Source organism: Lacerta agilis, chromosome 9 (assembly GCF_009819535.1).
Source record: "Lacerta agilis isolate rLacAgi1 chromosome 9, rLacAgi1.pri, whole genome shotgun sequence".
NCBI lineage: Eukaryota > Metazoa > Chordata > Lepidosauria > Squamata > Lacertidae > Lacerta > Lacerta agilis.
This window is the reverse complement of record NC_046320.1, coordinates 74599033-74664707: the sequence shown is the minus strand read 5'-3', so window position 1 is coordinate 74664707 and position 65675 is coordinate 74599033. Positions and strand designations below refer to the sequence as shown.

The 65675-nt window shown below is 54.0% G+C and overlaps 3 protein-coding genes across 4 annotated transcripts in view; 2 read left to right on the top strand and 1 right to left on the bottom strand.

Annotated features, from left to right (window-relative positions):
- The first annotated feature begins 30168 nt into the window (after positions 1-30168).
- Positions 30169-41425, top strand: M1AP (meiosis 1 associated protein). Its single transcript, XM_033159610.1, has 10 exons — positions 30169-30505; positions 32014-32199; positions 33050-33227; positions 36469-36645; positions 37680-37836; positions 38485-38618; positions 39831-40048; positions 40285-40503; positions 40854-40997; positions 41198-41425. Exons 1-10 carry the CDS (start codon positions 30242-30244, stop codon positions 41327-41329), a joined length of 1809 nt encoding a protein of 602 aa, XP_033015501.1. The 5' UTR covers positions 30169-30241; the 3' UTR covers positions 41330-41425.
- An 893-nt stretch (positions 41426-42318) lies between these two features.
- On the bottom strand, positions 42319-46725 carry DOK1 (docking protein 1). Its single transcript, XM_033161195.1, has 5 exons — positions 46543-46725; positions 44929-45225; positions 44494-44590; positions 44027-44199; positions 42319-43495 (listed from the first exon to the last, which is right to left on the bottom strand). Exons 1-5 carry the CDS (start codon positions 46609-46611, stop codon positions 42434-42436), a joined length of 1698 nt encoding a protein of 565 aa, XP_033017086.1. The 5' UTR covers positions 46612-46725; the 3' UTR covers positions 42319-42433.
- Positions 46726-51421: 4696 nt separating this feature from the next.
- LOXL3 (lysyl oxidase like 3) overlaps positions 51422-65675 on the top strand; it is a 15024-nt gene continuing 770 nt past the window's right edge. The window contains exons 1-14 of one of the 2 annotated variants that reach the window (XM_033161192.1): positions 51422-51483; positions 52453-52783; positions 53842-54005; positions 56693-56904; positions 58539-58589; positions 60574-60633; positions 60876-61095; positions 61518-61698; positions 62057-62211; positions 62569-62724; positions 63249-63408; positions 63662-63905; positions 64170-64285; positions 64538-64674. In XM_033161192.1, the coding sequence (XP_033017083.1) occupies positions 52471-52783; positions 53842-54005; positions 56693-56904; positions 58539-58589; positions 60574-60633; positions 60876-61095; positions 61518-61698; positions 62057-62211; positions 62569-62724; positions 63249-63408; positions 63662-63905; positions 64170-64285; positions 64538-64674 (2169 nt within the window). In that variant the 5' untranslated portion in view covers positions 51422-51483; positions 52453-52470. The remainder of the gene's footprint in view (positions 51484-52452; positions 52784-53841; positions 54006-56692; positions 56905-58538; positions 58590-60573; positions 60634-60875; positions 61096-61517; positions 61699-62056; positions 62212-62568; positions 62725-63248; positions 63409-63661; positions 63906-64169; positions 64286-64537; positions 64675-65675) is intronic. The other variant, XM_033161193.1, reaches the window with a different exon arrangement.

The window sequence follows — 65675 nt, the reverse complement described above, 5'->3', positions numbered from 1 at the left end:
CCATGAGATCATTCCACGATTTGGAATCCCACGCAAGTTAGACTCCGACAGGGGGAGCCACTTCACAGCGGCTGTGGTCCAGCATGTGGCATCTGCTCTTGGCATTAAGTGGGAACTGCACACCCCCTACCACCCCGCTTCCTCAGGGCAAGTCGAACGCATGAATCAAGAAATAAAGGTCCAATTGGGGAAAATCTGTAGCTCCACTGGCTTGAAGTGGGTCAATGCACTGCCAATAGTCCTTCACAACATCAGGAGCGCCCCCACTGGACCCCTAAAACTCTCCCCCTTTGAACTTCTCTTCGGACGACCCCCTCCTATCTATAACACCCAGTTCCCCTTATCAGAATTGGACATTGGGGAAGCTGAACTTACCAGCTATGTGATACAACTGCAGAAACAGCTGCGCAGCCTTCATAAATATGCGGCCATAGAAGGCCAGAACCTGCCAGCAGATGCCCCCGTTCACTCATTCCAACCAGGAGACTGGGTGTTAGTGAAGGTCTATCAGAAACTCCCACTGCAGCCAGCCTGGGAGGGTCCATATCAGGTCCTCCTCGTCTCACTCACAGCTCTAAAAGTGGGGGAGAAAAATGCCTGGCTTCACCATACCAGGTGCAAGGCCACACAACCGCCACAGGAGACACAGGAAAGCGGGGGGGAGGATTATACTTTTGATAACCCACCTCCCACTGCAGCCTCCTATATAGACGACGAGGACGGAGAACACATCGCCCCACCACAGGATCAGGATCGGGTCCAACAGCCTTCGCCACCGGATCAGGATCGGGACCAGGATCGGGTCCAACAGCCTTCGCCACCGGATCAGGATCGGGACCAGGATCGGGTCCAACAGACCGGACCGGGCGCCATCTGGACCTCCGAGATCGTTCCCGGCAACACCGGTATTAAACTACGCCTGAAACGCGACTGACAGCTCGCCTCGCCTTCTGACAGCTCGTTGACAGCTCGCCTCGCCTTCTGACAGCTCGTCCTTCGCTTCGCCTCGCCTTCTGACAGCTCGTTGACAGCTCGTTGACAGCTCGCCTCGCCTTCTGACAGCTCGTCCTTCGCTTCGCCTCGCCTTCTGACAGCTCGTTGACAGCTCGTCCTTCGCTTCGCCTCGCCTTCTGACAGCTCGTTGACAGCTCGTTGACAGCTCGCCTCGCCTTCTGACAGCTCGTTGACAGCTGACAGCTATCTGACAGCTCCACCTTTAACTTCCACCATGCCGCCCCAATTTCTCTGCTCTCCCCGGACTCTAACCCTTGTTCTAACTGCTGCGACTGTCACCTTCGCAGCCAACTACTGCGTGCACTTGCACACCGACTACCGTTACCTGGACTTCCATGCTGTTGACCTAGGGGGTAGGGACAACCGGGATCGAATGGGGGACTTTGACTTTTGTGTTCCTGAGTCCCGGACCCTCTTGCGTCACTCTGCAGTACCCCAACTCTCTGACTCTCAGTATTGGGAACTCTTTATCCGTACCCAATACTTCCATCGCATTGGAGCCGCTGTCCTTGCCTTGGACCATGGGCATTACCGTTTGCAATGCATAAATGGGTCCTACCTCCTCTACGAACGAGGGGAAGTTACCAGGCTCCCTAACTGGACTGAGGTGGCGCATGGTGGAGCCTCACACGCCTACACGGACACCCACCAACCCTCTGAGAGTCTCCTCTTTGGATTTCAATGCCTCCGTATGGTTCCGGGACCCCATAGATCCCAGTTGCAAGGCGTATGTCTCAGGAGGTTTTGTTGCCTCTGGGACCTTGGACTTACGGGAAACTGGAAAGGGAGAGAGTACTTAGAAGGGTGGCATCACCCAGTAGCCCCTTCCCATCCTCCTGCTTGGGATCATACAGGACCCACGAGATGTGGAGGCATTGCCTCCAGCGTCAGCCTCCTTAATTCCACTGACCCCCTTCACCCGATAGGCACCGCTCCCCGACGATTAGGACTGAACCAATCTGGCATAGAACCGGACCTCCTCTCTTCCTGGGAGCAGAACTCTTTCATCCAACTCCTCAGCAAGGTGGCAAAGGAGACCACTACACGGGACTGTTGGATCTGTGCTCATGCTCCAACCCATATGAGACAAGGGCTACCTCTGGTTCCGGTGGCCGTCACCCTGGAACAGTTCCGGTCAGGGGACGTTGCCTCATGGAACCTAACAGCCTTGAATCTCACCCACCAATACCTGTACTTGACAGGTCCAACCAGGGGCCCCCTTTGCCGCCGCTTCACTGGACAAGGACCTAACGTGGGGGTCAGTGTGTGCGACATCAACCTGGAACTCCGTGAGACAGGGCAAGTTATCATCACCAGCCCGAGAGGCACGCAGACTGCCTCCGACCTCTCCGCCGCTTGGACTACCGTCGTTGGACCCGTGGGAAAGCCGAACCCCGCTCTCTTGCAAAGTTTTGCCTCAGGCCGGATGGAGTCCTACCTCGCGGGCCTGTGGTGGATCTGTGCTCACCGCGGGTACCGGTGGGTCAGCCCCCACATGTCTGGCTCCTGTTATATCGGATATATTGTCCCGGGCATCCGAGTTACCCATGACCTGCCTACCGGGAGACAAAGGAACAAAAGAGAGGAACAGGCTCTCTCGGACCTCTCCGATGTGGCCGCTAACGGAGAGACGTGGGGGAGAGCATTGTTCCCTGCCTACGGAGCGGGTTCCAATCACGTTGACATCTTGAAACTCACGGACATCCTCCTCAAATTCATGCGAGAAACCGAACAGGTCACCGATGCTCTAACCACTGAGCTCTCCCAGGTACGACAATTATCGATCCAAAACCGGATTGCTACCGATTTTTTACTGTCATCAGAGGGCGGGACTTGTGCTCTGATTGGTTCAGAGTGCTGTACGTATGTAACCGACCAAACCCTAAACATAACGGGACACCTAAACAACATACATAGACTTGCTGGGACCCTGCGTGACATCCAGCATGAAGGACTGTCGGGGCTCGACCTGTGGGGTTGGTTGCCTGATCTGGGCTGGGCGAAGCAACTCCTGAAGGGACTAGTTGTGATTGTTTTAGTCGTTACCGTGTGCATTGTGACCTTTTGTTGTGTTGCTCACTGCTGGGGACCGTGTTGTTCTTTGCTTCGTTGTCCCTCCCGGAAAGCCCCTAACGCTGTATTTCCCCTTAGAGCCTATTCCCGTACCGCCGTTCCCTTCCCCGAATACGTACAGATGCGGCACCTGGGGGAAGGGGAATATCAGATCACCGAACTGTGAAGGTGCGGAGAGAAGGGGTTGCTGTTCCTCCGGAACGGGCCGCAACCCTCTCTCCGAATGGGGGATATGATAGGGAAACCGGCAGGGGGAGCGCTCTTCCCCGGAGACCTGCTGACAAGGCGGCCAGCCGGGACTCACCGGATCGCCTTTAAGACACTTCCCCTGGGCCCCCGAAACCCCTCCGCATGTTTCCCCACACGGTCTCACAAGCAGCACACTGATTTTCCCCCAAAACCCCTTCAAAAGGCTGTACATAAAGCCTAAAAAAACCCGTACCGCTTCGCCTGTCAGAAGCGCTTCGCTACACACCATTTTCTCAATGAGCGGCAGGCCCGCCAATCAGGAGCATGCATTCAACTCAGCCTGCAAAATGGAACGTTCAGCTCAGCTACTATGATTCAATCATCACCTTCACGCTTGACTGAACGCTAAGTGGGTATTGACAGGCTCCCTGCTGGGAGAACAATGGAATCGAAACCAAAATGTATCTAGTTGGGGAAACTATTAATTATAACTTGCAACAATGTATCAAATGGACAATTTAGATGCTGGGTGGCCTGTTTTTGACAGCTCGAAATGTTTATTATTGTAAAATCCATAACTCCTGAACGCAGTGTCCAATCTGCTCAGTTCGAGTGTCTATCTTCTCCTCAGGAGATGGACTCTCCATCCCCTCGGTTCCCGCCATCCTCCGACCATCAGAAGTACACTATCTTGAACATATATAATTTTTGGACTTTGTGTCGATGACCTTCATAATCCTTTCAGCGGGCAGTCACGTCCTCATCCAGATGTAGGAGGAAATGCACCCCTCCCAATAATCCACTCAAGCTCCATCCATCAGTTACCATAGTAGCAGACATCCTCCCAAGGATCCCCTATTGTTCTTCCCCGGTGGAAACTCTCCATGTGTATTGTACCCACCCTTAAACCATTTACCTGTTCCTGCCACCTTGATCGTTATGCTAAACTTGTTTTCCCCATATGCAGATCCTGAAAACCCCCCTTCCTCCTGTCAATCATCTGACGTTTTTCCCCATGTGATGATGACGTTCCTGAAGTGTGTTCTGGGATGTTTTGTGAAGTTTTAAAAGTCCATGTCACCCCTTTCCCCGTTGAACAGTCTTGGCTGCTCCTGTTGCGCAATAAAGCTTCTTTGCTTTACTTTGCTCCTGGCTGGCTTCCTCCTTGATCTCCGCAGAACCCGTGGGCTTCTCTCATAGGGCCAGGTGGACAAGCACACTTGGGATTTTTCCGTAACAGGGGAGATACATTCCCTGTGGCAAGATGGGCCAGCCAGGTCAGCCCTGAGTCTGGGGGTCGTGGGCAGGGCCAGATCCTGCCCATGCCAAGGCTAGGCTGCTCAGCACAGAGCTCTTGCTCATTGTTTGCAAGATGCTACTGGATCAGCTTCTGGATCCGAAGTAAGCAAGAGTGATGGTGGCGCATCTCCAGCTGGTGGGGGAGATCTGAAGCGGCTCCCATATTCTCTGGAAGGAGAATGTAGGTCAGGTTGGTGAAAGGCCTCCGGATTAGAGGCTGCAGCTGCTGCTTCCTTGGAGGGCTGGAGCGGCAGATTCTGCAAGGGGCGGGGGGGGGGGGCTTCATTTGAGAGCTCCTTGAATGGCAGGAATAATTTCTGAGCAACTAAAGCTTCTCACTGCCAAACAGCTCCCCTCCCTGCCTCAGTTCCTCATTCTACCTAAAGGAAGTTGGCCTGAGGCAGGGAGAGCAAAAGAGGGAATTCTGCTGGGGGGGGGGCTGGCCAACTTCTGCCCCTGCTTCGCTTTCAGGCCCTACCCACTCAAACTTCTCTTGTACCTGCGATACATTGATGATATTTTTATTATCTGGACACATGGTCAACAGACCCTGGACACCTTCCACCACTCATTCAATGACTTTCACCCCACCATCAACCTAACAATGAACCAATCTATGCAAGAAATACATTTTTTGGAACCTACTATAAAAATACAGGATGGACACATAGACACCACCTTATACCATAAACCTACTGGCCGACAAACATATCTACATGCTTCTAGCTACCATCCCAAACATACCAAACAATCCATTGTATATAGCCAGGCCCTACATTATAGTTGCATCTGTTCCAACTCTACAGACAGAGACTCTCACTTAAGAGATCTACAGCAAACCTTTTTAGAACTAAAATATCTGCCTGATGAAGTTAAACAACAGATCAACAGAGCCAGACTGATACCCAGAGAGAATTTGCTGCAAGACAGACACAAAAAAGAAAATAACAGAACACCACTAGTAATCACATACAGCTCCCAAGTTAAAACAGTACAACGCATCATCAGAGATCTACAACCTCTCCTAGACAATGACAGTTTTCTTTCTCAAGCTCTGGGAGGAAGACCCTTCATCGCCTACAAACAGCCACCCAATCTTAAACAACTCCTCACCCACAATAATACAACAACAGGACTCAACATGGACACTGGTACCAGAGCCTGCAATAAACCCAGATGCCAACTTTGCGGCCACATAAACCTGAACAACACCATTACTGGCCCCAACAACATCAAACATACCATCTCAGGACTATTTAATTGCTCATCTCCTAACATTGTGTATGCAATCAAATGCCAACAGTGCCCTTCAGCGCTCTATATTGGACAAACAGGCCAAACCCTACGCCAAAGGATAAATGGACATAAATCTGATATCGGGAATCACAAGACAGAGAAACCAGTAGAACACTTCAGTCTCCCAGGACATTCTATGTTGTTGTTGTTGTTGTTGTTGTTCAGTCGTTTGGTCGTGTCCAACTCTTAGTGACCCCATGGACCAGAGCACGCTAGGCACCCCTATCTTTCACTGCCTCCCGCAGTTTGGCCAAACTCATGCCAGTCGCATCAAGAATACTGTCCAACCATCTCATCCTCTGTCATCCCCTTCTCCTTGTGCCCTCCATCTTTCCCAGGGAGTCTTCTCTTCTCATGAGTTGGCCAAAGTACTGGAGTCTCAACTTCAGGATTTGCCCTTCCAGTGAGCACTCAGGGCTGATTTCTTTTTTTTTTATTGCAGTTTTATTTTACAAAAAAAAATATCAAATTAACAAACAGCAAATACATAGTTTTGTTCCAAAATAGAATCAAATTAACAAAATAGGAAATGCATATCAAATGGAAATAAGTATCTTATCCAGTAATTTACCAAACCAACTCAAACCAATACAAAATTTTAATAAAATTTAAATACAGTACTCATTGGTTATTTATATCTTACTTTCATCCTTCTGGCCCTATTCATTGCCTTTTACCAAATCCTTTTATAATAGAAAAAGAAAAAGAGGGGAGGAAAGGGGGGGCAAAGAGAAGAAAGAAAGAAAAAAACAGAAAAAAGAAAAAAGAAATAAATGATGCTAATTCAAATATAAATAAAAACCTTTTAATCCGACTGGTGGAAGGTGTCCAGGGTCTGTTGACCATGTGTCCAGATAATAAAAATATCGTCAATGTAACGCAGGTACAAGAGAGGTTTGAGTGGGTAGGAGTTTAGGGAAACGTCGTTCTAAATCTGCCATGAAGATGTTGGCATACTGTGGGGCTATGCAGGTGCCCATTGCTGTGCCGCTGATCTGAAGGAACAGATCCTCACCAAATTTGAAGTTGTTGTGGGTAAGGACAAAATGACAGAGTTTGGTAGCAAAGTCCGCTGTGGTTTTATCTGAAATGGTGTTCCTTATGACTTGTAAACCATCGTTGTGTGGGATGTTGGTATACAGAGATTCCACATCCATAGTGACTAGAATAGTATTGTTAGGAAGGTTATTCAAAGATTGTATTTTTCTCAGAAAATCTGTGGTGTCAGGTACATAGCTGGGAGCACTGATGGCATATGGTTTCAGAACAGAGTCCATATAACTGGAAACCCCATAGACTGGAAAGAGAAGTGGCTGAATTACAACTAATCACCAAACTTAAAACCATGGAGAAACCTGGTCTGAACAAAGACATTGGATTCTTATCTCATTATACATGACAAAGCTATCTTTAGCCATCTCACCCCTTGCCTTCCCTGCAGGACTAATTGCAGCTGTTAAAGAGTCATCAACAGGTTTTCCACACCTATCAGCTGATCACCCATTCCCACCACCCTTCTGAGTAATACCCCTCCCCACTCCCTCACTGTATTTAAGGGTTTGGTGACTTCCGTCTCAGTGTATCTGAAGAAGTGTGCATGCACACGAAAGCTCATACCAAGAACAAACTTGGTTGGTCTCTAAGGTGGTACTGGAAAGAATTTTTTATTTTGTTTTGTTTTGACTATGGCAGACCAACACGGCTACCCACCTGTAACTGACATTCATCTTGATAACTGCTATTCTGCCCATCAAAGACAATTTCAATCCTGTCCATATATCCAAATCTCTTTTTATCTCATTCCACAATTTCTCATAGTTATCCTTGAACAGGTTCAGATTCTTAGGAGTCAAGTTAACTCCCAGATATTTCGCCTTATTAACAAAACTAAGTCCAGTTTGATCTTGTAATTTCTGTACCTGCATGGGTGTTAATTTTTTTGGTAAAACTTTGGTCTTTGCTTTATTCAACTTAAATCCTGCCACTTGTCCAAATGATGTAAATTAATTAAATCTTCCATCTTCAGGGCTGATTTCTTTAAGGATGGATAAGTTTGATCTTTTTGCTGTCCATGGGACTCTCAAGAGTCTCCTCCAGCACCATAATTCAAAAGCATCAATTATTCGGTGATCAGCCTTCTTTATGGTCCAGCTCTCACTTCCATACATTACTAAGGACATTCTATACAAGATCTCAAAGTATCTGTCTTAATACAGTACAAAGGAATTTCAGAAAGACTGGAAAGAGAAGTTGCTGAATTGCAACTAATTACCAAACTTAAAACCATGGAGAGACCTGGTCTGAACAAAGACATTGGATTCTTATCTCATTATACATGACAAAGCTATATTTAGCCATCTCACTCCTTGCTTTTTCCTTTAAGACTAATTGCAGTCATTAACAGTCGTCAATAGGTTTTCCACACCTATCAGCCAATCACCCATTCCCACCACCCTTCTGAGTAATACCCCTCCTCACTCTCTCACTATATATAAGGGTCTGGTGACTTCTGTTTCAGTGTATCTGAAGAAGTGTGCATGCACATGAAAGCTCATACCAAGAACAAACTTAGTTGGTCTCTAGGTGCTACTGAAAGGATTTTTTTATTTTGTTTTGATTTCAGGCCCTGGTTCCCCTCACAGTGGCTCCCTCTGATTGGCTGCCCCACAAGATCCTGTGGCAACCCCAGCAAGCCCAATCACTCAGGTGCTTTCTTTACAGGTGAGCCACAGGGGCCAGTCCAGCTGCTCTGCCTTGGCAGAAGGTTGGGGTGCAAGGAAGGAAGGGAAGCGTCACTTGGTGGCATTTCCAGGCAGAAGCCGAGTGGGTCAGCCTGTGCTTTCAGGGAGAGGACAGAGCCAGGATGAGACAGGCAGGAAGTTTGACACCTGGGGTGGGCAGGTGTAGAACCCAGCTTATATCTCTGGTGGTTTTAAACTGTTTTAAACGTGGTGTTTTAATTGTCGTAAACCAGTGGTTCCAGGCACTTTCCCAATGTTTCCTTTTGGAAGCCCCTACGATGGAGGGGTTCAATGCACCAGCACTCCAAGGGGTTTTTGCTTCTCCCATGGGCACAGCCTTGGATCCAAAACAGACACCAGACATTGTTCTGTTTACTCATTTGCATCTCAGTCACACAACTCCTAATTCTAACCTCTCTAAGCTCTGGCTTTGTCTGTTTAGGGAAAGGTACCACTCATCTAGGGACGTGGGTGGTGCTGTGGGTTAAACCACAGAGCCTAGGACTTGCCGATCAGAAGGTTGGCAAGTAGATAAATAGGTACCACTCCTGCAGGAAGGTAAACGGCGTTTCCGTATGCTGCTCTGGTTCACCAGAAGCAGCTTAGTCATACTGGCCACATCACCCAGAAACTGTACGCCGGCTCCCTCGGCCAGTAAAGCGAGATGAGCGCTGCAACCCCAGAGTCGTCCACAATTGGACCTAACGGTCAGGGGTCCCTTTACCTTTACCACTCATTTGCCGTCTCACACCAAGTCTTTTTGTGTCTTAATGGCAGTTGGAGGATGGATGGCGGCTAACAGATTGAGGTTGAATCCTGACAAGACAGAAGTACTGTTCTTGGGGGATAGGGAGCGGGCAGGTGTAGAGGACTCCCTGGTCCTGAATGGGGTAACTGTGCCCCTGAAGGACCAGGTGCTCAGCCTGGGAATAATTTTGGACTCTCAGCTGTGCATGGAGGCGCAGGTTACTGTATTTTTCACTCCATAAGACACACTTTTTTCCTCCTAAAAAGTAAGGGGAAATATCTGTGCGTCTTATGGAGCGAATGGTGGTCCCTGGAGCTGAATTGCCCAGGGGCCAAAAGAGGATCATGCTTTTTATTTTACAAAGAGAAAAGGGGGTGTTGAAAGGACCCCGCTCAGCAGCTGATCAGCAAGAGATCGGGAGAGAGATAAGAGTCCCTGGCTGCCTTTCAGCCCTGCCCTCCTTTGTTGAATGTGCTGCAGAGGGAGGTTGTTTGTTTCCCCAGCGACATGTGACTGGCTGATTAGATTATCTGTCTGGAAACTGTAGAAAAGGCTCCCTTTCCTTTAGAAACTGCAGAAATGTGAGTTCAACCCCCCCAAAATGGGGCTTTTCCTCTTTGCTTTTCCCCCTTTGGAAAAGGAGCTGCAAAACTTTTAGCTGATCCTCCAAAAAAACAGGGCTTTTAGAGGAGGAAAACCAGAAAAATATTTCCCCCCCCCTTGTTTCCTCCTCTAAAAATGAGGTGCGCCCTATGGTCCGGTGCGCCCTATGGAGCGAAAAATACAGTAATTCTGTGTCCAGGGCAGCTGTCTACCAGCTCCATCGGGTACGCAGGCTGAGACCCTACCTGCCCGCGAACTGTCTCGCCAGAGTGGTGCATGCTCTAGTTACCTCTTGCTTGGATTACTGCAATGCGCTCTATGTGGAGCTACCTTTGAGGGTGACCCGGAAACTACAACTAATCCAGAATGCGGCAGCTAGACTGGTGACTGGGAGCGGCCACCAACACCATATAACACCGGTCTTGAAAGACCTACATTGGCTCCCAGTACGTTTCCGCTCACAATTCAAAGTGTTGGTGCTGACCTTGAAAGCCCTAAATGGCCTCGGTCCAGTAGACCTGAAGGAGTGTCTCCACACCCATTGTTCTGCCCAGACACTGAGGTCCAGTGCTGAGGGCCTTCTGGCAGTTCCCTTGCTGTGAGAAGCCAAGTTACAGGGAACCAGGCAGAGGGCCTTCTCGGTAGTGGCACCCGCCCTGTGGAACACCCTCCCACCAGATGTCAAAGAGAAAAACAACTACCAGACTTTTAGAAAACATCTGAAAGCAGCCCTGCTTAGGGAAGCTTTTAATGTTTAATAGATTATTGTATTCTAACATTCTGTTGGAAGCCGCCTAGAGTGGCTGGGGAAACCCAGCCTGATGGGCGGGGTGTGTGTGTGTGTGTGTGTGTGTGTATATATATATAATGGCTCTTCCACCAGGCTATTTCCTGGACATGGGAAGCTTAGCCTAGCTTAATTGGCTCTTAAAATTTGCTGATTCCAGGGAGTTAGAAATGTCTAAAGCAGGCTTCCTCAACCTCAGCCCTCCAGATGTTTTGAGACTACAATTGCCATCATCCCTGACCACTGGTCCTACTAGCTAGGGATCATGGGAGTTGTAGGCCAAAAACATCTGGAAGGCAGAATTTGAGGGAGCCTGGTCTAAAGGGACCCCTGACCGTTAGGTCCAGTCGCAGACGACTCTCGGGTTGCAGCGCTCATCATGCTTTACTGGCCGAGGGAGCCGGCGTACAGCTTCTGGGTCATGTGGCCAGCATGACTAAGCCGCTTCTGGCAAACCTGAGCAGCGCACAGAAACGCCATTTACCTTCCTGCCACAGCAGTACCTATTTATCTACTTGCACTTTGGCATGCTTTTGAACTGCTAGGTTGGCAGGAGCAGGGACCGAGCAACGGGAGCTCACCCTGTCGCAGGGATTCAAACTGCCGACCTTCTGATCGGCAAGCCCTAGGCTCTGTGGTTTAGACCACAGCACCACTTGTGTCTAGCACTTGTTGGATCCGGGAATGGATAAAATTGAAAAATACAGATCTATTGGATTTGGAAGGTCATGACAATAATTTGGCTGGCATGTGTACTTATGGTATGAAAAGGCAAGAGTACATCAAAGTTTTCAAAATCATAAGGAAAGCGATATTTAAAATTTGGGATAAGTATAAAGGAATACTAGAACAAAAAACACCATGGTAGCTTTCTCTGCTAGAGGCAATATCGGGGGGGGGGGGGAATAAATATGGACACTAAATGGGCTATGTGCAGAGAGTTGATAATAGAATCAGAAAGTCAATTAAAATTGGGGGGAAAATAAGTTAGAATGTAACAGATTGGTTACAATATTTTCAGTTAAATGAAATATTTAAGAATGACAAAAAGATAGGATTTGCGGACGAAATTTCAATTTTTCTGAGAGAAATAATGTTGTTGTTCAGTCGTTCAGTAGTGTCCGACTCTTCGTGACCCCATGGACTAGAGCATGCCAGGCATGCCTATCTTTCACTGCCTCCCGCAGTTTGGCCAAACTCATGCTAGTCGCGTCGAGAACACTGTCCAACCATCTCATCCTCTGTCGTCCCCTTCTCCTTGTGCCCTCCATCTTTCCCAACATCAGGGTCTTTTCTAGGGAGTCTTCTCTTCTCATGAGGCGGCCAAAGTACTGGAGTCTCAACTTCAGGATCTGTCCTTCCAGTGAGCACTCAGGGCTGATTTCTTTGTTGTTGTTGTTGTTGTTGTTGTTGTTGTTGTTGTTGTTGTTGTTGTTGTTCAGTTGTTCAGTCGTGTCCGACTCTTCGTGACCCCATGGACCAGAGCACGCCAGGCATGCCTATCCTTCACTGCCTCTCGCAGTTTGGCCAAACTCATGTTAGTAGCTTCGAGAACACTGTCCAACCATCTCATCCTCTGTCGTCCCCTTCTCCTTGTGCCCTCCATCTTTCCCAACATCAGGGTCTTTTCTAGGGAGTCTTCTCTTCTCATGAGGTGGCCAAAGTACTGGAGCCTCAACTTCAGGATCTGTCCTTCTAGTGAGCACTCAGGGCTGATCTGTCCTTCTAGTGAGCACTCAGCACTTCTTGCAGTCCATGGGACTCTCAAGAGTCTCCTCCAGCACTATAATTCAAAAGCATCAATTCTTCGGCAATCAGCCTTCTTTATGGTGCAGCTGTCACTTCCGTACATTACTACTGGGAAAACCATAGCTTTAACTATACGGACCTTTGTCGGCAAGGTGATGTCTCTGCTTTTTAAGATGCTGTCTAGGTTTGTCATTGCTTTTCTCCCAAGAAGCAGGCGTCTTATAATTTCGTGACTGTTGTCACCATCTGCAGTGATCATGGAACCCAAGAAAGTGAAATCTCTCACTGCCTCCATTTCTTCCCCATCTCACAACTAGTCCCTTCAGGAGTTGCTTCGCCCAGCCCAAATCAGGCAACCAACCCCACAAGTTGAGCCCCGACAGTCCTTCATGCTGGATGTCACGTAGGGTCCCAGCAAGTCTATGTATGTTGTTTAGGTGTCCCGTTATGTTTAGGGTTTGGTCGGTTACATACGTACAGCACTCTGAACCAATCAGAGCACAAGTCCCGCCCTCCGATGACAGTAAAAAATCGGTAGCAATCCGGTTTCGGATCGATAATTGTCGTACCTGGGAGAGCTCAGTGGTTAGAGCATCGGTGACCTGTTCGGTTTCTCGCATGAATTTGAGGAGGATGTCCGTGTAGGCGTGTGAGGCTCCACCAAGCGCCACCTCAGTCCAGTTGGGGAGCCTGGTAACTTCCCCTCGTTCGTAGAGGAGGTAGGACCCATTTACGCATTGCAAACGGTAATGCCCATGGTCCAAGGCAAGGACAGCGGCTCCAATGCGATGGAAGTATTGGGTACGGATAAAGAGTTCCCAATACTGAGAGTCAGAGAGTTGGGGTACTGCGGAGTGACGCAAGAGGGTCCGGGACTCAGGAACACAAAAGTCAAAGTCCCCCATTCGATCCCGGTTGTCCCTACCCCCTAGGTCAACAGCATGGAAGTCCAGGTAACGGTAGTCGGTGTGCAAGTGCACGCAGTAGTTGGCTGCGAAGGTGATAGTCGCAGCAGTTAGAACAAGGGTTAGAGTCCGGGGAGAGCAGAGAAATTGGGGCGGCATGGTGGAAGTTAAAGGTGGAGCTGTCAGATAGCTGTCAGCTGTCAACGAGCTGTCAGAAGGCGAGGCGAGCTGTCAACGAGCTGTCAGAAGGCGAGGCGAAGCGAAGGACGAGCTGTCAGCGAGCTGTCAGAAGGCGAGGCGAGCTGTCAACGAGCTGTCAGAAGGCTGTCAGTCGCGTTTCAGGCGTAGTTTGATACCGGTGTTGCCGGGAACGATCTCGGAGGTCCAGTTGGCGCCCGGTCCGGTCTGTTGGACCCGATCCTGGTCCCGATCCTGGTCCGGTGGCGAAGGCTGTTGGACCCGATCCTGGTCCCGATCCTGGTCCGGTGGCGAAGGCTGTTGGACCCGATCCTGGTCCCGATCCTGATCCTGTGGTGAAGGCTGTTGGACCCGATCCTGGTCCCGATCCTGATCCTGTGGTGGGGCGATATGTTCTCCGTCCTCGTCGTCTATATAGGAGGCTGCAGTGGGAGGTGGGTTATCAAAAGTATAATCCTCCCCCCCCCGCTTTCCTGTGTCTCCTGTGGCGGTTGTGTGGCCTTGCACCTGGTATGGTGAAGCCAGGCATTTTTTCTCCCCCACTTTTAGAGCTGTGAGTGAGACGAGGAGGACCTGATATGGACCCTCCCAGGCTGGCTGCAGTGGGAGTTTCTGATAGACCTTCACTAACACCCAGTCTCCTGGTTGGAATGAGTGAACGGGGGCATCTGCTGGCAGGTTCTGGCCTTCTATGGCCGCATATTGGACTGGGGTGCCTGCGGTGGTCTGGAAGGTGGTTGGGGCCACTGTCCTTGAGTCGCTGGGGTTTGGTTCCCAAACCCTGGGGCAGCCTGTTGGTTAGGTAGGTAGGGCGCATAGCTAGTTCCTCTGTGGTGGGGAGGTCTGGTCTCTTGTGTCCAATTAGTTACTGGATTAAGATATGGACAAAATTTGCGTATGTGCCCTTCCTCCTGACAATGGAAGCAGCCCCCTCCTGTATAGCCCCAGGGTCGGTTTGTGACTTGTGGCCCCCCTCCTCTTCCTCGTCCTCTTCCCCTCCTTTGAAACTGAGCCGGTTCCATGCTGAGGGCGAGCACATGGTCGTCCTCTGGCCTTGGTTCTCTCCTTTTCTTCTCATCCCTGGTGTTGAAGATGGTTTTTGCGATGGAGAGGATTTCGCTGAAACTCTTTCCATCGTATCCTATCTGGAGGCTTAAAGCCTTTCTTATGTCCGGGCTGGATTGATCCTTAAAGAATCCTTTCACTATCACTGAGTGCTGGGGATTGTCGGGGTCTATCCCGCCCCAGGTCTTTATCGCCGATACCAGCCTAGTATAATAATCTGAGGGGTGCTCATTGGGTCCTTGTAGAACCGACTGGACTTTAGTCCAATTCACGGTGCGCTGGCCAGCCGCTTTAATCCCATCTAGGATGGCTTTCTTGAAGATTTTTAGGTGCCACACGCCGCCAGGGGTGTTGTAGTCCCAAGCAGGCTCCGGCTCAATCCTAAGATTTTGGGCTGTCAGCGGTTCAATACCGTCGGGTTTGTCTTGCTGGTAGTTTTCAAGCTCTAGTGCTTCTCCTGCCTTGGCCAAGATATCTGCCTTCTCCGCCTCATTAAAGAGGGCATTAAGGAGAACATGCGTGTCAGCCCAAGTCGGATGGTGTGTGGAGAAGATAGCGCTTATTTGGCGATAACATTTATCAGGGCTATCTCTTAGAGACGGCATCTGGCTTGCCCAGGCCACCAGGTCCGCTGTATGAAACGGTTGGTGGGTGTAAATCATACGGGGTGGGCCATCTGGTTCCGCCGGTGGTATGGGCAGTGCTCTTAAGGGCATCTGTATCTCTGCCTCCCCACTAGGCTTAGATGTGCTGGGGCCCGCGCCTGATGATGGTGGCGGTTGCTTCCCTTTTGTTTTATTCCCGCTACGGAGGGCCATTCCCTCCTCCCCCTCCGACTCCTCATCCTCTGAACTTGTCCCGAGGTCTGGAACGGGTGCTGTTGCGCCCTGGTAGTAGAAGGGGATCAAGGTCCGATCTATGAGTTCTTCATTTGAACGTTCCTCGTAAGGGGGAGGGAGTGACTGGGCTGGTTTTTGGCGCCTCTTCTCGCTGGGCTGCCGGTTAGGCTTGATGATGGGAAGTTGCAGCGATGGGGCAGTCTGCAGGGAGCACAGAACCTGCTGGACTGCCTCAAAGGCAGCTAGGTATTCTAGCTGGCGGGGTTTTTCTTCTAATAAGTACTTCTTCAGAGAATTGAGTCGGTCTTTATTAAAAGACCCGTCCGTTGGCCAGCGGAGCTCGGGTTTTAAGGTGGCAGTAGCATTTGGCCATAGATTCCTGCAGAGGTCTCCTAACTTCTGCTTGGATAGTAGTTCGTGCCCGGGTATTTGCTTCCAGTGGGCTAAGACGAACTCAAGAGGGGAGTCGGGGTCCAGCTGAGAAACGGAAGGCTTCCGTGAAGCTTTCCTCTCAGAGGGAGCCCGCTCATGCTTCGAAGCTTTAGTTCCCATCTCACGACTTTGGGGTTCGGGTTCCTAAGAAGGGGAAAAAAGGGGTAGGGGTTCGGGTTTCTTAATTGGATATCCTTAGTCCTTCCTTTCCTATTCCTAACACTTCAACTTCAACTCTGGCGCCTATTTCTTATTCCGTCGGGGTTCCTTCCCCAGACCTTTTCCTTTCCAAACAACCAGGGGTTTCCTCACCACTCTGCCTTGTCTTGCCCCTCAGGCCAAGCTCTCCCTCCTGGCAACCTCCTACCTGACGTTACAACTTGAGAGAGAGGGCCCTACTGGACGCCCACTTAGCGTGGTGCCAGATCAGGTGGCCTCTGGATAGAGTTTTCGTTCCGGAATACCCCCCTTGCGTTTGGAAGCGGGTTCACACGCGACAAGCGCGTACACGTGTCCCGACCAGTGCGGCTAGGGTAACGATAGAAAGGAAGTCCCCCTGCCCCTCGGCTGGTAGGTCACCCGTTTGCGGGGAGGTGGTTGTTTAGGCCGTCCTCCCCGTCTTATCTCTCGGGCTCCACACCAATGAGGAAGACAGAAGTACGAAGAAGAACTCTGGCCCCTTGCGTTCGATAGGGTACCCACAGCGGTGAGGTGGTTGTTTAGGCCGTCCTCCCCGTCTTACGTTCGAGTCCCGTCTCGGTGCGGCTGACCAGAGGTTTAAGAGAAAGAAATAGAGCTCAGGACTCCCCTGTCGAGTTGAGCATGGGTCCACGCGTTGGACCAAGAGAAAGGCAAGAAATAACGATAGGTAAGAGGGCAGAGAATTGGTTGCCAGGAGTCACCACCCCTCTCCCACCGATGCACGGGGATTCAACCTATACTCACGTCTCTGGTCCTGTGATCCCGGGATCAAGAAGGTAGCCGGCGAGCTTTCCCTTTGCTCCCTGGTTGGTCCCTCGGAGACTTGCAAATTACCGCCCCTGAAGATGGCCGGGGGTCCAAAAGATCTTCCCAGGCAAATGGCCTGGTGCCGGCTGAAGATTTCAGGGCCCCCAGTCAGCAACATGGGAGAACCGCAAGTCCCGGCTTTCGGCACCAACTGTTACGGAAAAATCCCAAGTGTGCTTGTCCACTTGGCCCTATGAGAGAAGCCCACGGGTTCTGCGGAGATCAAGGAGGAAGCCAGCCAGGAGCAAAGTAAAGCAAGGAAGCTTTATTGCGCAACAGGAGCAGCCAAGACTGTTCAACGGGGAAAGGGGTGACATGGACTTTTAAAACTTCACAAAACATCCCAGAATACATTTCAGGAACGTCATCATCACATGGGGAAAACGTCAGATGATTGACAGGAGGAAGGGGGGGGTTTTCAGGATCTGCATATGGGGAAAACAAGTTTAGCATAACGATCAAGGTAGCAGGAACAGGTAAATGGTTTAAGGGTGGGTACAATACACATGGAGAGTTTCCACCGGGGAAGAACAATAGGGGATCCTTGGGAGGATGTCTGCTACCATGGTAACTGATGGATGGAACTGAGTGGATTATCCGGGAGGGATGCATTTCCTCTTGAGGACGTGATCCGCAGCCGAAGGGATTATGGAGGTTACTGAGGTGGGAGTCCAAAAATCATACAGTATCGGAATAATATATTTCTGATGATCGGAGGATGGCGGGGACCGAGGGGTTAGAAAGGTTATTTTATAAGGAGCAAATAGACACTTGAACCAGGCAAATCGGACACTGCGTTCAGGAGTTGTGGATTTTTACAATAATAAACATTTCGAGCTGTCAAAACAGGCCACCCAGCATCTAAATTGTCCATTTGATACATTGTTGCAAGTTATAATTAATAGTTTCCCCAACTGGTTACATTTTGGTTTCGATTCCATTGTTCTCCCAGCAGGGAGCCTGTCAAAATCCACTTAGCGCGCAGCCAAGCGTGAAGGTGATGATTGAATCATAGTAGCTGAGCTGAACGTTCCATTTTGCAGGCTGAGCTGAATGCACGCTCCTGATTGGCGGGCCTGCCGCTCATTGAGAAAATGGTGTGTAGTGAAGCGCTTCTGACAGGCGAAGCGGTACGGGTTTTTAGGCTTTATGTACAGCCTCTTGAAGGGGTTTTTTGGGGGGAAATCAGTGTGCTGCTTGTGAGACCGTGTGGGGAAACATGTGGAGGGGTTTCGGGGGCCCAGGGGAAGTGTCTTAAAGGCGATCCGGTGAGTCCCGGCTGGCCGCCTTGTCAGCAGGTCTCCGGGAAGAGCGCTCCCCCTGCCGGTTTCCCTATCAAGCTGGAATATCATCACTTCCACTGGCCTTGTTGTTAGCAAGGCTTTCTAAGGCCCATTTGACTTCACTCTCCAGGATGTCTGGCTCAAGGTCAGCAACCACATTACCTGGGGTGTATGAGACCTCCATATCTTTCTGGTATAATTCCTCTGTGTATTCTTGCCACCTCTTCTTGATGTCTTCTGCTTCTGTTAGGTCCTTTCCACTTTTGTCCTTAATTGTGGTAATCTTTGTACGAAATGTTCCTTTCATATCTCCAATTTTCTTGAACAAATCTCTGGCTTTTCCATTCTGTTATTTTCCTCTATTTCTTTGCATTGCTCATTTAGAAAGGCCCTCTTGTCTCTCCTTGCTATTCTTTGGAAATCTGCATTCAATTTCCTGTATCTTTCACTATCTCCCTCGCATTTTGCTTGCCTTCTCTCCCCCGCTATTTGTAAGGCCTCATTGGACAGCCACTTTGCTTTCTTGCATTTCTTTTTCATTGGGATGGTTTTCGTTGCTGTCTCCTGTATAATGTTACGAGCCTCCATCCACAGTTCTTCAGGCACTCTATCCACCAAATCTAAATCCTTAAACCTGTTATTCACTTCAACTGTGTATTCATAAGGAATTTGATTTAGATTGTATCTTACTGGCCCAGTGGTTTTTCCTACTTTCTTCAGTTTAAGCTGGAATTTTGCTATAAAAAGCTGATGATCTGAGCCACAGTCAGCTCCAGGTCTTGTTTTTGCTGAGTGTATAGAGCTTCTCCATCTTTGGCTGCAGAGAATATAATCAATCTGATTTCGATGTTGCCCATCTGGTGATGTCCATGTGTAGAGTCGTCTCTTGTGTTGTTGGAAAAGAGTGCTTGTGATGACCAGCTTGTTCTCTTGACAGAACTCTATTAGCCTTTGCCCTGCTTCATTTTGAACTCCAAGGCCAAACTTGCCAGTTGTTCCTTTTATCTCTTGACTCCCTACTTTAGCATTCCAATCCCCTATAATGAGAAGAACATCCTTGTTTGGTTTCATTTCTATAAGGTGTTGTAAGTCTTCATAGAATTGATCAATTTCAGTTTCTTCAGCACTGGTAGTTGGTACATAAACTTGGATTACTGTGATGTTAAAAGGTCTGCCTTGGATTCGTATCGAGATCATTCTATCATTTTTGAAATTGCATCCCAGTACAGCTTTCGCCACTCTTTTGTTGACTATGAGGGCCACTCCATTTCTTTTACGGGATTCCTGCCCACAGTAGTAGATATGATAGTCATCTGAACTGAATTCGCCCATTCCTGTCCATTTTAGTTCACTGATGCCTATGATGTCAATGTTTATTCTTGCCATCTCATTTTTTACCACATCCAGCTTACCAAGGTTCATGGTTCTTACATTCCAGGTTCCTATGCAATGCTTTTCTTTACAGCATTGGACTTTCCTTTCACTTCCAGGCATATCCGCAACTGAGCGTCCTTTCGGCTTTGGCCCAGCTGCTTCATCAGCTCTGAATCTACTTGTACTTGTCCTCCGCCCTTCCCCAGTAGCATGTTGGACGCCTTCCGACCTGAGGGGCTCATCTTCCAGCATCATATCTTTTATGTCTTTGTCCATGGAGTATTCTTGGCAGGGATACTGGAGTGGCTTGCCAGTTCCTCCTCCAGGTGGATCACGTTTGGTCCAAACTCTCCACTATGACCTGTCCATCTTGACCTGTCCATAGCTTCCCTGAGTAATTCAAGCCCCTTCGCCACGACAAGGCAGTGATCCGTGAAGGGGCTGGTTTCTTTAAGGATGGATAAATTTGATCTTTTTGCAGTCCATGGGACTCTCAAGAGTCTCCTCCAGCACTATAATTCAAAAGCATCAATTCTTCGGTGGTCAGTCTTCTTTATGGTCCAGCTCTCACTTCCATACATTACTACTGGGAAAACCATAGCCTTAACTATACAGACCTTTGTCGGCAAGGTGATGTGTCTGCTTTTTAAAATGCTGTCTAGGTTTGTCATTGCTTTTCTCCCAAGAAGCAGGCGTCTTCTAATTTCGTGACTGCTGTCACCATCTGCAGTGATCATGGAGCCCAAGAAAGTAAAATCTCTCACTGCCTCCATTTCTTCCCCTTCTATTTGCCAGGAGGTGATGGGACCAGTGGCCATGATCTTAGTTTTTTTGATGTTGAGCTTCAGACCATATTTTGCGCTCTCCTCTTTCACCCTCATTAAAAGGTTCTTTAATACCTCCTCGCTTTCTGCCATCAAGGTTGTGTCATCAGCATATCTGAGGTTGTTGATATTTCTTCCAGCAATCTTAATTCCGGCTTGGGATTCATCCAGTCGAGAGAAATAATAGAAAATGATATAAAGTTAATATCAAAAATGTACAATCTGTTGCTAGAATGGGAAATGAAAGATGAAGAGGTTAAATCAGTTATGATTAATTGGGCATAAGATGTGGGACACAATATTCAGATGGAAGAATGGGAAAAATTATGGAAAAATGAGTTTAAGTTTACAGCATGTGTGGCAATTAAAGAAAATTATATAAAAATGATGTATAGATGGTACCAGGCCCGTCTTAGAGTGATCGGCCGCCCTGGCGCAGCGATCCCTCGGCGCCCCCAGCCTGCCGCCTCTCCGCCCGCCTCCCTCCCGCGCTGGCCGCCCCTCGGGAGGGGGGGTGGGCGAGCGGGGATGAGAGGCGTGGCGTTGGAGCGGGCGCCCGCGCTCCGGCGGGCGGAGGATGAGGGGCGAGCGGGCGGGCGCTCGCGCACCGGCGGGAGGGCGGGCGGGCTGCAAGCCGGCCGCCCTCGCCTCCCAGAGCCCCAGCTGGAGTGCTGGAAGGTCGCGCAAAGCCCCGCGCCGCTTCAGCGCTCCAGCTGGGGCTCCGGGAGGCGAGGGCGGGCGGCTTACAGCCCGCCTGCCCGTGGGGGCGGGGGCGGGTTGGGGAGGGGGAGCCCGGTATGCCGGTGGGCTCGCGGGGGCGCCCCTGGGGTGCCCTGCGCCCTGGCGCGCCGCGCCACCGGCCTCTATGGATGAGACGGCTCTGGATGGTACTTAACTCCAGTCAAACTAGCAAAACTGTATAAAACTAAAGAAAGCAAGTGTTGGAAATGTAAAATAACAGAAGGGACATTTTTCCACATGTGGTAGGATTGTAAAATTATAAAGAAATATTGGGAAATGATTTATAATGAACTGAAGATGTTTAAAATAACCTTTGTTTAAAAACCAGAAGCTTTCCTACCAGGTATTACAGAAGTGGACTTACCAAAAGCACAAAAGAATTTATTTATAGAATCATCGAGTTGGAAGAGACCACAAGGGCCATCCAGTCCAACCCCCTGCCAAGCAGGAAACACCATTAAAGCATTCCTGACAGATGGCTGTCAAGACTCTGCTTAAAGACCTCCAAAGAAGGAGACTCCACCACACTCCTTGGTAGCAAATTCCACTGCCGAACAGCTCTCACTGTCAGGAAGTTCTTCCAATTGTTTAGGTGGAGTCTTCTTTCTTGTAGTTTGAATCCATTGTTCCGTGTCCGCTTCTCTGGAGCAGCAGAAAACAACCTTTCACCCTCCTCTATATGACATCCTTTTATATATTTGAACATGGCTATCATATCACCCCTTAACCTTCTCTTCTCCAGGCTAAACATACCCAGCTCCCTAAGCCGTTCCTCATAAGGCATTGTTTCCAGGCCTTGGACCATTTTGGTTGCCCTCTTCTGGACACGTTCCAGCTTGTCAGTATCCTTCTTGAACTGTGGTGCCCAGAACTGGACACAGTATTCCAGGTGAGGTCTGACCAGAGCAGAATATAGTGGTACTATTACTTCCCTTGATCTAGACGCTATACTCCTATTGATGAAGCCCAGAATTGCATTGGCTTTTTTAGCTGCTGCATCACACTGTTGACTCATGTCAAGTTTGTGGTCTACCAAGACTCCTAGATCCTTTTCACATGTACTGCTCTCAAGCCAGGTGTCACCCAGTAGTTATGTATGCAACTACTGCCGCATAGACATTACTAGCACAACATTGGAAAGAAGAAGGTGACCCAACTAAAGAAGATTGACAAGTTAAATTAATGGAATATGCTGAAATGGCAAAACTGACAATGAAACTAAGAAACAGAACAAAATAAAAAATAAAAAAATTCCTTCCAGTAGCACCTTAGAGATCAACTAAGTTTGTTCTTGGTATGAGCTTTTGTTTGCATGCACACTTCTTCAGATACACTGAAACAGAAGTCACCAGGCCCTTATATATAGCGAGGGAGTGGGGAGGGGTATTACTCAGAAGGGTGGTGGGAATGGGTGATTGGCTGATAGGTGTGGAAAACCTGTTGACAACTGTTAACAACTGCAATTGGTCTTACAGGAAAAGGCAAGGGGTGAGATGGCTAAAGATAGCTTTGTCATTTATAATGAAATAAGTGTGGGATAAGGAGTGTGGATGATGATATATTACTTCATATATCTCATCCCAGCTTGAATTAACAAGCTCCAAACTTAGCAGAGTTACATTCCCTTTTAAAACAGTGCAGAAAACAGTTGCATAGGCTTGCTAAAGCCTCTAGAAGAAATATATATTCCTGGTATATTCCCCTTGTTCCCTCTTAAAAGTAAAGACACAACACAGTACTATTTATAAGGTATAAAAGAGTTTACTTACAGTCATCCATGAGTTACAGTACAGGCTCAGAGAAGCAGACAGGCTTAGATAAATGTATTTACATGTAGAGGCTAACTCCATAAGGGAGGAAAGCCTCTTTGTGCTCTCTTGGCTGGGAGCCGAGAGAGCATCTTCTCCTAAGATGTTGCTTGTTCACAAGACGATGCAAAAAGAGGAAGATGGGGGTCAGCTTCCTGTGGTTTTGTGTAAACCTGCCTAGGTGAAGCCACACCCATCTCCAGTTAGATGGAGGAAGTTGTCTCAGTCCAGGTAAACAGGAAGTTAAGGCTGGGAGCTCACCCCGTTGCAGGGATTCGAACCGCCGACCTGAGCGGCAAGCCCTAGGCTCAGTGGTTTAGACCACAGCGCCACCCGTGTCTCTGTGTTAATACGTTAGCAGGGTTTTTAAAGTACATGCAATTTTAAAATGAATGTACAATAGTGTTTTAAATTTAATAATGGACACACAATATATTGACAAATAATGGAACCAGGGAAGGGACTAGAGGGAAGTCAATTTGTTTTGTTTTTTGTATTGTTGGTTTTATTATTATTATTATTATTATTAGGAAAACCAATAAAACATTATTATTTTTTAAAAAAGAAACGTCTAGCACCCAGCTTAATACACATGGGTCTAGTATCCAGTTTCAGTCCCAGAAATTTTGGGGAGTCTGGTACCCACAAACTCTTCATAACCTGGGGACCAATGTGGGGGTGGTATCCAGGAATCCAGAGAAGAATCAAGTGCCAGGTGGCACTAGGTCCAGGTTCTGTGCTTTGGCATTAAGTGTGACAGCTCTTCAGAATCATGGTGAGGGGGGATAATTGTGTGTAAGAAATCTATTAAAAATCCTTTTAGAAGCAGCAGCACTCTCCATGACTGACCCTCAGTGACTGGGTGCCTTTTGGTGTCCAGGGTGGGGTTTGTTTCCTTGGGGGCACTTATGGGAGAACAGCCGTTCCGCCGCCTGAGCCCTCTTGCTGGGGGAAGTGGGGCTCCCCCAGTGTTGGGGTCCCCCTTGCCGCCTGCCCGGAGTCACACCAGGCACAAAAGGGAAATGGGGTCTCTCAGGCAGAGGACCCCCCTCCCAGGAGGTGCCCCCCAGCTGACCCTTCCTCTCCCCCCCCCCAGGGTGGTTATTACCGTATTTACTCAAATGTCATGCGTACCTTTTTTGTCCAAATTACTGTACTTTTCCTTGTATAAGACAAGTTTGGTTTTTTTTTAACTCAAAAATAAGGTTAAAAACGGGGCAGTGCATTGTGGGGCCGGGCGACTGGTTGCCGCAGCTTGTCATTGGCGATTTGGTGGGCGATTGTTGGTGTTCGATATCCGGCTGCTGTTGGCGAGCGGGAAGAGCTTCTTGTGTTCTGTGTCACAAGTGAATCTGAGCGTTTTCCATTCTGGTTAGTGAGTTTCTGCAGCCCCCCCCCCCAAGAAGCTCAAGAAATCTTGGCAACCCCCCCAAAAAAACAAAGCTCAACAACTGTGGGCCACCTCCCCCCATTTTCTTTAAATTGAGTCCCCCAAAATAGGGGGCGTCTTATACAAGGGTGTGTGTTATACACAGAAAAAGAAGGTATGTTGGGAAAATTAGAGTGTGCATTAGATTCGTGTAAATAAGGTATTCTTATTCTTTCCATTTGTTAAAGGTATACACCGCCCTCCCTCAAGAAACCGCAGGCATAAAACACACAAAACATAAGATACAAACCGTAAATGGGGGCGGGGAGAGAGAAAGCTTTAAAAGGCTCCAGACTAGATGGCAGCCTGCAGGCCGAGGCGCCTGACTGGTGAGGGAGGAGGCCAAGATGGAGGCCTAGACCTGGCTGGGGCCTTTCCTGCCTTCCTGCCACTGCTCCCTCAGGACCGGCAGGCCCTGAGCCGCCCCTTTGCGGAGGGGCACCCCCCAATTGGCCCCCCCAGCTGAGCCCCCGGGGCAGCAGGAGGGCAAGGCCCTGCCCTGAAGGGAGGCAGCTGGGGGGGGCATTTTGCAGGTGGAGCCACAACTCCCTGCCAAGGTCTCCTGCCTCGTCTGGGGACTCCTAATGGGGGAATCTGGGCTGGGGGTGGAGGGGCTGAGGGTGGCTGGGCCCTGACTTGGGGCAGAGCAGGGAGAAGCCACTTTGTTCCCCCCCCCCCACACTCAATGTCTGCCCCCCAGTAGCCACGGTGGCCTGGCCCCCAGCCCTCAAGCGGTGAAGGCCACATCAGCCCCCTTGCGCCTGGGGCGTGAGAAAGTGGCTGGCGGGGAGGTCCTTCCCTCCTCTGAGGAAGCCACTGGCCTGGTCTGGTCAGCCCCCCCCCCCCCATGCTATCTCCTGAATTTCTGGTGGGGCTGAATGACTTGGGGGCGGGGGGCACTCAGGAGCCCTCTTTGCCTGGGCTGAGACTGGCCTTGGTGGCCTTTGCCTGCCTGCCTCTGACTTGGTCTCTCCTCTCTTGTCTCCATTCCAGGTCTGCTTTGGGCTGAGAGGCTTTTCCTTCGTGGAACAGGTAGGATGATAGGAGACTTCTGCACACGTGGGGAAGGCAGGTTAGAGGGAAGTTTCCCCCCGTCTGGGGCCAAAATGGGAGCCACTGGCATCGCATGAGAAGCCCCCTTTTCCTGTGAACAATGCCCCTCTCTCTTGGCTGGCTAGACTCTTCTTGCAGCTGGAGGCTCCATCTACTTGCTGATTAACAAAGAGGCAGATATGATGGAATTTTAGCAGCAGTCCTTTTGCTTTGCACCCGGGGCGCATTACATCAGAAACCGTCAATGTGGGGTAGAGTGCAGGACTAGGAGCTGGGAGACAGGGTGCAAATGCCCATTAAGCTATGAGCCTTGGGGCAGTTAGACTTGCCCCATCTCTCAGGGTTGTTGTGAGGATCATGCCCCATGGGGGAGAGTCTTGCATGTGACCTGAGCTCTTTGGAGGAAAAGTGGTATATAAATACAATAAAAAGGAACAAACTAGAAGGAAGAAGAATGAAGACAGAGAGTGAAAGTACAGTGCAAGTCCCATAAGTCTTGACAAGCAGCTCAGGCAGCCCCTGGGGAACAGCCTCCCAAGGTGACCTCCTGGGGGCAGGGGGCTTGCACAACTTGGCTGTGGCTTGTTTTCTGATCTGCTGCGGTTGTGGCCATGGTCTGGGCTCCTGCTTGGCAGCAGAGGCCACAGAACTGCAGCAATCAGACATTAAGTTGGTGGGGAGCACCCCCTCAAATCTTGGGCTGAGCGATCCATCTAGCGCCAGTCCCCTCCCATGAAACTGGGCACATCTTCAGTCTGTTGAACTATTACCTTAATCTGCTGGCTTTTGCTCTGCCTTTGATGGTGAGATAAAAGAGTTGCATCTATCGGCTTGTAAAGGCACATCCGGAATATGTTCAGACAGCTTTTTATTAACCTTCTCTTGGGTTAATTCCAGAATTGGGGCCTGTTAAATAACCTGCTAGAAGGCAAATTACCAGTAGACAGTGCTTCCCTAAATGGAAGGGGCACCCAGTGCCATCCACTGCAAGAGCAAGACACTCTGGACTTGCGTGGCTGCTGGGAACATGGGCCTTGTCATGCTGCGTCATCCTGTTTCGCTGGTCAAGGCTTTGGTCCCCAACAGTGGCCAGTCGGATGGCCCTGCGAAGCTCACTAACAGGGTGTGAGGCCCATTTCCTAACATCTAACTAACTCCTTTCCCCTACCTCCCAGGCCCTGTAGCTAATCCTAAGCATGTATAACTGAAACCACTGCACACTGGGAACCCCTGTGCCTCTCCATCCTCTGTTTTCTCCCCTCTGTCAAGTGTTAAATGATAAGCCCCTTGGGACAGGGACCTGTACTCTGCAAGAAGAAGAAGAAGAAGAGTTTGGATTTGATATCCCGCTTTTCACTACCCAAAGGAGTCTCAAAGCGGCTAACATTCTCCTTTCCCTTCCTCCCCCACAACAAACACTCTGTGAGGTGAGTGGGGCTGAGAGACTTTAGAGAAGTGTGACTAGCCCAAGGTCACCCAGCAGCTGCATGTGGAGGAGTGGAGACACGAACCCGGTTCCCCAGATTACGAGTCTACCGCTCTTAACCACTACACCACACTGGCTACACAAAGTGTCATTCATCCTGATGGCACCATATAAACAAACAATCAGAGACTTTTAGAGTTGGAAGGAACCCCAAGGGTCATCAAGTCCGAACCCCATTTGCTGGCCTCCAGTCTGCAGGAACCTCACCTGTTTTCCAACAATTCCTGAAGATTATAGACAGAGGCTCTGACATTACACCAGCAAGCTCCTTTCACACCCTGTTCTTCACCAGGGAGAACAGCTAAATCTCAGGACATCATAACAAAGTGGTTTACAACACAGTTTGCCCACTGCTGCCTCTGCCCCCCAGTAGTCAAAGGTGGAACCTCTTTCTCCTGCCTCAGGAGGTGCCCCTTTGCTCTTGCAGCCCTGGGTCTCCCTGGCCTGATGCGCTTTGCTTCTTCAGCCAGAGTAAAAGGCTGCAGCTTCTCAAGGCCCTTCTGCATTCTCCAGAACCCTTTCTTTGGAGGACTAAAACATTACAGACATTGTTCATCTAAGTTTTGCTCAGAGTAGACCTACTGAAAGTAATGGACCTACCTTAGTCACATTCATTAATTTCAGTGGGTCTACTTTGAGTAAAACTTTGTTGACTACCACCCTAGCATTGTAAGAATGTTATATTATTAATGTACCCCGGTAGCACATTTCTAGTGTTCTCCTAGCCCTGGCCCACTTGTTTTTCTCCCCATCTTTGCTCCCTTGCATTCCAGGAGCAGCTTTTTCCGTGGTTCCAACTCAGCCTTGCCCAGCCAGCCAGGAAGTGAAGTGCTCAGGTCCAGGTCTGGAGCTCCACCCTGCTGCCACACTGCCCTCCTCCCTGCCCCCCCCCACCTGTGCCCCTGGAGTCCTGGTCTGGCCGTTCTGCCCTTCTTGGTGCTCATTGGTTCACCTGTCAGCTCAGCACCAGGTGCACTGAGCAGGTGGTGACTGGATCCCCTCCCTCCTGCTCCCCTCTTGTGCCTCTGACAGTCCACTTTCTCTCTAAGGCTGCTGCTCTCCTTGCAAGGGTTCCTGTGGATCCTTCCATTCGTGCAGCTGGTGCATTGAGCAGATGCCTTCAGTTGCTACCCTGTCACCCAGTGAGGCACCTCTCTGGGGTGAGGTGGGGGTGCTGCTTATTGAGGGGGGAAGTCGTTGACTTTCAGGCTCCACTCTCAATCAAGCTCCAAAGCCGCTCGGCCCACCTGTTGCTGTATTGGAGGAAGAGATCTCTTTATCGCCTGTAATCTCATTTGACCAGAGTAATAAGAGTCTTCCTTTTGGGATGATGTAGCGTTCTCCCCCCCCCCCCCAATAGCTTTCTAGATGGAATGAAGTATATCTAATTGAAGGGCAAGTCCCAGGCTGTAGCTAGCCACTAGGCTGGGGGGGGGGGTGTGTGTGCGAAGGCAGCCTGTCCCTCTGTGTTGCTCATGCAAGAGCAGCCCAGTCTGGCCGCCAGCCCTTCTCTAATGAAGCCACTTAGAATGAGCCTAATCTAGAGTCCCTGCCAAGAATACCACTCTCTTCCTCCCCTCTCCCTGCCAGGCTGCTCAAGGCAGCCCTGTGGGGTAGATCTGCTCTGCCTCTGCTGCCCTGCCCTGGGGCTGCAGCCATCCCTTCACTTCAAGTTTAATCAGCCCTGGACAGAGTGATGCCCCCCCCCCTAATTTCACCTGCCTGCACTTGCCCTGGGGGGAATTGCCCTCCTGCCACTGGTGTTAATGCAAAGGAGTGGTGGATGTTCTCCTGTGTGTCTTGGGTGGGCCTATCTTTGAACATGGCCAGGAAACTCCAGCTGGTCCAAAACAGGCCAGCAGCAGCTATCTGACCGACAGTCACACCACGCTGCCTGCGCTGCTTTCCCAATGTGTCCTTGCCGGTTAATTTTTGCATTTTTAGTGATCTTTCACAGGGCATAAAGACCACTTCTGGAAATGTAGTGGAACTTTAGCACTCAATTCAAGGCTAGTTTTTTCCAGAAAGAAACAAATCTGTTTGCAACTCTGTTAAATCCCGTTGATGGGTCCGACTCAAAATGCTGCTATTACCCTTTAAGGCCCCCAAAGGCTTGGGGCCAGGGCAGCGCCGCCTGAAGGGTCATCTTCAAGGCCCTTTTCTGGAAGTGGGGGAAGGAGAAGGTTCCTTGAGTGAGACTCTTTTCAGTTTTGTGTCCCGTCCCCCCCAGCGAGGCTCTCCTGAGGCCCACGCTATAACCTTTTTCTGCACCAGCTAAAGACGTTTGCATTTCCTCAGACATATCATTCTCTTTAGCCTCTTCGGTGCTCATGAGATCCCACATCCTGATATTGCTCTCTCTGGCTGGCTTGGGGTTTGTTGGCTTTTAGATTTCACGTTTGTGAGAGAGAAGAGTTTTGGATTTGATATCCCGCTTTTCACTACCCGAAGGAGTCTCAAAGCGGCTAACATTCTCCTTTCCCTTCCTCCCCCACAACAAACACTCTGTGAGGTGAGTGGGGCTGAGAGACTTCAGAGAAGTGTGACTAGCCCAAGGTCACCCAGCAGCTGCATGTGGAGGAGTGGAGACGCGAACCCGGTTCACCAGATTACGAGTCTACCGCTCTTAACCACTACACCACACTGGCACACTGTTTTATTATTTGGTAGTCTTTTCACTTTTACTGTAAATGGCAGAGAGCCTTTGTTATTGGGCAATGTATCAGTATTGCAGGAGAGTAAATAAGCCTTAAGAAGAGGACTTGAGGGGCAGCATGGGGCAAGGAAGGTGTGTTCAGCGCTCTTGAGCCTCAGCCCCCCCCCCCCCGAGATCCCTGTCAAGCTGGTGAGAAACTGTCTGGCTAGCCAAGACTCTCTAAACACAAAGATGAAGCAGAACCGACAGCCGGCTGCTCTCCACCTTGACCCACCTTGACTCCTGCTGCCAACCAGGGGGCAGGGCCTGCGGTGCCAGGATGCAGCTGTCCCTGAACAAGGAAGCTACCACCCCCTTTGGGGCACAGTCCTCTTTGTCCCCCAGCAGCCAGCCTGCCTCCTGCCCCAGAGTTGGCATGGGCACAGGAAGAAGGCCTGGGAGCTTGAGGGAGGCAAGGAGGGGTGGGCATGGCCGCAATGGGCCGCTTTGCATCTGCTGCCCTCTCCACCCCCTATTTGTTGGAGATGGGTGGTCTTTTCCCAGTGGGGGGGGGTGGTGGTGCTGGTAGGTGAGGAAAGCACATTCATTCTAGCTCTCCCCTCTTCAGAGGCAGCCGCAAGCTCTGTTTCCCTTGGACCACCATGAGTTCTGGACCGCGAGGAGGCAGCAGAGATGGTGCTGGCAAAGGCCTGGCTGGGACTGGAGCCACCTCTCACTCCTGGCAGCCCCCTCACATCCTGGTGGTGGAGGCCCATCCCTCTCACTGGGCCCACACCTGCCACAAGCTCTGTGATGCCCTGGAAAACGTCTTCTCTCTGGCCTGCAGTCTGGCGGGGCCGCCCCGCATCCCTCTGCTCAGCCTCTACGTGGTCCAGAGCCAGCAGGAGTGCCTTCTGCCCTTTGTGGTGAGTGAGTGCTGCTGGGGGGCACAGTGAGCGGGGGGGGGAGGCATATCTCTGAAGTGGGGCATGTCTCTGCTGGTCTGTCCATGCAGAATCGTCCTTTTGCTCCTTGGATTGCCGTCTCAGCACATGCCAGCCATGTTAAAGGGCTCCAAACGCCCACTTTCAAGGGGCCTTGTGCCATGGAGGGATCTTTTGTGTTTTCTGAAGGGGTAAAATGTAGCAGCTTAAGGAAGCAGCACTGCTGGGGAGCAGGGGCAGCTTGGAAGAAGCTCACTTCAGAAATGGTGCTGCAGAGCTGGAAAAGGTCCAGGAAGGGCCAGTCAAAGCGATCCAGGGAATGGAGTGACTCCCCAAGAAGGAGCGGTGTAAGCGCTGGGGGGGGGGGGGGGGTTAGGTTACAGAAAAGGCGCATAGAAAGTGACAAGCTAGAAATGTATGAAATGCCACACTGTGTGGAGAAAGTGAGAAGCTTTTTCTCCCTCTCCCATAATGGCCAATCCAGTGATGCTGAAAGGTGGAAGGTTCAGGACAGAGAAAGAGAATGCTTTTCCATGCAAAGCGTAGTTAGACTAAGGAACTCCCTCCCACAGGAGGCACCAATGGCTTTAAGAGCTGATTAGACAAATGCATGGAGCATAAGGCTATCCATGGCTCCTAATCCTGATAGAGGGCAATGCTCTGCCTCCTCTGTCTGGGGTTGGATGCTTCCGAACGCCCGCTGCTAGGAGTTGCCAGCGGGGAGAGCCCTGCTGTTGCGCTCATGTCCTGCTGGGTAGCTTCCCTTGGTTGGCCAATTGGCCCCAGTGAGAACAGGGCGCTAGGCTAGGTGGGCCTCCTTGGGCCTGATCCAGCAGTCAGGCGCTTCTGAGGGCCTTAAGGAGTGCAGGAGGGCCTTACCCTGCTCTTGCTACAGACCTCCCCCTCCAGAAATCTCTTCAGCTGTCCCCAAAGCAAAGAGGACCCCTTATTTCTCTGGAGGAGCTGAGCCTCAGAGATCCTGGCCACCTTCGTCCCGAGCAGACAAGGCAGTCCCAGTGCCACTGTCTCATTGCATGGCTCCTGCAGCAGACTCCCAGAGCGCCTCGGCTGGGCTGGGCTGCAGCTCATTCCTGGCCAAGCATGTCTAGACTCGGGTGTCTCCTGCCCACAGAGGGGCTCATTAACTCAGGCTAACTGGCAGCAAAACTGCGCTCGGCACCCTGGCTGTGTCTCTGCCTTGGCCCCCGGCCATCGTGTCCATGCCAGCACAAGCAGCAGCACAAGCAGCTGCATCTCGGGGGGGGGGGGCTTTCCAGTGCCTAATGTGTCCCACTTCATGCCCATCTCAGAGACCAAGGGAGCAGGCAGAGGCTGTGGGCAGAGTGCATGACCAGGGCAGGGTCTCCCTACTGGGAAAGGAGACGATAAGCAGCTATTTGCCCCCACCCCCACCCCAGGGGCTGAGCACCCCCCACAGGGGAGGCATTGGGCCCTTGCCGAGGCACATCTCCTGCCCACTGTCGTTGCAGCCGGTGAGAGGGAGCTTCTCTCGGCTCCAGAGCTGCCTGGCAGAGCTGCGTGCCTTGCCCTCAGAGGGGGTCTTCCACCTCAAGGAGGACGCCATAGTCCAGGCCGTGCAGGATGGGCTCCAACAGTTCAAGCAGTACACGGGGCAAGGCATGGTTGGGGCCTCCCTGAGCAGCTCTTCTCTGGAGGTAAGAGGAGGGCAGACTGGGGAGGCTAGAGGGAGGGGCCCCCTCTGCTGCACACCAACAAGCAACTGCCCAATTAGCTGCCTCACCTTGCAGGAGTAGGAGACCGAGGGAAGAGGGTCGCTCTTTCTCTCCACTTCCATCTCCCCCATCACCTTCCTCCTCCAGCCAGGTTGGGGGGGGGGTCTTCCACTACAGGGGGTTAGACTAGATGATCCTCAGTGTCCCTATGAGATTTCTGCCCAAACATCTTTCCCAAAGCAGAAGCTGGCACTGAGGCGTAATAATAATAATAATAATAATAATAATAATAATAATAATAATAATAATAATGGTGATGGGCAGGAGCCTCTGGTGCTCTCCAGGACCACATCCATTCCTGATTTGCCCCCCTCTCTGCCTGCCTCTCCTGCAGCCTCCAGCAAGACGAGGAGGCCTTGCAAACCCGCCTCTGCCATCCTGCAGGCAATACACGGAGCTCTGCAAAGCACCAGTTTGCATGGAAAGAGCAAGTTGGTTCCTTGCACAGAATCCAGCATGACAGGGGCCAGAATCTGGGGAGTGGCAGATTCTCTCTCAGTGTGTCCCATTACTGCCAGGGATGTTCATGGCAGAGGGGCACTAGGAAGCCTGGGCAGATGGTTGCTGACACTGCCATCTGTTGCTTCAAGAAGCTCAGGGCACATGTCCATCTATCCCTCCCCAAACTTATCCACTCAACATCCCGGTGATGTGCATTGAACTGGACCAAGGTCACCCAGTGAGGTTCCTGGCTGAGCAGGGATCTGAAGCGCCCCCCACCCCTCCAGGGCTCCCCTCTGAGTCTCCGGCAGCCATGTGGCTTCTCTTCCAGATGACCATCCTGACTAGCCAGCCCAGCGCACAGGTGGCCAAGCAGCTGGAGGCTGGGCTGCAGGGCATCGACCTGGCCAGCCTCCGCCAGCTGCAGGTGGTGAAGGTCTCCAGAATGGGGCTGCAGGAGGCACCTGAGGATGGAGAGGGAGGAGCCACCCCCAGCAGCAGCGGTGGGGGTAAGTGCCCAACCTGTGGCATTTCAAATGACGCTTCCAAGTGGCCCCTCACCTCACCCTGGGTGTTATCACTCCATGATGTCCCTTGCCGAGATGCTCCTCTGGTGTCTGCTCAAGAGCAAGCGCCATTCATGAAAGGGAACTAGGATCTCATGGCTTCCATCTCTAATTACTGGTGAATGGCTGGCAAAGTGCCCCCTAAGTGCACAGGAAGTCAGTTTCTGTTCCCTGTGGGGCAATGGGAAAGGTGGTGTTAATCCTTTGGGTCCTCTCATGGGTTTTTACATTTTCTTTTCTTGCTTTTATAGCACATTAGAATAAAATAAAGACAATGAAAGGATGCCACTAATTGAAGCCCACCCCGACCAGGCGGGGAGGAGAAATTGACAGAAGAGGCTTGCCAGAGATCTGCACTGGGACCTCCCAGGCTGCTCAGTTTTAGCAGAGAGCAGCTGGAGAGGAACCAGTTGAATCTGGCCGGATTAGGAGGAATTTAGGTAATTGTGCTTGAGTGTCACCTAAAAGGGTGACACTCAGGGCAGAGACGGGTTTCCCGGGCATCCAGGGCTACTCTTTTTGAGATTTAGAGAGTCAAGAGATCCAGTCACAGATCTTGGTGCTCAGTGAATAATTCATGGCTCATCCCAAGCTCTGCTGAGGAGGAAGCACTTAAGAGGCGGAGGAAGCCGCTCAGCCCAAAGGGGGAAACCTCTAATTAAAGGCACGAGAGCCCAGGAAAGCCTCTGCGGCACTTGGCCTGCCCCCTCTGGGCTGGCTGGCACTGGAGCTGAATTTTAAGTGGGGGGAAATCACCACAAATCAGATCTTGGGGGGAAAGGCAGGAGGACGAGGCAGGAAACTGGCGCACAGCTGTGGGTTGGCACCAGCAGCGCCTGAAACGGAGCTGGCAGGAGCCTCGGGAGGGCAAGAACCAGGGCAGCTCTTTCTGCCCTTTGTGCATCCATCACACTGCCGGTTGCAAAGAAATCCTGAGAGGGCCATGGGCCATGACAGGCCCCAGCAGAGGCGACGTGACTTGATGTAGAGAGACAAATGCACTCCCCACCCCATGTCACCCTTTGGCCAGGAGGCCAGCTGACGGAAGCCCTTCTCTGGGGAAAGCCAAAGAAACCGCTGGGGACTTCTTGCTTTCAGTCTCACCCCAGATGCAGAAGCAAAAAGTCCAGCCTTGGTGTGTGGCTGGGCTGTGCATTGGGTCTGCTTCCTCCCCTCCTGTTAGGAAGTCTCTTGCTAACTGCACGGAGCCTTGATTCTCCTGGGTCTCTCGAGGAGCTGGAGTGCGGCTCCCTGACGGGACTGGAGCAGAGCTCTGCTGGATCAGAACCGAGGCCCGTCCAGCCTGCCCAGCTCCAGTGCCCCACACTGGCCACCAGATGCCCATGGGAAGCCCCACAAAGTTCAGAGGCAAACTGCCCCTGGTGCTGGAGGCACCAAATAGCAGATTCCAGGCTAGGGCTCATAGGAAGGGAAGGGAAAAGAGACCTGTCAATATCATAATACACGGTGGCCTCAGGAACGCCTTGCTGCAGCCGCCTCTTCAGCTGCCAGGGCTCCACTTGCCCAGCACTTGGAGGAGGATTTTTAGCAAAGGGCTGAGGGGATGGCCATGGCCTTCTGCTGCCACCTAGTGGGCACGGCCACCCTGGCTCTGCTCTCGCTTGGACTGCCAGTTCTTCCCTTTGCAAGCTGGCTGCCCCCTGGCTGGGCACTGGAGGGCTGTGTGCTCGCTGCCTCCTCAGTGGGGCTGCCTGGGGAGGGACAGATGGTGGCATCTGTCGTTTTTTTTAATCCGGAGCCGCCTCCTTCTCAGGCACAGATTTCTGCCCCCACCCCCTGCTAGCCTGATCCCCCCTGCTCAGACCAGATTAAGCCAGCCACCCTCCTTGAGCTGTGACTGGTCCTCTCTCTGTTGCTAACCAGGCAGGCAGGATTCCCACTTCTCCTTTCTCACAGCCACTGATTTAGGGCTCTGCTTCCAGAAAGGGACAGACTTCCTGTGGGGAGAGACGCCAGCCCCTGCTGGGTTTCTGTTTCTGAGCAGCAGTGGCAGGGACCGTGGCCCTCATGGCCTTGTATTCCTGCAGCAGTGGCTGGTGGGCCTCCTGCCCCCAGCACCCAGGAGGTCTCTGCACTGGGGGGCAAGGTGGGACAAAGTCACCCTGGTCCCAGAGATCACCATCACCTCTGCTGGAGACTTTCCTCCTCCAAGGAGCCTCCCCAGCGGAGATTCGAGTCCCAGGCAGGGTCTCTGCTGGACTTGAAATTGTCTTTAGATACACAGTGGTCATATGTGTTCTTATTGTCGTGTGAAACCATTTCAAGGTGCTTCATAAATGAAACAAGTCTGTTTTGCATCTGTGCTTGGCCTACTCTGGGCAGTTCATCTTGTCCCCCTCAGAAAAAGATAAGAGTAGAGCTGCAATAAGAGACATTTGGTCCGGAAAAGGGCAACCAACGTGATCCATGGGCTGGAGTGACCCTCCTATGAGGAGAGACTGGCCTTTACTCTTGAGGCAGCCAGGCTTGTGAATGCCAGAAAGCATAGGGCAGAGTCCTGCTCTTGCACTCAGGTCCTGCTTCCTGGTTTGCCCTTGGGGCATCCAGTTGGCCTCTGTGAGAACAGGATGCTGGACTAGATGGGCCACTGGCCTGATCCAGCAGGTTCTTCTCATGTTCATAGGAGATGTTACAATATTTGGGGCTTTTTGTTCAGAAAAATAGTGAGTAAGGCTTTGGGGGAGGAGGGGGACTTGATAGCTTATAGAAGGGTAAATGGTGTGGAGAAAGTGGAGCGAGAGCATTTCACAAGGCTGAAACCAGAGGCCTCCATGGAAGCTGAAGGCTGGGAGGCTCAGGACATGCAACACAGAGCTTTTGGCTCCCAGAAGAGGCAGAGACGGCAGCCCCCAAGTGGGATGACATAGAAGAGAACTCAGACAGCTCATGGCAGGAGGACGAGGCTCTCCTGAAGGATGGGCCTCGGTTGGGTGGTGCAGAATGGGCTGGCCAGGCTGGCAGCTCCTTTCCTCCTGAGGCACTCAAAGGACACACGGACCCTCCAGGAGCCCGACTTTGCTTCTGCTGCTGCTGCTCTAAGGGAGCAATCTCTTTGTTCTGGGGGGGTGGGGGTGGCAGAAACTTGTTGGGATGCCCAGGCTGAGCCCTTGTCGAAGTGGATACCCAGGCATGTGCAGATGGGGCTCCTTTCCTCTCCCTGCAGAGAGTGCTGTGACCCTGGGCGCAGTCCTTGACCTCCAGACCGTGGAGAATGATGTGGTGGCCCTGGAGACTTTCTTCAAGGGCTGGTTCCATGACCGCAGCACAGACCAGGAGCACCTCCATCTCCTCCTGCCCGCTGGAGCACTCAGCCACCCTGCTGTGGCCCAGAGCTGCCCAGGTAAGTGTGAGCCAATGGGATTCCTGTGCTGCTGCTTCACCCAGACCTTTAAGGTCTCTTCAGGGAGTCTTTCCAACTCTACGATTCTGTGCTTCCATGAGCCTGCCAACACCACACCCAGCACCAGCCCTTTGGAACTCCTTGCTGTTGTGGGAGAGAGACGGGTGCCCTCCTCTCTTGCCTCTGCTGCTAAAGATGCTCCACTTTCAGAAAACCTCCTTTAATATCTCTCCCATTCAGTGTTTGTCCAGTATTCTAAACTCCCTTTACATTTACAAATGTTTTGGTTTTTTAAATTGCTTCCCTGTGTGCAGTTGTTCTTGCTATTTCCGTATTTGTTTCATATAAATTATTGCATAGTAAATTGCTTCAGCATCCCTCATGGGAAGCCACTCATAGATGAAATTATTATTTACACAAATACTAATACAAATACACACATACTAAAATTACTGATACAATGAAATGTTACAAGGAAACTGACGTAAAAAAAAATTCTAAATTTAAATAAACCCAATGGTTTTGAAAAAATAAAACCATATATTTGAACACATATCAAATTTACATGCATGGGTAAGCTTACTGAAGCAAAAAACAATATTAGCAGGTGTCCAAAGTGTTGGTGCTATTGTGTGTGAGGGGGGAATCCTTGGGGGCATTAAATGCCAAGAGTGGTCCCTTGAATTTGGACGGGGCCTGGCGGTGGCTGTACCAGAGGCCCCAGGCTGAGCTCCAGGGTTGCTGGAATCCCCCCTGCCCCACCCGGAGCTGCACCAGCTGGCGAAGGGCAGCCTCTCCAAAGGGGTTCCCATGGATCTTCTGCCCTGGACACGTGCCCAAAGACACAAACCTGATCTCTCCAGTCCTTGGCACAGCCTTCGCCCACTGCCCTGTTTCATCCTGGGCAGGCAGTGCTGCCCGCTCTGGCTGGCAGTGGCTCTGGGTCCTTGGCAGCTGGAGACGTCCCCAGCTGCCATGGTTTGGCAGAACCGCACCCTGCACCCCCTCAGCCCTGCTGCCTTCTGCCCTTGCAGTGTGCATGAAATGTGATGCCCAGGAGAGGCTCCTCAGCCCCACTCTGCTTACTGCCGCCTGCGGAGATGGCCCCACCGCACAACGGGAGGATGCCAGTGGCCCCTTCTGGATGGCAGCTGGCCCAGGCCTGGTGCCACGCAAGCTCTGTGTCCTCAGGTACCTGCCCAGGAGCCACCCGAGCGGGGGGGGGGGAGGAGGGAGAGAGACACACTGGGAGCGCCCCGCAAGGGCCCCTTTGAGACCAGCCTGCCATGCCCCTCAGCCCTTCCCCAGTTCCCAGATCCCAATGGAAAAATCAGGTTGTGGCCACATCAGCTGCTCTGGGAGCCCTGTCCCATGTTCAAGAGGTGTGACTGCAGTGAGCAGCACTCTGTCCATGCTTAGAGGCACTCTTAACCCCAAAAGGGGCTCTTATTAAAACTCAGGAAATCTGGCTTTGGCCCCTCACTCTCTGGGCTACAGGAACTTTTGGCCAAAGGGCCCCTCACGCAGCATGGAGGGGGGGGTGCTGGAGCCAGTGTGCTTCTCTGCCGCTGTCCTTCCCCCCTTCCTGTTCTGGGCTGGCTGCTCCCTTCCCCTGAACCTGCTCTGGCTCAGTGGCGCTTGAGGTGGGTGGAGAGGACAAGCAGCACCCCCCACTGACTTCCACATTTGCAGGCAGCCAGGGGGAAAGATGCTCCTCCCTTGGGAAGAGCCTGAGGCAGAAGAAGCAACACAAAACCTGAAAAATAGTAACAAACAAATGGCTGCTTGGAGGAAGCCCAGCAAGGCTGGGTAGGACTTTCCCCTCCACTGTTCCTGAAGGAGGCCCCCACCCATCCAGTTCCTGTTTTGCCTTTTTAAAATGCAGCAGAGCCAGGAGTTCAGCAGCCTCTTCCCTGCTCCACATGGCCCATCTGCATGGGGGCCGAGTGCCCCACCAGAGCGGACAACAGATTGTGAGGCTCTGGCAGGCCAGGAGGCCCCCTGCCCCGCTTGCCATGATGTAGGAGCACCTTAACAGCTCTCCTTCTCCACTACCCCCCCCCCCCGGGCATGGGCAGGTGGACAAAGGGGGCAGGGAGTGGGTTACAGGTAGGTAGCCGTGTCGGTCTGCCATTGTCAAAACAAAATAATAAATAAATAAATACCTTCCAGCAGCACCTTAGAGACCAACTAAGTTTGTTCTTGGTATGTCATAGTGGGTGTCATAGAAGACATTGGAGCCACATTGGGCAAGTCACAGGCCAATCAAGTGGCCTGGTTTTTTGTCTGCTGATGCAAGGAAGTAACCCCAGTTGGTGGCAAGATGTGCATTGTGGGGTGGGAGGGAGTTCACTGCTTGCATAAGTGCCATGGCAGGGCAGAGGCCGGCTAGGCTTTCTGCTTGAGGACAGCCCCCCCCCACGGCACCCCCAGTAGCAGAGCACAGAGCCCCCCCCCCCCCAGGAAGCTGCCAGGCAGGCAAGTAGCTGACAGGCACACCAACAGCAGCAGCAGCTTCCCCTTCTTGGCTGTTCTCACAGTTGCTGACAGCTAGACTGCTGCAGGTTCCCCTTTGGCCCAGGACATCCTGCCAGGAAATGCAGATTGCTTTGCAGAAATGGTCCCTCTGAGAATCTCCCTCCCTCCCCATTCCTCTTGCAATACTGCTGACTTGATAAGAACCGAAGAGAGCCTGCTGGGTCCAGCCAGTGCCTTCTCCAGCCCAGAATCCTGTCTCACCAGACGCCCCAAAGGGATCCAAGGGCAGCTCTCCCCTCCTGGGGCTTCCTGCACCTGGGAATCAGAAGCACAGCTGCCTGGGGCCCCGGAGGCAGACCAGAGCCCTTGAGCCTAGGACTAGTCTCATCCTCTTTGAAAGCCATCCACGCTGGTGGCCATCCCTGCCTGCTGAGGGAGGGAGTTCCACAGCTGAACTCTGCTCTGCATGACGAAATTCCTTTTATCTGTCCAGAGTCTTCCAACATTCAGCTTTCTTCCATGTCCACGAGTTCCATTGTTTTAAGAGAGGAAAGCTTTCCTCCATCCACTCTCTCCATGCCAAGCATTGCTTTATAAACTTTGATGCTGTCTTTAACTTGCATTTTCTGCAAACTAAAAAAGCTGCAGATGCGGCAACCTTCCTCCACTGGGGAGTCGGGTGCCCCTAGATCATTCCCAGTCCTGAGGGGCCCTGGGTGCTGCCTGGGAGCCGGAGGCAGGCTCTGCCCCCCTGACCAAGGCCCTGCACCCCATCTCTTGCAGGGCCCTGGAGGCCAAAGGGCTGTGCACCTCACTGCTCTATGGGCTGCCTCTGGTCATCCGGCCCACAAGCTGCTGGCGGATGAACTGGGATGAACTGGAGGCTAACCAACAGCTCTTCCGGGCCCTCTGCCACTGTCTGTGGGTGAGTTGGGGTGAGGGTGCAGAGCTGCAAGGCACTGAGTTATGCGTGGGGCGATTCCACGCCTGCAGGGGCCCCACCTGCAGGGCTAAGCCATAGCATCCCCCATGTGACGCTGCCTGCCTTCAGGAGGAGGCACCCCCCCTTCTCCCTGGCACAGGGTCCCTGGGGAAGAGGAAGAAGCACACACATCCCCCCCAGGGAGGGGGGGTGCCTGAGACTGTCATTTCCTCTTTCAGAAGCGAAACTGGCTGCTGTTGGCCAAATATGAGACCCCACTAGGGGGGCCCAGTCCTGGCTGGGGGCCCCCCTGGCCGAGCCCTCTACAGGTCCTCCTGCCCTCGGAAGGGGCCGCCTCGCTGCTGCTCTGCTCCCTCGTGGGCCGGGAGCTCCTCCTGCCCTGCAGCTTCCCTCTCCTGCCAGCAGAGCCTCCCCAGGCCACTCTCAGCCTAATGGAGGCAAGTAGTGGGGGGGGGGCAGCCAGGCAGCGCACCCCACCAACAATCCCGCCAGGCAGGCACTGACCCACCAGAGAAAACACGAAGAAGGGTGGTGGTCCGGGAGAGGGTCCCAGGGGGCTGCACCCTCATGGTCCCACCCTCAGGCTCTGCCTGCTTTCATCCCTCCTGCACTGGGGGGGGGGGGGGTTTACAGAGATACAGGGCTTGCACCTCACCCTTGCTGGGAGGGGGCTTTGGTGGTGGTGGTGGGGGGTGACACGAGGGGCCTGGCTGGGTGCCACCGGCTAGGGATGCTCACTCTGATTCCATGATGAAACCACCTTCTCCCGCTGGCTCCTTCCCTGCAGAACGTCCTGGACGGCCTCGACCTGGAGCCAGCCTACAGTCCCCTGAGTGGGAGGGCCCCCTTGTACCGAGCCCTGAGCAGCAGCCTGGCACGCCCACCAGCCTCCCGGCCTGAGCGCAGAACGGATCGGCACCTGCCCCGTCAGGTAGGTATGGCAGGCACCCTCACCCCACACACAGGGCTGCAAAGAGCCGCAGCAGCGGCTGTTGGGGGGCGGAGGTCCACCCCACTTGTGCCAGACCACTTGAGATGCAAAGGGAGCCAGTGTCCCCAGGAGTGGCAAGGGGGACACATCCCTCGCCTGGGGGTCACGCTGCCTCTTCCACCTCCTCCTTCTGCCTACAGCAGGGCAGCCGCCCCCACCTGGGCAAGGCCAGGGCCATGGTGGCCCCCCTGCGCATGGCACCTCCTGCCCCCCGCCCGCCCGCCTTCTCCCTGTTCTCCAGAGAGGAAGAAGAGTTCCTGGACGCTATGTGACACCGCAGGGGCCACTCCCTTCGCCCCATGGAGGCACCGCTGAGCCAGAGCTCCCACAAAAAGAGGAGCCCAACCCAGACAGGCACCCCATGGCTGAGGGGCAGCCTCCTCCCCACAGACTGAGACCCCGGCAGGCTTCAGCATGGGGGGGGCCTGTGGGGCTCGTCCAGATGCTGCTGAACTACAACTCCCTGCAAGCACCCTGTTGAGCACCTGAGGGGGGAGGCATCACTTGCATCTTTTCCAGGGTAGGGGTGGAGTTGTCCTTCCCCTTCTTGTGGCAAAACTGGAGCCTCTGCAGCAATGCCTGGATCTCTGTCTGCTTGGTGGGGGGAGGAGTCTGGCTGGAAGCCCCCTCCCCAGTTTCTGGTTTCTAGAGACCCCCTTCAATAAACTTTTGTCTCTGTTGTGCCAAACCTTGAGTTGTGCCCTTCTGTCCCCCGGCCTTCTGCAAGAGTAGAGTGCTCCCCACCCCCCAGCTGTGGGGAAGACAGAAGAGGGAACCTGCTGGGAAGCCACAGAGGAGGAAGCAGCACAGCAAGCGGAGGCTGCAGCCACTCCCTGGGCCTCTTCCGCCTTTGCACCCCCAGGCTGCATCTTTTGGGTGGGAGGGAGTTCTGCCTGGGCCTAGTGGAAGGAAGCAGGGGGGGCATCACTCTCAGGCAGTTCAGGGGCTGGGAAAGGGGCATCTCTTCCCCGCCCCCAGAAAAACTGGCAGACACCCCAGTTGAGGAAGACAGTCCAATGCTCTGAAGCAGGACATCCCACATTGGAGGGGCTCTTAGGACCAGGAGGAAATGGGGGGGGGAACCCTCCCCCTGACAGTTGGCAGGAGCAGAAGGCAGGGCTCAGCTTCCCCTCTCCTGGCCTGCTCCAAACTGCAGCCTCCCAAAGCAGCTCCAAAACCTTTGCTTAGCCCCACCCATCCACCCACCTGTTGCCCCCCGGGACACCCAGTCCCACCCCGCCCCGACCAGTGCATTAAGCTCCACTGAAACAAAATGCTTTAATATGAAAATAGACATCTGTAGAAAAATATTGCCCAAGATGGATCCTGCAAGGACCCAAGGGGGTCCCCCTGCCCCCCGACTTCCCTGGGGGCAATCAGATCTCACCCAGGTCTTCGTACACGGAAGCCAGCCGGCTCTCATCCACTGACTGCTCCTCCCGACTGCTCCTCCCTGAGCGAGCGACGCTGGCAAGGGGCAGCTTCACCACTTTGCTGTAGAGGGGCTCCTCCACCCCGCGGCCACTATTGTTGTTGTTGCTGTTGCCGGGTGCCGGTCTGGGGGCTCCTGGCTGGGGGGGCTTCTTGTGAGTGCGGGGGGGCTTGGGGGCAGGGCAGGGCTTGGGGGGCTTGGAGAGGCCTTGCTTCGGGGGGAACGCCGGCACTGAATATTCCCCCGTCCCCAGCAGGCAGGGCAGCTCGTAGCCAGCCGGGCTCTCAATGCCCTGCGTCCGCCAGGCCTCGCAGGGGAGGCGAGCCTCATCATAGATGGCAGTGGGGGTGGGCGCCGGCCACTGGGCCCGCCCCTCCGGCTCATCGTAGATGTGCACCTTGCTGCTCTGTTTGTCCTGGCCACCACCAGGCCCCACCTCCTCATACAGCAATTTGCTCTGGGGAGAGCAACACTCCTTGACCCCATCGCGCCGGCTGTCCACAGGTTCTGCATAGAGGGCGTCCGGCCGGGGGCGAGAGGCCCTGAGTGCGTCCAGAGGCTCAGAGTAGACGTTGCCCGCATCCTCGGGGGGCAGTGGGTGTCCTGGCACCTCAGGGAGTGGGGAGCGGGGGGGAGTGCTGGGCCACTTGGCCAGAGGCTCCCGCAGGCCCAGCCCTTTGGCAGGGGCCACCACCTCCTCTTGCTCCGCAGCAGTGGCAGCACTGAGCTTGGCGGCCAGGGCCGGGCGCAGGCCGTGCCTCTCGGGGGCCGGAGCGGGCGCCGGGCTCTCGCCCTCCAGGCTGAGCGAACCAGCCAGGGCGCCTGGGAGCTGGCCCACCTCGGCGTCCAGGGAGCAGGTGCTGTGGCGATGCTCAGCCACCTGTGCCTTCTGTGCCTGAATGGCCGCCTCAACCACATGGAAGATCTCGTTGCCCTGCTTGGTCTCAAAGGTGAAGTTGCCTGGCCCAGACTCACAGCGCCGGCCGGCTTCAAAGGAGAACATCACCTGCGGGGCGGAGAGCAGGCACAGTCAGGGGCCGCAAAGGAACCCCGGGGGCCAAGAGGCACCCTTTAAGGGGCACAGGGACCTCCCCTGCCCCTGCTCTGCCCGCTCTGAGCACAGGCCCCGGGCGCCAGCCAGGAATCCCACAGGGCCAGCAAGAGAGCTTCTGAGATGGCCATAAAGCCCTGCCCTTGGGCAGCACAAAGCAGAAGGCCAGGGGACTGCTCCACCCAATGCCAGCTGGGCCCTCTCACTGAGGGAGCCCAGCCCCCATCACCAGCTCTCCCAGGGCAGCTCTTTGGCAGACAGGCAGCAAGAGCAGCTCCTCCTGTTCACAGAATTGCAAAATTGAAAGTGTCCCTGAGGGGCATCTAGTCCAACCCCCCTGCAATGCAGGAATCTCAACTAAATCACCCCTGGCAGGCGGCCACCTTGGGCTTCCCTGATCCCTGTCCCTGCCGCCAGTAATGTAGCCTCCCCACCCCCACCTACCTGCCTCTCCCTCCCACATGCACCCCCTCCTCCTGGACCCACCTTGTCCCGGCCATATCTGCGGAGCAGGCGGTAGGGCCAGGTGAAGAGGGGCTGGTTGGAGTGGGGGTCCCCAAGGATGAGGCCCTCGCCGGATGCCTTGAGCACGTAGACCCCCTGCAGCTTGCAGCGCTCAGCAGCCTCCGTCTTCTGCACCGTCACCCAGAACTCGCAGACTGTAGCCAAGGGGGAAAGTCAGAGCAGGAGACCCCCAGGGACCCTCGGGGGGGGGGGCAGGTACCCACCCAGCAGCCATCACCCCAGAATCAGCAGCCCTGGCAGCCAGAATCCTCCCAGGCCAAGCTGCGTTTTCCAAAGCGGGGGACTCCCAGCATGCAATTCTGTCCTGCAGCAGCCATGACTTCCTATGGCACTCCCTCTGCCCCACCACCCAAACTACGGGGGGGGGGAAACTGGCTGAGTCTCACGGGGATAGGGTGGAGCCAGCTCCGCTCCTGAGCGCCTCCTACCTTCCTCTCGGGAGTAATAAATGGCATTCATGGCCATCTCCAGGGCTCGCTCCCCAGCGCAGTTGGCTGCAGGCGGTGCTGCTTTGCCAGGATTGCCCTGCCAGGAGAGAAGAACGTCAGCAGACACCCCCCGGCGCTTTCCAGGAATGGCAGCTCCTCCGCTGCAGGGGGCATCCAGGGCATCCCCTGCATGCACAGCACCCCTACCGCCACCGAGCATGGCCAGCGGGGGGTCAAGGAGTGAAGGGGGGGCTCTTCCCACCAGCCAAAGCTAACCAGCCCTCCATTGTCACTTGAACATAGGGAGCTACCTTATGCAGAACCAGCCCAGTATTGTCTACAGTGGCTGGCGGCAGCAGCTGAGCAGGGTTTCGGGCAAGGACCTCTCCCTGCAAGGCACCAAGACCCCCCACCACCACCCCAGGGTGGCCTCACCAGAAAGGCTGCCTCGCAGAGCCTGGCCACCCAGTCGACCGCCTCGTGGGGCTCGGCGGCAAAGAGGTAGCTGCGCTCACTGGTCTCCAGGCGGAAGGCGGAAAGGCCCTCCTTGGGGCTGCCGTCTGGGGCAGGGGCCACGCTCACGCAGTCCGCCAGGCGCACAATCTTCTTGTCCAGGCGCCTGGTGCCCACTCGCTCTGCCGGCACGGGACCCTCCTTGCCGTCGAAGAACTCCAAGCGCGCCACACCATGTGGGCTGGCCGGGTACAGCACAAACCAGCTCTTCTTCCATCGCTGCAACGAGAGGCAGAGGGGAAATGGGGGCAGAGGAGTCTCAGGGACACACAGTCAGTGCACTTGGAGCCTGCCTTTCTGCAAGCAGGGAATTTGTGCATAACCAGGGAAGGGTCTGCCCCCCCACTGCCTTCAGCTGGCATATTAGAGGTCCAACACATGCCTCCAAGTCAGGGTTCGAGGAGAACCCAATGCACATGCACACAACCCCCTGGTAGCCAACATGGAGCCCCCCATCCCTGTTGAGCAGGGGCTGATGGGAACTGCAGTCCAACCAGTCCCTGGAGGTTCCCCATGGCTCCCCTTGCAGGAGCCGATCATCAGGGCAGAAGTCCCCCTTGTGCCCCAATGGGGCCTTAACAGGCTTTAGTTTCTTTCTCTGGGGAGGGGCTCAAGTGATGTGGGAGGAAGCAGGCCACTTAATAATAATATTATTAATGCTTTTATTTTTTATATGCTGCCCATCTAGCTGGGTTGCCCTACCCACTTTGGGCAGCTTCCATCAAAATAACATACAGGTAGAGTAAAATATCAAACATTAAGAAAGTCCCTACACAGCGCTTCCCCTCCCTCAGTGAGGTGTGGCGATTCTTGTGCTCCACTTGGGGGGAGAAGTGGTGGAAAGATCCTCTTGCCTTCCCTCCCTGAAGGAGACTGGCCTGGGCCTGTCTGGGCGAAGAAGTGGTCAATCTGGCCTGTTGCAGTTCTGCTCCCTGCAGCGTCCACGACGCCCCACCCCGTCTGGGCCAAACCAGGCACCCCTAATAGCACCCCGGGGCGCTGGGGAGGGGGATGCGCTGGTCTGGCGCGCGTTTGTGGAAAGGGCTCCGGGGAAGCCCTGGGGAGAGAGCAGAGCCCGTCGCCGGGACCGGGTCCAGACCCAGAGTTTGAAGCTGGACGGGCAACCCCGGAGGGCGAGACATTGGCCCGAGCGGCAGGAATGAACGCTGCTGCCGCCGCCGCCGCTTCCTCCGCGCACGGCTCCTCTCGCTTCGACGGGGCGTCGGAAGAAGGGAGAGGACGGGAGATGCCCCAAGCAGCCCAGGAGCGGGTCCCGGGTCGGCCTTCGGGCAGGGAGGTGGCCCGCCCACGGGGCCCCCATCCCGAAGGGGCGACGCGGACGGGGCGGAGCCGTGCTGAGGGGCTCGCGGGGCGGCGCCGGGGCGAGGAGAGGCCGCCCCTTCGGCCGCCCGCGCTTTCGCCCACCGCGCAGAGACCGCGCTGCCGGTCGCGCCCCATCCCGGAAGCGCTGGCAGGCGGGCGGCGCTCGGGGCAACCCCCCGCGGAGGAGCCCCGGCAGCGGCAGGACGCCCTTACCTTGGCGCCGATGCGCAGCCCCGACGGCTGCTGGAGCAAGAGCGGCCCGGCCTTGACCGGCGGGTCCATCCGGAAGAGTCGCCGCGAGCAGCCGAGCAGCTCCGGATCTGTCAGCGCCGCCGCCGCCGCCTCTCGGCGCGGGGAGGGGCTTCGCCGACGGAGCGGAAGCCGCCGGGCGGGGGAGGGGCGACTCCGCCCCCAAGGGCCATTGATGGGGGGCGCTCGCCTGGCTCAGCCCTGCCGCGAAGGGGCGGGCCGGAGGGGGCAAGCGGCCGTGCTTGTAGCCGCCCTCTGGCCGGGAGCTGCCTCGAATGGCGGCCGGCCCGGCGGGCCCTTTCTCTGCTTGGGGGCTCATCCCGGACGACGTGGCCCCCGCGAAGGGAAGCTTCGAAGCGAATTGGTTTCGTCATCCAAAGTTTGCCTCTGCATTTGCGACGTAACAAGACCAGAAACGTCAAAACTTCGACGGGACCAAAAAAAGTTTGAGAGAACAGTCCGCTTTCTGGAGCGGACATTCAGGCGAGAGACCACCTTAAGGGAAAAAATAATACCCAACCGAAGCAAAAGAAGAAGAAAGAAACGCGTTTGTATTTTGAAGCGTGGTGGAAAGTCCCCCGGGGGGTTGGCTGCGACGTCAGAAATGTCGAAACTTTTGCTTCGTGACTCCAGAGCTCGTAGGTCTCGGGAGGGACGGGAGCGCGCGGTCCGTGGGCGGGAGGAGCCCCGCGCTGCAGGTCTGTGCTAGACCCCCGAAGAGCTTCTCCGGCCGCAATGCGGAGACGGCCCAGGCGGAGCCCCTCGGAGCAGGGCCGGGCGGGATGCCCGTGCAGGGAAGCCGCAGGAAAGGAGTGTGGTCTGTCGCACTCTGGACTCGCTGGCGGGTTTCCCACGATGGGCATCTGGATGACCACTGGGGGGGGGTAGTCAGGAGGCTGGACGAGCGGGATCCCCTTTGGGGTGATCCAGCAGCAGCCATAGGACTCTTGTTCCGTTTCCGTCATGGATGCTTTAGCTGAGATTCCTGCATTCTGGGGGTTGGACTAGATGACCGTTGGGTCCCTTCCCACTCTACATTTCTGATGCCTTCCTGCCCCACCGTTCCCCCTAGAGACCATGCAGCAGAGACACATATTGCACGCCCAGGAGGAGGGAACACAAATGCCACTGGGGAAGCTGCCTGACCTGCGCTCCCGGCACAGACAACGGTGCCAAAGTCTCTCCTGCCCTCGGAGCCCAGAGGAGGAGAGCAGAGCTCCTGCAGCAGCTGCATGGCTGAGTGTGCCCGTTGCCTGGCATGGGAAGGGGACTTCTGCTGAACCCCATGGCCTCTCAGCTGAGGCATCTGGAGTATGGAATTTTTATTTTATTTAGTTTGTTTGTTTGTATCCCACACTTCATCCATAGATCTTGGGGCAGATCACAACATAAAATAAAAGATAAAAAGACAAAATATGCAATAAAAACAAGAACAAAAACAAACAAACCAATAACCTGGTCTCCACCACATTTGAAGGCCTGGTTGAAAGGGAACAAAGAAGGGCCTCAGAAGATGATCTCAGGGTCCAAGTAGGTTCATATTTAAAGAGGTGGTTCTTGGAAGTATTGTGATCCTGAGCTGTTTAAGGCTTTATAGGTCAAAATGAGTACTTTGAATTGGGCCCAGAAACTCATTGGCAGTCAGTGCAGTTGGACCAGGATCGGTATCCTATGCTCCAACTGTCTTGCCCTGGTGAGCAACCTGGCTTCTGAATTCTGCACCAGCTGAAGTTTCTGAACTGTCTCCAGAGGCAGCCCCAGGTATAATGCCTTGCAGTAATCTAATTTAGAGATGACAAGAGCATAGACAATGGAAGTTAGGCTGTCCCTGTCAAGATAAGGATGCAGCTGGGTCACCAGCCAAAGCTGATGGAGGGTTTTCCCAGTTTCCACACAACTCAGGTCACCTGAGCCTCAAGAAATACAGTACCCACAAGCGACGTACCTGCTCCTTCAGAGTCCTCTCTTCAGAGTCTTCTCCAAAAAAGAAAACAATGCCCAACCTGAAGAATATGGAGCAGATGATTCAGCAGGGGAAAAACAGCCCCGAATAAGTAAGGAGGTAGTACAAGAATACTTGGCTAGTTTAGATGTATTCAAGTCTCCAGGGCCAGATGAATTAATCCAAGAGTATTAAAAGAACTGGCAGAGGTGATTTCAGAACCACTGGCAGTAATCTTTGAGAATTCCTGGAAAACAGGCGAAGTGCCAGCAGACTGGAGGAGGGCAAATGTTGTCCCTATTTTCAAAAAGGGGAAAAGAGAAGACCCAAACAATTACCGCCCAGTCAGCCTGACAGCAATACCAGGAAAGATTCTAGAGCAGATCATTAAGCAAACGGTCTGTGAGCACCTAGAAAGGAATGCTGTGATCACTAAAAGGCAGCATGGGTTTCTGAAAAATAAGTCATGTCAGACCAATCTGATCTCATTTTTTGACAGAATTACAAGCCTGGTAGATGAATGGAATGCTGTGGATGTAGCCTATCTTGATTTCAGCAAGGAATTTGACAAGGTGCCCCATGATATTCTTGTAAAGAAGCTGGTAAAATGTGGGCTAGACAATGCTACCATTCAGTGGATTTGTAACTGGCTGACTGACCGAACCCAAAGGGCGCTCATCAATGGCTCCTCTTCATCCTGGAGAGAAGTGACTAGTGGGGTGCCACAGGGTTCTGTCTTGGGCCCAGTCTTATTCAACATCTTCATCAATGACTTGGATGATGGGCTTGAGGGCATCCTGATCAAGTTTGCAGATGACACCAAATTGGGAGGGGTGGCTAATACCCCAGAGGACAGGATCACACTTCAAAATGACCTTAACAGATTAGAGAACTGGGCCAAAGCAAACAAGATGAATTTTAACAAGGAGAAATGTAAAGTACTACACTTGGGCAAAAAAAATAAATGAAAGGCACAAATACAGGATGGGTGACACCTGGCTTGAGAACAGTACATGTGAAAAGGATCTAGGAGTCTTGGTAGACCATAAACTTGACATGAATCAACAGTGTGATGCAGCAGCTAAAAAAGCCAATGCAATTCTGGGCTGCATCAATAGGAGTATAGCATATAGATCAAGGGAAGTAATAGTACCACTGTATTCCGCTCTGGTCAGACCTCACCTGGAACACTGTGTCCAGTTCTGGGCACCACAGTTCAAGAAGGATACTGACAAGCTGGAACTTGTCCAGAGGAGGGCAACCAAAATGGTCCAAGGCATGGAAACGATGCTTTATGAGGAACGGCTTAGGGAGCTGGGTATGTTTAGCCTGGAGAAGAGAAGGTTAAGGGGTGATATGATAGCCATGTTCAAATATATAAAAGGATGTCATATAGAGGAGGGAGAAAGGTTGTTTTCTGCTGCTCCAGAGAAGCGGACACGGGGCAATGGATTCAAACTACAAGAAAGAAGATTCCACCTAAACATTAGGAAGAACTTCCTGACAGTAAGAGCTGTTCGACAGTGGAATTTGCTGCCAAGGAGTGTGGTGGAGTCTCCTTCTTTGGAGGTCTTTAAGCGGAGGCTTGACAGCCATCTGTCAGGAATGCTTTGATGGTGTTTCCTGCTTGGCAGGGGGTTGGACTGGATGGCCCTTGTGGTCTCTTCCAGCTCTATGATTCTATGATTCCTCTTACAGGTGGGTAGCCGTGTTGGTCTGCCATAGTCAAAACAAAATCGAAAATTGGTGCTACTAGGTGCTACTAGAAAGAATTTTCGATTTTGTTATGATTCCTCTGAAATCAGTAGCATGAAGCTGGGCAGGGCTGCTGTTTCCCCACTAGAGGGCGCTTGCCCCCTGGTTGGTTCCAGCACCAGCTGTTCCAGCCATTTAGGATGCCTAGAAACTCGGCCTCTTTGTTGTGCCTGGAACCCACATGCAGCCAGCCTAAGTGAGCATAGCGGAAGTCGCCCATTGCGTCCGCGCCTCTGCTTTTGGATGCTTCCTTGATTTCCTTCATCATGTCAAGGTCTCCCCGAGCATTTTGATCAAGGGGGACTATAGCATGTTTCCAGTACTGAATTACTCTGGGGCTTTCATTCCTCAATCAGTTTAAAAGCTGCCCTAACACCTTTTTTATTTTAACACCAACAGTCTGGTTTATTGGGGGAGGAGTGGGTTTGTGGGGGAAGAAGAAAATGGGGGATATGCTTTAGGGGAATGTACTGCATACCAGAAAAAAATCAAGTTGGGTTCTCCATGAATTTGCCTAATCCTCTTTTAAAGTCATCCAAGTTGGTGGCCATCACTGCAAACTGAGGCAGGGAGTTCCAGTGCTTAATCTGGCGTTCTCTCCTGGTACAGAGCTAGTAGAAGGCCCTGGAGGAGACGCCCCCTGTTGGGTCTGAAGCTGAGTCCCGACCACACCCCAGTCCTTGGAGAGGTTCTCCTTCCTTCGACCTTTCCCTTTTCCTCTCCAAGGAGTTTTTTCCAGCGGAAAGTAAGCTGCCCTGGCCTAGCCATTGGTCTCCGCTATAGGATCACCCTGCGCGCCCGTTGCCTTCGCGCCTCCTCTTGCTGTTGCTGCTGACTCGAGACCCCTTCTCGGTTCCCGGGAGCTCCCCGTCCCCCCTTAAGTAGGGAGGAACCTTCCAGCCAGACTTCTCCCTCCCGCCCCGCGTGAGTGCGTCCCGCCCCGGAGCTGCGCCCGCCCTGTCCGAAGCGGAGCCCCCGACGCCAGGCGAGAGCTCTTCGGTGGCGGCGCGCCTGCGCCTCTCCCGCTGCCCGGGGACTGCTCCTTGCGCCGGCCCCGCCGGCCCGAGCCAAGCGCGAGCAGGCCGGCCGGGGGCGGGGTGAAGGAGAGGCCGGCTGGGGGCGGCCCGTTAGTCGCCTGGCCTTGAGCAGCGGGGCAGCGGGGCTCGGAGGCGGCGGGGACGCAGTAGAGGCGGCGCAGCTCAGCCGAGGTCAGGCGGCTCTGGCGGGGAGCGCACCGGAGGCGCGCGCGCTCCTTCGGGAAGAGATGGAGCTGGGGCGAGCGGGAGGGGGAACTTTGAAGACCCCGCCGCCGCCTCCGAAGCAGGCGCCCATGGGAGAGGCCGCCCCCCCCCAGCCTGCCTGGCGGGACCAGCCCTGCCCAGCTCCGGGAGTCTTCCTAGCGGGGGAGGCGGCCTCGGGGCGGACGGGGGAGCTCCGGGGTCGGCGGCTGCGTGGGACCCCGTGGCATCCAGAGGCAGCTGGGAGGCGGGACAGGGGATGGGGGCAGGAAGGGGGCCTTCAGACGCCTCCCCGCACGGGCACTGGAGGCCAGGACTCCTCGGCTGGGTCGTGGGACCGCGGGGGCGGGCGGGCCGCGGTTCCTCTCGGAAGGCCCCTACGGGAATTGGTAGACGGCTTCTGCCCGTGGAGGCTCCATCTCGCTCTCCCGGTTCGCAACCACTTTCTCCTTTTAAAAGTCCCGGCTAGGCAAATGCGGCCGCCGGCTGCCTCCTCCGCCCGAAGTGCTCTCTGCCTGGCCCAGGAGGGGCCAAATCCGCCTCCGCCTTCCTTCTCCGGTCCGTCCGCGCCTCTCAGGTTGCCCACCGGCAACCCCCTTTTTTGCTAAAGTTAAAAGACCCTCGACAGTTCCGCAGGGTGACTCGTTGGCCAGTGGAAGGGGCTCCTGTGGACGAGAGGCTTATGCGGCGGGGGGACTTGTTCCGACCCCTTGGGAGCGGCATCAGCGCCAGTTCAGCAGGAGAAGCGGGGTGGGGCGCCACTGGTCCTGGGCAAGGGCACAGGATGGCCGCGGGGATTTGCTCTGTGCTCCTGGGTGGAGGAATGGCCTCGCTGGGGCAGGAGGACGACGTGGATGAACTTGCAGGCTCTCGACTGCCTGCCTGCCTGCCTGGGCCCTGGGGGTTCTCCCCCCTCAACCTCCCTCTCTTCCCCTCCAGGTCCAGGCAGCCAGGACGATGGGTCTTGCCCTGTGGGAGGTCCTTGGGCTGCTGTGTGGTGTCTGGCTGTGGGTGAGCGCTGCCCAGCAGAGCACGACCCCAGTAACAGCCACAGCGCAGAGCACCCCAGCTGGCCCCAAGCTGCAATTCCGGCTGGCTGGCTACCCCCGCAAGCACAACGAGGGGCGCATTGAGGTCTTCTACAGCCAGGAGTGGGGCACCATTTGCGATGACGACTTCACTCTGGCCAACGCCCACGTTCTCTGCCGCCACTTGGGCTTCGTGGCCGCCACTGGCTGGACTCACAGCGCCAAATATGGAAAAGGCATCGGTAAGCATCAAGGGCCGGGGCAAGTGGCGGCTGGGATGGAGCAGGGCTGGGAGCTGGGGATGGAGGGCCGGGGCAGCCCCTGCACTGTTTCGTTCCTGAGAAGAGGAGACACTCATAAGCTGCAGCCTTGATCTGATCCAGGCTGCACATTTTAATTTATTAAATTTCTATTCTGTCCTTCATCCGAAGATCCCAGGGTGGTTTACAATATAAAAATCACAAAATACGTAACATAGTAACAAACACACCATGCAGTTTAAAAGGCCATAGATTGTTTAAATACATAAGAAGAAGAGGAGGAGTTTGGATTTGATATCCCGCTTTATCACTGCCCGAAGGAGTCTCAAAGCAGCTAACATTCTCCTTTCCCTTCCTCCCCCACAACAAACACTCTGTGAGGTGAGTGGGGCTGAGAGACTTCAGAGAAGTGTGACTAGCCCAAGGTCACCCAACAGCTGCATGTGGAGGAGCGGAGACGCAAACCCGGTTCACCAGGTTACAAGTCTACCGCTCTTAACCACTACACCACACTGGCTCATAAAACAATTATGTAATTGTTTATTGCACTTAAATAAGGAGCTCACAGTGGACCATGTGCTTCTCTCACTCCTCATTTAATCTGCACAACAACCCTGTGATGTGGGTACGGCTGAAAGGCACGGACTGGCCCATGGTCACCCAGTGAGCTTTATGGCCAAATGGAGATTTGAACCCTGGTCTCTCCAGGTTTGACACTCTAACCACAAAACCACATTGGCTCCTCACTTTCCACAGCTTTCTAGGCCACAATCTTGCAGAACCAGTGAAGGAATACTAAAAGATTGTGCATTTAAGCATATGCAGAGAGCATTTCTCCTCTTTGCTGGTTAAGCACAGTCAGTCCTAAGGATCAGGCATCCAAGACTGACTTCGGAACAGTCTCTGGCTAGAGATGCTCTCAGGTCAGGCTGAGTGCTCTTTTCTTTCTTTCTTTCTTTCTTTCTTTCTTTCTTTCTTTCTTTCTTTCTCTTTCTCCCGCTCCATCACCCGCCTGACTCTTCCTGGCTATGGCTTTGCAGGGCACATCTGGCTGGACAACGTGAACTGTGGTGGCAGCGAGAAGAGCATTATGGACTGCCGGTCGAGGGGCTGGGGCAACAGCGACTGCTCCCACGAGGAAGATGCCGGTGTCATCTGCAAAGACGAGCGCATCCCTGGCTTTGTGGACTCCAATGTGATTGAGGTGGGTGGGTGGGACGGTTGCTTGGGGGCAGGGGCAGGGGGAGCAGGCCAGCAGGGCTGCTGTGCCTGTGGGAGCAGAGACAGTGGGAGCCAGGGGGACTCCCATTCCTGCTGCAGACAACTGCCCTAACCATGTGGGTCGCAACAAGGCTGCATTAGTCAGAAGAGCACAGGATGTTCCCTGAAAGAGACTAGAGGAGCCCAGGCGGGGCAGGGGTGGGGGTGGAAGGAAGGAAGGAAGGAGGGCCCCCAGCTGGGCCAGCCCTGCCTTAGTGCCTGGGCCTGTTGCTTGGGGCTCAGTCGCTCTTGAGGAAGCATTCAGCTACCCTGAATCTTCCAACCTCAGCTCAGCTTCATGGGATGCCCAGGTGTGGGTGTTTATGCATCTATGGCAGGCGAGAAAGAGTAGGAAACAGCAAGCAAGAGCAAGGCAGCTCTTGCCAGATGTTCCTCTTGCAGCTGCCTGTGGCCAGCTGGCTGGGATGTGTTTCCTCCATGATGGGAGAGGAAATGTTCAGTTGGAGGGTGATTTTCCAGGAAAAATGTCTCGTGGCTCCAGCACATTCCTATGTGGGGCTTTAACGTCACTGTTTGCACAGTCTGGGATCTAGCCCTGGGGGTGAAAGGGGGTCACTGCGGAAGCGGGGAAGGAGTGGGGGGGGGCAAGAGGGAGCCTGGCCTGAGGTGCCCCTGGAGTTGGGCAGGGCTGGTTTGGGGCCACATTCCTTCCACTTTTCCATTGCCAGTTTGGCCGTATTATATTCTGGAGAAATTTGAGGCGGGTAAACTCTTCCCCACTCCCAGTCAGGAAGTCCTCCTGGGAAACTACAGCAGACCCCTCACCCCACACAGACCCCCTTTGCTCTTCCTTCCTGTGCTCAGGGCTTCCTCCTCCATTGGAGCTCCTGGCTTCCCTCCTCACCCCACCCTGATGGCCTCCCATCTCCAGCTGGCGGGTGTGCGTGTGTGTGTGACGTCACCCCTGGAACTGGGGCACCAGCTGGGCAGGAGGCCAGAGGCATTTTACACCCACAGCATTCCATTTTGTGACTCGTCACTCGAGGGGAAAGTGGGGGCCGCCTGGCGTCACTTGGCTACAGCAAAGCCATGTTGCTTTCTATTAAAGAGGCTCCACACCCCTGTGGTTGCATTTTTGGGTCCAGGGATTCAGGGCCGCCTTAAGGGGATCGGCCGCCCTAGCGCGACGATCCCTCGGCGCCCCCGGTGGGCCGCCTCTCCGCCCACCTCCCTCCCGCACTGGCCGCCCCTCGGGAGGGGGGGTGGGCAAGCGGGGGATGAGGGGCGTGGCGCTGTAAGCCAGCCGCCCTCCGGAGCCCCAGCTGGAGCGCTGGGAAGGGCGCGCAAAGCCCCGCGCTGCTCCAGCGCCACGCCCCTCATCCCCCGAGGGGTTGCCAGTGTGGAAGGGAGGTGGGCGAGCCTCTCTGGCTTGGAGACCCCCTTCACCTGGGGCTTCCTTGGCAGCAGGACCTGCTGGGCTGCCGTCTCACCTGTTTCTCTGCTTCCTGCTTCTAATGTTGCGCCTTGAAAATGATTACACATTTTATTCCCTGCATCTTATCATGGCTGGAGGAGCTGCTAGGGGCCTGAGCTTTCAGAGAGGCTTTTTTGCAGCCTCCTAGAGAGGAGATAGTGGCTTGGCCACTTCCACAGTGTTGTTATTAAACATAGCAGTTCAAGCAGATCCTTCAGTCACCTTATTCATTGAGTCATGGAATTGTAGTGTTGGAAGGGGCCCTGAGGATCATCTAGTCCAACCCCCTGCAAGGCAGGAGTCACAGCTAAAGGATCCCTGACAGGTGGTCATCCACCGTCTATTCAGAAGCCTCCCAGCGCCGGAAAGGAAAGTTCTTTCTGATGCTTAGTCAGAATTGCCTTTCTCTTAATTTGAATCCAAATTAAACTAAAATGATTAAATCTAAGATGCTACCATCTCATTTTTACTTCTGCTGCTGTTTAGTTAACTATGAATTCATCAGCTGCTTCTCCTCCTGGTGCTTAGCTGGACAGTCAGGTGAGGCCCCTTTGAAAGAAGATTAGACAGATTGCATGGAGGAAGGGCCTTCTCTTTCCAAGAGGGGAAGCACCATGTCTCTGATGACCAGCCACTGGGTGGGGGGTCCACGGTGGGCCAGGGTTGCTGCCGCCGCTGCTCTCAAGCCCCCTTGTGGGTCTCTCGGGGGTGCCACTGTTGGGCACTCGTAAACTCCTTGGTCTGATCCAGCTACCAGACTCCAGAAATAGGCCAGCCCAGATGGGCAAAAGCTTGAGGTCCTGGCACTTCTTTATAGAGCAGCCTCTCTGTGTGTCAATATCAAGCCTTAAGGGGTCAAAATTCCCATTTCCACTGCAGAAGTCTATTCCACTTGTGTCGGTCTGTAGCCCCCCACCCTACCCCAAGAAGGGCTGGTTTTACTTTTCCTTTCCTCCCCAGCCTGGGCTGTGAAGGGGACAGACCAAGCAGGGGGTCTTAGCAACATAGGATTGCAGAGTTGGAAGGGACCCCAAGGGTCATCCAGTCCAATGCCCTGCAATGCAGGAATCACAACTCAAGCATCCTTTCTCAGGGTAGAACCCAATCCCCTGCCAGGTGCGGAGGGGAGCTCAGGCCATGCAGTTGGGGCAGAGGTCTCTGCATGGGGCTGACCCTCCCTCCCTCCCTCCCTCCAGACAGAGCAGAACCAAGTGGAGGAGCTGCGCCTGCGCCCCGTGGTCTCCCACGCCAAGCGCCCCCTGCCCGTGGTGGAGGGCATTGTGGAGGTCCGCCACCGGGGCAGCTGGGCACAGATCTGCGATGAGAACTGGAGCAGCCGCAACAGCCGTGTCATCTGTGGGATGCTGGGCTTCCCTGCCGAGAAGAAGGTCAACCGCAATTTCTACAAGTGAGTGAGTGCATGGAGGGGTTAGAACCGAGATGCCCCCCCAGTCAGACCCTCAGAGGACAGTCTTGCCACTGACCTCCATGGGGGAGGGGGCAGGGGGAATGGACTGGTCACATGCTGGTTAACATTGTCTGTCTCTGGAGACAATGGAGGAGGGTGTCTTTGGGGGTGAAGTCAGACTGTTGAAGAGTTCCAGCTGTGACTGGAGAGACCAGTAGGGGAGAGACATGTTTTGTTGCAGCTGGAGCAGAGAAAGGCAGTCAATTGCACCACGGCATTTCTTCTCTCTGTGCTCCTGCCAGTGGTCATTCCTCCTCTGGTCACTGCTATAGATGCATGACCTGACTGTCTGTCTCCAGGCACTGCAGTCATCTGTTGAGAAATCAGGAGAGGACCGTTGGGCTCTTCCCCACCCTCTTAAATCAAGAATGAATAGACTAAAAAAACCAGTTTTTATCCAAGAGCCATAACTATTTTAAATGCTGTAACCAAATGATATGATCTTTGGGGAGTCGTGATGGATGGTATGTATGTGTATGTGTGGTTGTAAATGTATAAATGCGTATATGTGGCAGTAAATGTGGGATGGCATTTAATTTTGTTGTACTACATACAGTGACAATAAAGTATCTATCTATCTATCTATCTATCTATCTATCTATCTATCTATCTATCTATCTACCTATCTATCTACCTATCTACCTACCTACCTACCTACCTACCTACCTACCTACCAGTATATCTAAATCTATCTATCTATCTATCTATCTATCTATCTATCTATCTATCTATCTGCACTTAATCTTGGATACTGTCATGTCCAGCCATGTGTCAAGACCCTGTCAAGGATTACGCCAAACTGGGAGGTGTCACAAATGCCGCAGATGTCAGAATCTGGATTCAATATGACCTTTAACAGATTGGGAAACTGGGCTAAAACTGGCAAAATGGATTTTAATAGGGACAAATTTCAGGTTCTACACTTAGGCAGGGATAACCAGCTTTGTATAGAGAATGGGGGACACCTGACTTGACAGCAGGTCATGTGAAAAGGATCTTGGGGTCTTATTAGATCACAAGCTTGACATGAGTCCACAGTGTGATGCAGCAGCAAAAAAGGCTAATACAATTCTAGGATGCATCAACAGAAGTCTAGTGTCCTGATCAGGGAAGTCAGAGTCCTGCTCTAGTCTGTCTTGGTCAGCCTTCACCTGGAGTCCTATGTCCAGTTCTGGGCACCAAAATTTATGGGTTTGGACATGTTGTAAATGACATCACCACTCTGGAACTGAGCTATCCTACAGCTCACGTCTAGCAATGTCTATCTTGCCTTGCAAGGAGCCAAGGTCTTTGGAGGAGGTTGCTGTCTTGCCTTGGACCTTCCTGTCTTGCCAGCTAAGTTGCTTTGAATTCAGACGGTTAGCAAAAAACCTTAATGGAAGCCAGATTTGGGGGTGGTGTCTGAGTGGGAGGTGGGAAGCTGCTCTGCGGAAGCACCTCCAGCTCTCGCAGCTAGAGAGCAGGAGGATTGGAGGCCAACTTGGCAAGATGTTGCCCTCGGGACTCCCCCACCTCCCCCTGCCAGGCCCCTCACCTATCTTCCTGAAGAGGCCCTGTTGACTTTCCTCCCGCAGGCGGGCCAAGCGAGCTGCCAAGGGCCGGAGGAAGCCAGGCCCCCGGAAGAGGTAATGGAGCCAAGAGGCCACTGTTTCTGTGCAGCAGGTGGACCCTGGCCCCCCTGGCCCCTGAGTCCTACCGTACCCCCACCTGACAGGGGGCCATGCTGTCCTGCTCAGTCCGGATTCACTGGCTGTGGATCCAGAAGGGGAGGTGGTGAACCTCCTCCCCAAACCGAGTGCCCCTTTCCGCAATGCTTCCCCTGCGAGTTTGAGGGCAGGAGGTTCACCCGGTGACTCAGAGGCGCTGCTGGAGGGCTGCGCTCTCTGCTTTCTGCGTCCTCTGCCTCTCAGTAGGGCAGCACCTCTCTCTAGGGCATTCCCCAGGTGTGGGTGACATTTCTTGTCTTGTCAGGGGCATGAGTGTCTCATGGCCTTAGGCTGCCCTGGAACTGAGCCATTTCTGCTGTGCGGATGGGGGCCGGCACTGAGGAGCATGGAGAGTTTGGGGGGAGGCAGCATTTGTATTGATAGGACCCTTTGGAGCCCCCCCCCCCCGCTCTGCTATGCAGAGTTGGAATCATGGCATTATAGAGGTGGAAGGGACCCGAGGGTCATTTGACAGACAGACAGGAGTGAACCCCTCTGGACTTGAGATGGATGCTTGCTCTGTCTCCATCACCCTGACTCGGCCTGGGGAGCTGGTGTGTCAATGGCACGGGAAGACACCGGAATGTTTCCAAGGAAAGGAGCGGGCAGGACGGGGGGTGGGGGGAGAAGGAAAGTGGGGCAGCACCTGAGCCATGTGAATGGGCGTCTGGCCGCGAAGGACTTTGGACAAAGGCGGCAGTGTGTGCTCTGTCTGGTCCAGGAATGTCTGAGCAGTGACTCACTGCTGGGCTGAGGGCACGTCTGTGTGCCTTCAGCTGGGAAGAAAGAGGCATCTTTGCAGGCAGGCAGGCAAGCAAAGGTTGGCTGCAAGGGGGGGGGGCACTGGGAGGGAGCTGAGCACCCAGGTCCCGCCACAACAGGAGGCACCGTGTAACGTGGGTCCACTCTGTGGCATCATCAGTTTCCTCTCTGAGTCTTCCCTAAAAGGGCAAATTCTGGGAGGCTCAGCCTTAGGGCAAAAGGAGGTATAGGAGGAAGGATGATAAAATCACACAGAAAGGGCTTCTTTTTTGTGGGGTGGGTCCTCTCTCTTTCACAATTCCAGGACTCAGGAAGTGATACAATGTTGAGAGAGTTCCAGTGGGCAAAAAGACAGCTCTTCATTGCAGAACATGGAATCTGCTGCCACAAGTCAGATGGGGGGCACTTTAGAAGGGAATTTGACAAATTCCTGAAGGCCAGAGGAAGTGGGTTTACCCTGCCTCATTCCCTGGTCCATTCTGCCCTGAGCTCTCTGTTAGGACTCTCCAAAGTCCCACCAGGCAAAAAAAAGATATTTCCCAGCCTTCTGTGTGTGAGAGAGATTTTTTTGGGGGGGAGGGGGGGTATCCTGGGCTGTTCTGCATTCAAAGCACCATGTCCTCTGCTGCTGAGCTAGGATCCCTCTTGGCTAAATGGAGCCTCCTTTTTCAGAAGCAGTCTACCACCCTACATGTGCCAGCTGCTGGGGACAAAATGGGGACTGTAATCAGCTTGAGCTTTCTCACAGCACTTTGCATGGTGCTGTGGGGCACAGTGGGGTGGGCTAGAGGGAGGCTTTGAATGACAGTGAGGGCGGGAGGGAGGGATTCTCCTGTTCTTCAGTGTCCCAAGGCAGAAATGACACATTGAGCATAGAACAGCAGAGCTGGAAGAGACCCACCCCCTGCAATGCATGGCTGCCGGTGTGGCGCTGCATGGCTTCTCTGCGCAGGGGCTGGGGCTGCTGGCATGAGTCCTGGGGGAATGGATGCCAGGCTTGCTTCTGACAAGCCTGGGCTGGCCTCTGCGGCCTGATCCATCCCGGAGCAGTGCAAATGAGCAGAGTTTGCAAGGATCCGACCCCAGGGAGGGAGGGGTGCATGGTGGGCTCCGTCACTCACCTTGTCTGTCTGTCTTCCAGGCCGGTCTCCAGGTCTCGCCCCAAACATAGACGCAGGGAGGACTTTAGGGGCACCAAGAGGTAATGGGGCCCTGGGAGTCTGAGGGCAGGACTGGCACCAGGCTGCTGCCCTCGGAGGGAGCCAGAGGCTCTTTTGCAACCAGCATTCCAGGTCCAGAGGAGCCGAGGACCCTGCTTGGTATGGGAGTGCAGGGGACAGCAGAAGGGGGGGGCAGATGCTACGATGCATGCCTGCTCCACAGGTGCCCCACCTGTGTGCTCCTTCCAGCCCTGCCCTCTGACCCCCCTCCTCTTCCCTGCAGGCTCTCTGTGGAGCGGCAGCCGCTGAACTACCGCCTGCACTCGGTGGCCTGTCTGGGGACAGAGGTGCACCTCTCCCTCTGCTCCTTCGAGTTCTACAAGGGCAATGCGACGGGTGTCTGCAGGGCGGGGATGCCGGCCGTGGTCAGCTGCGTCCCTGGGCCACTATTTGCCACAGGGAATGCCCAGAAGAAGAAGAGGCAGCGGCAGCAGGCGGGGCAGGTGAGCGGGGAAGGAGGGAGCAGGGGGCGCTTTCCCAGCCTGGCGGCAAGAGAGAGCAGCCTGCCGGCTATTTCACAGAATCATAGAATTGTGGAGTTGGAAGGGACCCCCAAGGGTCATCTAGTCTGACCCCCTGGAACGCAGGAAACAGCTGTTTATTATGACCTAAACATCCCTCCTTTCCTCCAAATGGAGCGCAAGTTGGCACCCTCTTCCCATTTTGTCCTGCAACAACCCTGCAAGGTAGGTCAGGCTGAGAGATGGCAGATGCCCAAAGATCAGCCTGTGAGCTCCATCGTGGTGGAGTCTTTCCCAGGTCCTAGCCCTCAAACCACTGCACTGCACTACCTCTGAGGAACATGGAGTCGGGCAGCCTCAGGGCACCACCTCCTGGTGTCTCAGCTGCCCTTTGCTCCCTACAGCAACGCGTCCGGCTGAAGGGTGGGGCCAAGCCCGGCGAGGGGCGGGTCGAAGTGCTGAAGAAGAGCGAGTGGGGCACCGTCTGTGACGACCGGTGGAGCCTGGCATCGGCCAGCGTCGTGTGTCGGGAGCTGGGCTTTGGGAGTGCCAAGGAGGCTCTGACGGGGGCACGCATGGGCCAAGGTGAGCCGCTGGGGGGACGGGGACTGGGCTGCTCCTTCGCGGGTGCCCAACAGTCCCTCCACACACACCCCACAGCCGCCTGGACTGCCACTGGTGCCAGAAAGGCCTGGCACATCATGTTCATGGGGGGGGGTCCCCCAACTGTGCATGCTCCCCCCACCAGGCTCACTTTGGAAACAAATATGCTTCTACAGAAAAGACTAGCCTGGCAAATGAAATGTGGGTGGTGGCTTGGGATGGAGAAAGGGGGCACGGGCAGTCTCTGAATCCCTACCACCACCTTCCCCATAGACTGCCCCCCAAAAGGGGCTCTCAGCTGGCCATTCCCAGAGGCCCAGCGTTTCCTCTCCTGCCACAGGAATGGGCCAGATCCACCTGAATGAGGTGCGCTGCCTGGGCACCGAGAAGTCCCTTTGGAGCTGCCCCCACAAGAACATCACGCAGGAGGACTGCAAGCACACAGAGGATGCGGCCGTCCGCTGCAACATCCCCTACATGGGCCACGAAACCATGGTCAGCACTGGGGGCCCCAGGGAAGAGGGTCTTGCCCTCTCTCCATCCCCCAAGTAGCAGCAGCAGCAGCAGCGGCTCCTCCCAAAGGACTGGAAACTTCACTAGGCTGCCTGCAGGCTTTTCCCAGCTCCCAACTCCCCCTGTGCAGATTGGGGCTGCCAACCCCCAGTGAATCTGTGGGGGAGGGGCTGGGGAACCCTTGAGGCCACGATGACATGCCCCCCCCCCACTCGGCCTGGGCTGAGGGTGGCCACTGCCTGCCTGCCTGCCTGCCTTCCTGGCCTTGGCAGGTGGAAAGGGGCAGCCAGCCAGGATGGGGAGGGACAGCCACCGGCTCATCGCTGGGCTTCCCCACAGATCCGCATCGCCGGGGGACGAACTGCATTTGAGGGGCGCGTGGAGGTGAAGCACACCGGCCGCTGGGGCACCGTCTGCAGCACAGGCTGGGGTACCACTGAGGCCATGGTGGCCTGTCGCCAACTCGGCCTGGGCTATGCCATGCATGCTGTGACGGTAGGTGGGGGGCAGCCGTGGGGCTGGGAAGGAGGCAGTCTGGGGGGGGCGGCGGTTTCCTGGGAGGGCAGCTGGGTGAAGGAGAAGAGGCCCAGTGGAGAAGAGGAGGGATGTGGGGGCTACTAGTCAAGAGAACTGTGGACTTGGGAGGGATGCCAGGGGCCATCTAGTCTGACCCGCTGCAGTGCAGGTATGGCAGCTGAAGCAGCCCTGGCAGATGGCCACCCGCCCTGCTCCAACAAGGCAGGAGAGTCCATTGGATCAGGTGCTGTGGCCTCTGGTTGGACACTGCGAGAATAGGATTTGGGATCCAGCACAACACACTCCCTCAGGAGGTTTGAAGCAGAGGCTGGGTGGCCCTGTGTCCCAGAGGATTTAGTTGCGATTCCTGCATTCCAGGGGGCTGGACTAGATGGCCCTTGGAGGACCCTTCTGAGATCCTTCTGTTTGGTGCCTCTGCTTGTGTTGGCCACAGACAGGGACGAAGGTGCCCCACTGCCCTGCCTCTTGTGCTCTGTCCCCAGGAAACGTGGTACTGGGATGCCAGCAATGTGACAGAGATGGTGCTGAGCGGGGTGAAGTGTGGCGGGCACGAGATGGCGCTGAGCCACTGCCAGCACCACAGCACCCTCAACTGCCCCAAGACGGGCACACGATTCGCCGCTGGAGTCATCTGCTCAGAAAGTGAGGCAGGGGGAGGGGCTGCTGGCGGGCAGAGAGAGCCCTGGGAGCAAACCCACCTGGAAGCCACTTGGGGGTCAGGGGAGGAAGGGGCTCCTTTGAGAGACATGCCCTGCCACCTTCACTGGGGGCCGGCTCTGAAGCCCTGGGTGTGGGGTCACTGAGAGGCAGAGGGGCCAGCCCCACAGCAGAGGCTGGCTCTTCAGCTGGCCCTATGCCGGCCCCCTCCCAGCCCCCTCCCCTTCTCTCTTGACAGCTGCCTCGGACTTGCTGCTGCATGCCCCCCTGGTACAAGAGACGGCGTACATTGAGGACCGCCCTCTGCATATGCTCTACTGTGCTGCAGAGGAGAACTGCCTGTCCAGCAGCGCACGCAATGCCAACTGGCCCTACGGCCATCGCCGCCTCCTGCGCTTCTCCTCGCAGATCCACAACAACGGCCGGGCTGACTTTCGGCCCAAGGCAGGGCGCCACTCCTGGGTCTGGCACGAATGTCACGGGTGAGTGCCTTTCTCTCCCTTGGTCTCCTCTGGACTCAGGGCAGGGCAGGGCTGGCTCTCTCTCTCTCTCTCTTTATTCTGCTGCGTTTATATCCCCCCAAGGAACTAAAGGTGGTGAATGCATGGTTCTCTCCCTGCCCTCTTTATTTAAATACCCCCAACACCCCTGCAAGGTAGGCTAGTTGCCCAGGGAGCTTCATGGACCCTGGTCTCTCCTTGTCCGATGCTCTAACCACTACACAACACTGCCATGTCTCACCCCAGGCACTACCACAGCATGGACGTCTTCACCCACTATGACCTTCTGACTTCCAATGGCACCAAAGTCGCAGAGGGACACAAGGCCAGCTTCTGCCTGGAGGACACTGAATGCCACGAGGGTGGGTGATGCTGCCAGGGTGCCTGTGGCTGTGGGGTGGGGAACAGCATGAGGAGCCTCCGGGGGGGGGAGCAGGGGGGCAGTGGCTGCCTTTGCTCTGAGGCTCAGAAGCCCAGATAGGCATGGGATCGAAAGGAGTCTAATGAGCTCAGGTTTGCCTACACTGACTGGCAGCAGATGCAGCTCCCCAGGAGTTCAGGGAGGAGTTTGCCGCCCCCTGGCAGGACTTGACCCCCTCCCTTTCTTTGGACAGATGTGAGCAAGCGCTATGAATGTGCCAACTTTGGGGAGCAGGGCATCACGGTGGGCTGCTGGGACCTCTATCGCCACGACATTGACTGCCAGTGGATAGACATCACCGATGTCAAGGCTGGCAACTACATCCTGCAGGTGAGACAAGAAGAGGGAGGGCAGGGGGCAGCAAACTCCTCAGGTGGACTGTAGGTTGTGTGAATGGCAACTGTCAGGGATGCTATAGCTGCGGTTCCTGCATTGCAGGGGTTGGACTAGATGATCCTGGGAGTCCCTTCGCTGAGATGAATTGAGGATTAAATCTGTAGGTTAAAATTTAAACCACCTATCCCACGTGTGGGAGAAATGGAAAAGCTAAGTGGGCTATTAAGCCTTTTTAGCAAAGTAAACACACTTAAGTCATTTTGCAGCTTACTGAATTTTAGGAATGAGGCAGTTATACCTTTTTATACCTTTATTTGCGGTTTACTGACCTTCCTTTCTTTACCTGCTGCAAAAAAGGTACCACAAGTTTTAGTAAGACAAAATAAATAAATAATGTTTACTTACATTTCAATGCAGGCAGCAAATACAGGAAAGTAGAAGCATAACGACACTTTTAAATTACAGTAAAATAAAGGTTGGTAGTCTCACAACAGGGTGTGTTTGTCTGAAGCCCCTAGGCACATGTCTGCTTAGCTTGAGAGCATGGTGGACAGGGAGAGTCTCGGAGGTGGAAGGAAGGACAAGGGATTGTCTCATTTGTTACAGAATTCCCTCCCAGAGGAGACACATACACAGGGGGTCCTTCCAACTCTCCATTTCTATTAAGGGAGTCCCTGCCAAGCCTGGTCTTGTGAGAGGCAGGAAGCGATTCCCTCTCTCTACCCCCCCCCTCTCTGCCTAGTTTGTCGTAAACAGGGCCTGATCCAGCCCTGTGGCTGCAACTCTATAGAAACTGACCTGGCAGCGAGCCACATAGGATGTACTTTTGAGCAAAAGGCCGTGCAAGGCTGGGCACCAAATCAGGCCCTGTTGAAATCAGTGGGACAGGCATGGCAGGGGGCACCGCACCCATGGAGCTTCCACCTCGCTCCCCCCACCCTCCAGGCCTTCCTCAGGGCTTTGACGCCCAGATCTCAGAGCACTCCCCGCCCCCC

What these genes read in the sequence shown, in the direction of transcription:
- M1AP (XM_033159610.1), top strand. Translation starts at nt 30,242, where the DNA reads ATGAGTTCTGGACCGCGAGGAGGCAGCAGAGATGGTGCTGGCAAAGGC. An exon ending in AGTGCCTTCTGCCCTTTGTG is followed by an intron (nt 30,506 to 32,013) that starts GTGAGTGAGTGC and finishes CTGTCGTTGCAG; the next exon opens with CCGGTGAGAGGGAGCTTCTC. An exon ending in CCCTCTGCCACTGTCTGTGG is followed by an intron (nt 40,049 to 40,284) that starts GTGAGTTGGGGT and finishes TTCCTCTTTCAG; the next exon opens with AAGCGAAACTGGCTGCTGTT.
- DOK1 (XM_033161195.1), bottom strand. Translation starts at nt 46,611, where the DNA reads ATGGACCCGCCGGTCAAGGCCGGGCCGCTCTTGCTCCAGCAGCCGTCG. An exon ending in TTATTACTCCCGAGAGGAAG is followed by an intron (nt 44,200 to 44,493) that starts GTAGGAGGCGCT and finishes CCTTGGCTACAG; the next exon opens with TCTGCGAGTTCTGGGTGACG. An exon ending in GCAGATATGGCCGGGACAAG is followed by an intron (nt 43,496 to 44,026) that starts GTGGGTCCAGGA and finishes TCCGCCCCGCAG; the next exon opens with GTGATGTTCTCCTTTGAAGC.